Source organism: Nicotiana sylvestris, chromosome 8, assembly GCF_000393655.2.
Source record: "Nicotiana sylvestris chromosome 8, ASM39365v2, whole genome shotgun sequence".
NCBI lineage: Eukaryota > Viridiplantae > Streptophyta > Magnoliopsida > Solanales > Solanaceae > Nicotiana > Nicotiana sylvestris.
In genome coordinates this window covers 204,015,719-204,076,666 of record NC_091064.1, presented here as the reverse complement: position 1 = coordinate 204,076,666, position 60,948 = coordinate 204,015,719, and the positions used below count along the sequence as shown (strand labels likewise).

Below are 60,948 nucleotides of genomic sequence, written 5' to 3'. Positions count from 1 at the left end.
TAACAGTTGAGCGACCGTGCTAGAACCACGGAACTCGGGAATGCCTAACACCTTCTCCCGGGTTAACAGAATTCCTTATCCGGATTTCTGGTACGCAGACTGTAATATAGAGTCATTCTTTTCCTCGATTCGGGATTAAAATTGGTGACTTGGGACACCCTAAATCTCCCAAGTGGCGACTCTGAAATAATTAAATCAATCCCGTTTCGACTGTCCTTTAATTGGAAAAAACTCCCTACGCACCTCGCTATATTATGCACTAAGTATAAGTGTACTAGGTAATACCGTATCGAATACAGCTTATATATATATAATATATGTACTTACGCTATACTATGCACTAAGTATAAGTGTATGAGGTAATACCGTATCGAATATAGCTTATATATATATAATATATGTACTTACGCTATACTATGCACTAAGTATAAGTGTATGAGGTAATACCATATCGAATATAGCTTATATATATATATATATATATAATATATACATACGCTATACTATGCACTAACTATAAGTGTATTAGGTAATAGCGTATCGAATACAGCTTATATATATATATTTATTTATTTATTTTTTGAAATAGCGACCAACTTTGGTCGCTATTTTGGTCAAACGGTCAGAATATAGCGACCAAAGTTGGTCGCTATTTCTAAAAATTCAAAACTGTTTTACCCACCAAAATAGTGACCAACGTTGGTCGCTATTTTAATTACATAACTCTCAAAACCGGGATCCCCTCCCATTCTTTCTAAAAAATTCCCAAAATCCCTCTTTTCTCTCTTACACTCAAACCCCACCCCCCTTCCAACTCCCACCACCAGGCCCCACCCACGCCACCAACGACCACCGCTCAACTGCCGCCGTCGCCGTCGCCTTTGCCGTTGTTGCGTCTCTCCTTCTCCACCTCCTAAAAATTCAAGGTTAGAATTACAAACCTAGGGTTTCAATTAGTGTTTCAATTGATTATTTAACATTGTATTTTATAGAAACCTAGGGTTTAGATTGTATTTATCATTATTTAACATTTTATAGAAATCTAGGGTTTAAGGTATGGGTTGAATATTTAGGCTAGGCTTTATTGAGTATTTCTCCTTCAATATTTTAGTAAGCAATAGATACTAATTTAACGTCAAAGACTTGATTCATAGGTAGATATATATTAGGGTATAAATTGAACTTTTAGTTTAATCTTGATTAGTTTATAGGTAGATATTTAATATAGACACATGATAGTATATTTGGATTTTCTCTTAAAGTTCAAGACAATGTTAATGTTTAAGGCCTTAAGCGAAATCGTTGCGTGGCTCTTGTTTGAGTACAACGAGTCGCCCACTTTTAGGATATAAATTGAACTTTTAGTTTAAGTTTAAACTCGTAGGATACGAATATAACTTATAGTTTTTAGGTTTTGTTCTTGTGAATTGAACTTGTAGGATATAAATTGAACCTTTTAGGATACGAGTTGAATTTTTAGGATATGAATTGAACCTTTTAGGTATGAGTTGAACCTTTAGGATATAAATTGAACTTAAACTCGTAGGATATGAATATAACTTTTAGGATATAAATTGAAGCTTTTATGTATGAGTTGAACCGTTAGGATATGACTTGAACTTTTGTGGATATAAATTGAACCTTTTAGGATATGAGTTGAATTTTTAGGATATGAATTGAACCTTTTAGGTATGAGTTGAAGCTTTTAGAATATAAATTGAACTTTTGGGCCGGTCGTCGAATGGTGTAACGACTGCCCCGCTGTCTCCGACATGAGTTGAAGCTTTTAGGATATAAATTGAACTTTTAGTTTAAGTTTAAACTCGTAGGATATGAATATAACTTTTAGGATATAAATTGAAGCTTTTATGTATGAGTTGAACCGTTAGGATATGACTTGAACTTTTGTGGATATAAATTGAACCTTTTAGGATATGAGTTGAATTTTTAGGATATGAATTGAACCTTTTAGGTATGAGTTGAAGCTTTTAGGATATAAATTGAACTTTTAGTTTAAGTTTAAACTCGTAGGATATGAATATAACTTTTAGGATATAAATTGAAGCTTTTATGTATGAGTTGAACCTTTAGGATATGACTTGAACTTTTGTGGATATGAATTGAAGCTTTTATGTATGAGTTGAACCTTTAGGATATAAATTGAACCTTTTAGGTATGAGTTGAACCTTTAGGATATGAATTGAAATTTTGGTTTATGTTTTGGAATTTTAGATTGCGGGAGGATTTTGTAGAAGAGGTTGATGACGTTATTAGACATGCAATGGAACTTCCACCAAGAATAACTAAGATAAAGTACCTGGCAGAATGTGCCTTTAATTGTTATTCTCATTAGCGACAATGATGATGAGAAGACAATGGCATGTGTTTCAAATAGTGATTGTGTAGGTAAGAATTTAGTATTTCCTAAGTAGATAAAAGAAGAGCTTATAAAGAAATTTTCTACTTCATTTTCCATAAGGAAAAGAAGTTTGATTGAGAGTGACAAGGTTGATGAAGACGGATGGTTTTCCGTTGGTCGTCGCAGTTCCCATAAAATGGGGATCATAAGACTCTATGATGACAGAGATTATAGGAAGTTTTGTACTCAACTTTCTTTCGAGTCTGATCCGTACAAGCTTAATGTGATATTAGTTCGGATTCAGATAATGATTTGACCGACAAAAGTATGGAAATACTCTTAAAAAGAATTAAAGGTAAAATATTTTTCAGCTTCCTTCTCGACCAAGAAAAACGTTTTACCTTTAATTCTTTTTAAGAGCATTTCCATACTTTTGTCGGTCAAATTATTGTCTGAATCTGAAAAAATATCATCCAATATCACATTAAGCTTGTACGGATCAGACTTGGAAGAAAGTTGAGCACAAAACTTCCTATAATCTTTGTCATCATAAAGTCTTATGATCCACGTTTTATGGGAACTGCAACGACCAACGGAAAACCATCCGTCTTCATCAACCTTGTCACTCTCAATCAAACTTCTTTTCCTCATGGAAAATGAAGTACAGAATTCCTCTATAACCTCTTTTATCTACTTAGGAAATGTTAAATCCTACCTACACCATCACTTTTTTGAAACACATGTCGTTGCCTTCTTATTATCATTGTAGCTAATGAGATAAACAATTGATCAAAGACACACTCCGTCATGTACCGTATCCAAGTTATTCTCTGTATCAAAGTTCATCTCGAGTAATAGTACCACGAGGATAATCACCAAAGCCACCAGACAACTTTATGATGCCAATGAAGCAAGATGAGCTATTCAATGAAACTCGTATTGTAAAGAAGAAGAAAGAGACTAATTCAGAAAGGAGGGTCGAGCCTCCACTACATACATGTAAGTTTTTTACTTTTCATTAAATATTTTGATTTGCTTTTACATAAATTTTGAAATACTAATTCAATATAATTTTTCATATAGGTTCAATTCACTTCACATCTGATGTGGGGGAATTCATACGCAGTCAACCACCTAATGAACCGAGCGAGACAATCCAACTTGCAGACGAAGATGATGAAAGAACACTCCTTCAGTACTTTATATACTATTGTGTTAGTTCTATTGTGTTAGAACTAATTTACATTGTGTTAATTCTATTGTGTTAGAACAAATTTACATACCAATTTACTATTGTGTTAGTTCTCTTTAGTTCGAATGGGCTTGTAATAAGCGTTAGCTTAGTTTTGTTAGCTTAATGTGTTAGTTCTATTGAACTTTATTCTTTGTTGCTTTTAATTGCTTTTTATTGTTGTTGTTGTTGTTGGCATAAAATGCCTATTTAGGAAATTGGTATGGCTCGCAGGTGGTGTAGCTGCAAAAACAGGCAGTTTCTGCCAAAATAATACACAGAAAAGCGACCAAAGTTGGTCTCTATTTGGTCGTTTTTCATGTTAAAAAAAATAATTTTCTGGAGAATAGCGACCAACTTTGGTCGCTATTTACCCAGATTTCTACAAAAAGCGACCAAACTTGGTCATTATTTCATTAAAAAAATAAAATTTCTGGTGATATAGCGACCAAAGTTGGTCGCTAATATTTAAAAAATAAATTAAATCCATGTATTTAGGGACCAAAGTTGGTCGCTAGTTTAATAAAATAAATAAATAATTGAATACAAAAGCAACCAAAATTGGTCTCTAGTTTCCAGATTTTAAAATATGATATTTGGTTTAGAGACCAAAGTTGGTCGCTTTTTAGTGATTAATAATAAATAAATAAATAATGTATTTTTTATTTAGAGACCAACTTTGGTCGCCAAATGTATATTATTAAATTAATAAAGCGACCAAAGTTGGTCTCTATAGTCAATATCCGGAAAAATGGGTCCATTTAGCTTAGAGACCAAAGTTGGTCGCTAATTAGCGATCAACTTTGGTCCCTAAATAAAAGGGACCATCAATATAACTACCAGACACTTTTGGTCGCTATTTAGCTTGGTCGCTTTTTGCGGTCTCTTTTTTTCAGAATTCTAGTAGTGAAGGTTTGTATATAATCTACCCTCACAAACTCGACTTTGTGGATTATACTAGGTTTGTTGTTATTGTTAACTAAGTTTTGATGAATAGAATTATCATAATACTTGTACTGAAATAGCATATAGTAATAAAATAGTTAAAGTATGTGCAAATTGAGTCAGACATTAGAGCACTACCATTTATAAAGTATTGTGTAAAATATTATTTAATATGAAACCACATACTATCATCCAGTATTATATGGCCATATGCCATCAATTAGTACCAATATAGTGGTAAAACTGGTGGGTCCCAAAATGGAATTGCTAACAATTGACAACTTAAGGTTACATAATCTTGAAAGTGATGGGTTAATGACAAATAATGGCACAAATAGTTGGTGATGCTACCTAACTCTTTTTAGATTAAACGCTTTATCCATAATTTTTCATTAACAAACGTTGCTTTATTGGTTCATATCCAATTGTTTATCTTATTGTGCGAAGACTTATTGAACTAATCTAGGACCTAGCCAATTATATATAGCATTAATTATCATTTGATATGATTATCCTGATTATTTAACTTAAACATAATAATTGGCAGCTTCCACTACCAAGAATTGTGCCGTCAACGTGTGGACCTGCCTTGGGTTCATAACTTGGATGGATTACTACAAACACGACAATTATGATTTTGTAGACGTAAAATAGGACCATCACAATTCAAAGGCTTTAGTGTAGTCGACCTCCCTTTGCGAATTGATATTCCGCTTAAAGTATGTATATTTTTATGTATATTGCCTCACATTTTACTCATGTTTCGCTGATTTTGCATGTGTAATATAATGATTTATGCTAATTTGTGATATTTCTATGTGTAGACATCATCTGAGGCAACTTGGGACGAAGATGCGTGAGTTGAAGCAAAAAGAGGAAGAAAAGGGAAAAAGCCACAGTGTAGCGCCACAAGCAGCATGGGGCGCGACTTGTGGCGCACAAAATAGAACTCCCAAATGGTCAGCGCCAGGGCTAGCGCCCCACGTTACCTGGACGTTGGTAACGTGAATTTATCCTAGTTCGCCCTTAAAATTGATTCGCGATGTGAATATCACGCATCTACTGAGTATTCCTCTTTAGCAATGGTGTGGACTCAATATAGATTTATTTATTTATTTCAAAAATTTTGTATATATTAAACTCAAATTCGCGGCAGTGAGCGAAGGATTCAGAGCAATTTGGTTGAAAATAGGTTCAATAAAATTTTCTGTGTTGGAAAATTAGCAAAAAGGTATGAAAGTTCTTTACATATATAGGGAAGCATCAAGTCTAGGAGTAAAAATAATTTAAAACTTGTTTTACCTTGCAGGTTTTTAAAGAGGAAATGATCTTATTTTCCATTTACAATTTAAATAGAAGAAAATAATATTACAAAAATCTCTTATGTCATTTTGTATAGATCTCCTATGAAAAGGGTAGATAACCAAAGTAATATTTGTCCCCAAGTGTGTGTGTATATATATATATATATGATGTACGTAACATAATGAAGACAAGATTTCTAATATATCAAATTCCCAAATGTGGTGATCCAGCTAATGTTTCATAGATGTGGCGCTGAGAATTTGGCCAAGTCTTCCAGTAATAGAAACCAACCAAATAGCAGAGTGACTATTATTGACAACTTTTTCACGGGGGCTTCTTAATTATGTTTCTTTGCGTGCAGGTATTCGTTTTCATTTGTTCAACTTAGTTTGTTAAATATATTGTTTGAGCAAAAGCTACTGAGTTCGATCGAACAGATAATCGGACTTTTAGTTTAGCCCTGAGGAATAGACATGATCATAATGAAATAGTACTCATCAGATGACACTTTAAAAGCTGTATCCAGGCTAGCTTCATGCCATGCTTGTGACCTAATAGGTCATGGTGCTACTGAAGAAAACTCACGAAATGGCAACATCAACCAGCTATTATCTACCAACAAAGAGAAAAAAGAGAGTGGAACATGAGACCCTCTTTGACATTTTGTTTCTCTATGCTTTAATGAGATCATGCCCTTGTTTTATTGTTTCGCCAAGCATCACTGTGTGCATTGTAACAGAAATCTAACGGCAATGAGTTCAGAATGAGCGTAATACGTATATATATATATTAAATTTTTTTTGCATAGGCATACATAGTTCGAGCTGAAGTCAATATGTTCAATTGAACCTATGACAGAATCCATCCTAGATCTACCTTTGAATACATAAATGTCGATTGGAGCCTACTTGAGAGAAAGGTGCATTGCTTCTTGAATCACACAATCCTTATAATTGCCTAATGTAAATTAGGTAAAGATACAAATGTGAGAGATTGTCTCGTCATATAAAGTCATATGCTTTAGATATCAAAAGAAGCTAAAAGTCATGTAGAGTGTTGCTCACCCTTTATAATTTTTAGCATACATGGTAGAGTGGTCTATATTTGTCACTGGAAAATCATTTAACCAAATAGTATCTATGTAAAGATGAGTGAGGCCAAAGGAGAGGAAAAACTGGTAAAAACCCTCCTGTTTCCTATGCACCAGTTTTATTCTCTGACTTGTTAATTGAGGAAATAAGACTTTGAACAGAAACCCCTTTCACATATGCAAGTAATGTTAAGGAATCCATCAAATAGTCAATGTTGAAAGAATAACATATCACTAGACTGCCTTTATTTTGTCAAAATAGAATACACTCAGTAGTAATTTTCTTTTAAAAAAATGATAACCAAAACTTTGAGGAGCTGCATCCCATTTAAACATTTCTAAGGCTGTGGGGGGGGGGGTAGGGTGTGGGGGTGTTCCTGTTGGTTTTGGAGGGTAAGGAGGAACGTATCCTTTCTGCTACTTTTCCCCCATCTTATTCCTGTTGTTTCAGAGGGTTAGGATGACGAGAAGGGAGCGAGGGGCTGAAACATTGAACAAAGTACCTCAGAGGCATAGCAAATGATGCAACATTTGAAGAGGTAACCAAGTCTCTATTGATTGCCTTAAATTACTCCAATTGACTATCATACTCATTTCGAGGAATCAACAGCCTCAGATCTATGCAGCGCACTAAAATGGTTTATTGGCAGCTCCTACTACTCAACAAAACAGCGACTCAGCAGCTCTAATGACATCAAATTCTGTGTGATTCTTGGGGAATAAGCAACTCATCCAAATCGTCAACAATGACCTGTTAATATTTTGACAGCAATTTTAGTTGTCAGAGGAGGTTTTTGCATATTAGAAAAGGGTGAAAGAAGAGGAGTACCTCGAAGTTGTTGCCATCAAAGGTGTACTCCACATACAATTGCTTAGGTTCTCCAGGACAAGGATCACAAAAGCCCATAATTCCTGATTTCTTTACACCCTCGTGTAGCTGCATATACACAATGAGACAATAAATAACTAATATGTAAAAGGTAAAACCATCTTGAACAGAGAAGCTATTGGCAAGTAGTTACTGAAGTGTGTGCAAAAATGCGTTCATTTGTAATTATTTTCATTTCATCAGTCATGCCAAAGAAAGCAGTCCAAACACTTAAAAACTAATAGCCATGGGCTATGATTGACGCGACAACAGATAGACAGCCTTTTCCAGAGGAGATAGGTCAATTATGCTCCTCCTTGCTATTGTAAGAAAACCTTATTAACCAGAAATCAGCCTAGAGAACCCAAGATGAGTCCTGGAACAAACCTAATGTGTTAACCACATAAAGCACCAAAATATGGGCTAATCCTCCTGATATACAATAGATGTGTGTGTATCTTCCAGAGAAACACAAATTCTTGGAAGTCCCAGTACTTGTTCCAGCCAAATACACAACCATAAAAGGAGCACAAAGAAGATATTGTGGCATACTATGATCGTATACCATACTATCCATGTTATTCCCCTTTTTCCTCCTCCTATTATGACATCTAACCACCACATCCTTAGCCTTCTCTTAGCAACTGCAGTTGTTCTAATTCTCTCTTATTTATGACCTCCAAATAGCTTCTCATGTTCAAACAGAAGACCAATTAAAGCAAGTAATCTTAAACTCAAAAACGTGCAATATGGCACGAAATATGAAACAAAGAGTCCTCAACACTGATCAGAACAAAGAAACCTATTCAGAATGGTGGAAGTAAGAACGCACCTTTAGTTGCCCGGACTCACTCACAAGAAAATTTAAAGGTAGAGTGACATCAATGCTTTGTGAAGCCACTTCATCTTTTACTTCCTCTGTTTGACTTCTGTTCTTCAGAGCTTTACGGCTACCATAAAGTGCTTTTGTAACAAGCAGTCCACCTGTTTCTAGTTGTCTACTTCTTTTCCTACTGGCCACATTTTGCAATAGTTGCTGAGCTTTCTTAGCTGCTGCTCTTGCCTCCCGGACCTAAAACATGTAGTTCATTAGGAGCAAAGCTGGGGAGAGGTTGAGTGCACATTGGACCAGCTATTATAAGCCCAATGGGAAGTACCATGAGAATGCTTTTACAGACAGAATAGTACACACGCCATATCATAGCAGCAGAGGCAGCGTACAGGTACACACAAACAGCATTGACACTTAGAAACTACTAAAGTAGAAAAACAAAATTGTGGTTCATCGAATATCCTAAGGCGAAATGGGTCAAAATAGAGCAAAATTGTTTGAGAGGATTCATGAGCCGACCCCAACTAGCTTGCCTCTGATGCCTGGTTGTTTATCAAACATCCCAAGGTCTAACTGCCAAGAACTAGAGAACTATTCATAGAATTCACGCAGCAGCAATGCCAGTTACCCAAACTATTTATAATTACCTGGCCAAGAGTTTTTTCCATATTCTCTGATGCCTTCTGCTTTTCCCGCTTAAGATAAAAAGGTTTCACAACAAATCTCTGAAAGTATAGAAGGGAAGAACAGTCAAAAGAGATGGATATAAATCCTGGGAAATGAGCTATTAAGAAAATAAGCAAGTTATAAAATATAATCAACAGAAGACATTTCCCATATTTTGACAACACAAGGTCCCATAAGAATTCAGAACAATTATGAAGGAAAAGATTTCACAAAGAGAAAGATGTTGGAAGTCATTCAAAATGAGCAATTATGAAACTATGCAACTTATAATTTTGAGGAGACATTTCCTCATATTGCCACCACAAGGCCCCCCAACAACTCAGAATCAAAAGTAATTACTCAAGCAAAACATATTTCAAATATCTAGGGAAGGAAATAATAGATTGCAATGGGCCATCAAGCGGAAAATCTTTAACCTGGGTTGCAAGACTAAAAGGAAAACCGACTCTTGGGTCACCAAATTAAAAAAAAATTAAATGTTCTAGCAAAAAGATATTCACTATGGATAGTGCTATGTTGATCAGAAGAACTATTTCTATCTCAACCAAATTAAGTATTGATTCTATAACAATTTACAGCAACACATGGAAAGACAGTACTATAGTAAATTCTCCCAGAGAACAATTGAGAACCATCATGTGGTAGTTTAGCTGTTGACGGGAATGAAATTTTCAAATGCACGTGTGAAGCAGAACACAAACCTTCAGTACAAAATACAGTGAAGTCGGAATCACAAATGCTCCAGTGGCAAAAAAAGGGTTCAACTGTCTAGAAAGCAATACCTGCATCCATCGAGATGTGGCAAAATAATGAAAATAATTAATAGCCTGAACAACAATGATCTTGAGTGAGACAGATGCTATTTAATAAAAGTTAAGCTGTTTCAACCAAATGCCAATTTATTGAAAGGAACTTAGAATCTTCACTTACCATAGGAAAAGCCAATTTTTGGGACACCACTGGAAGAAAGTAGGTTAAATAGAGTGGGACAGATAGAAGAATACAGATTATGGAGTCACTCTAACATGTCATTCGATAAGCATCTTATTGCGAGACAGCAAGAAACAATAAAGAAAAACTGTTATTAGGACTCCTTTTATTGGCGTTTGGATTAGTAGAAGTGCAGAACTAGAGAGCCTCTCAATTTTTGTCAAGGATTCAAGGGGACTCAATGCAGTTCAGTATTTTAAGAGGTGCAGGTGCGAGGCGTGGCCTTTTATCTAATACGGAGTAATCCGTAAGTTTCGAGGCACAGGGTGATATTTAATCTTTAATATTTTATATAGTAATAAATAAGCATAAATTACTAAAAGTTGTAAAAACTAAAAATAACATTAAAATCATAGAAAAAAATTGCAGAAAATTATATAGGAATGATTAATTTAAATATCTAATCATATAAAAATTGGAGAGTCAATCAGCTTTCCTCTTTTTAGTTAAAGAATTGCAAAAAGCCCTTCTTTATCAAAATGTTACATTTTTGTTAAAAGAAATTCTGGATTATATGTGCGAAAAATGGAGGCCCAGCGCCAAATTTCTAAAAATCATCAACTAAGCCCAACATCCGATTAGCTTTTCTAATCAGATGCCTTGGAAGGACCCAACATCCCATTAGCTGGAGAGCCTAAAACTGAATCTCCAGAATGTTCATAGTGCCCGTCTCTTGGCTTCATACATTTTCATTTTTCCCTTTTCTTTTTATTTTTCAACGGACATCATATCATGCTTTGCCTCTAGTCAAGAAAGTGGCTTGTCTCTGCCACTCGGCCCTCGCCGGCATCACCACTGGTCAGTTCCGTCGCTTCCACTCGCACTGCTCATTTCAGCTGCTGCCACTCCCACCGGCCATGGCTTCCACATCGTCCTTACTGTTTATGAGCAATAAGGTAAGGTTGTACTTCATATTTTATCTCTGAAATTGGTTTTGAATGATAATTGGGAGGCAATGTCCTGTATGGATCTAGTTCCTCTTCTTCCCTAAGTTCGTTTTCTTTACTTGGAAGCTTGTAATTTCAAAACCCATGTTCGCCTCACCCATGACGTGCTAGGGCGTCTGGCCGCAGCCCTCATTGTTCAAGCAAACTCCCCGAGCTACTAGCGCTCGCTACTACCATTCAAGGATGCCTCGCCCAGAGGCGCATTGTAGGAACCGCGGAGAAAACGTTTTTTAATCACCAAGGTTTAATGCTTCAATTATTTTCGCCACAGTTTACAGGATTGAATGTGAAAAATGAAGTTAGCTTTGAAATTGAGACAAGAAAACCTTTCGCCTTTGTGTACCAAAGAATTTTCAACTCTTCTTTACAAGTTACAGTACTAGCAAGTACCTTTCAAATGGCCACTTATGGCTGCTACTTTTTGATAGTTAAACCAAACTGGATTAGATCACACTTTTTGAATATAATTAACCTAATTTTGGTGATACCATCAGAATAAACATACTTAATATCTATTAAAAGTAGATAGACCATACTTAACACATAGTTACTTAAGTTCCCTAAAAGAATTCTAGCTCCGGCAGTTGTTTTCTCAAAAAAAAAAAGGGAGAGAGAGAGAGAGAGAGAACTAGCTCCCGCAGTTGTAAGACATATATTCATTAGTTCAATAGGCAGAGGTACTATATTTTTAACATAAGAGATTACGCATTAGTTTAAGTTCATTATAACGCTATATCATTATTAGACTCCTGATCATCTTCGAAGTTCCTGATTAAAAGGCAGCTGTTGATGCAACAAATTTCCGGGAATATGTAGCCAAAACACGAACGCATGAGCATGTCCACGCACAAGCGAAAGGAAAAGGAAAAAGAAAGAAAAAGATGACGGCATGAAACCAAAATAAGGCACATTGGCACAAGTATGAGACTACTTACGGGAACAATCAACTTTTGGCCCCCACGATGTAACTCGAACTTCCAAAAGATCCCCTATGAGAAAAAAGTGGATGTAAGGTGTAAAGCACGAAAACATGCTAATGATCTTGCAATAACTTCTAAGGAATGCTAAAACATGTCTAATAAAAGCATAGGAAGAAGTAGGTCCCACTCCTCTTTTCTTGGGGAAGGGGAAAGGAGTTACTTTGTCAATATTTACCTGAATTCCTACAGTGTACAGCATCCGAACGGTACTGAATTCAGATATTTTTCTTCCACCGCCCAATTCAAGTTCAAGTGCAGTACTGCAATATAATATAGAATTTCGTGAGAAAAGGCTACCAATTGAGTTACGAAATTGTGCATGAAGATAAATTCGGTAACCTAGATAATCGTGCTTTAGGCTTAACTGAAGATACCCTTCTCCAAAACATATAAATAACAAGCTGAACTACTGTGCAAGAAAATGAGGTTCCTGGTTCAATCTACAACAGAAAAGATAAGGAATTCAAGCGGTTCAAATACACGAGGAGTTTATTTGTTTCCAAGATGCTAGGAGGGTTACTCTTCCCAGAAATTTGTAACAAATGTTACCTAATACATGAACAAATGTCAAGGGTAAATAAGGTAAATGATCAAGAAGATAATGTGAAATAGCTTATATAACCAGCTTTTTACAGAAATATGATTATAAACCGAGGACGTAGCAATATCTAATGCAAGTTATGTATTGACGTACTCATGCTAGTAATCATTTGACTAGTAGGCCTTGGTCATCACCATTACAATGTGTATTAGCAAATCATGGTCCAACTAAAAACTAGGATCCGAGAAATTTAATCATTCAACAAAATAAGTCAGAAACAGCACATTGCAACATATCAAGAGTACACACCCATTCACTAGCTTATTCAGACCACAGATTGTGTAGTTTATTTTAGCAATAAGTATTAAATGTCCAAGGCTTAGAACCTTGAACTTTAACATGGTAATGGCAATAAGATGAATAATATGAGAAGTGAGGAATTATTAACATCAACGAACCTTCCGATTCTGCCTGCAATACGCCCATGAGATTTTGTGGAAAAGCGGTGGGTGTAATGAGCAGTTGCACCAAATGACCCTGTCCCTATCTACAGAACAATGGATTGCAAATTATATATTGATATAACAATGCTCAAAGTCTCTCAAATTGGTAAGGTTAAGATGCTGCCCAGTAGAATGCAGGTTAATGACTTAATGCTGCTTAATATCCTTCGAAATGCACTTGTCATGTTAAATATATTAAAAGCGGGAAGAAGGTCTCTTCCAACAGAACAAGTTGTAAGTATGTTATATTTGTATTATATGCACAGACAGACATATACTTCCAGATATGTTTTGAGCAGCCCAACATAAATAGCATTCAAAGTTCTTTAGATTCAAATAAGTTTCCAATGGCCCAACATAAACAGCATTCTGATTTCTTCTCACGCAAAAGAAAGAAAATTGAGGATGGAACATGAGGGGGTCACATAGCCTAATACTATCATTGCCAACTTCTTCTAATCCTGCTAGTATGCTTGTCAGAATATTGTGGAACATCTATAGCTCTAATACAACCTAATGCAAGTAGGAGAGAGTGGAAGAAATCAAAATCTTATTCTTCAAGAAGAAACCAAGCAAAAGCCTTGATAGAACTCGACCAGCTTGCCCAGTTTGGGAAGTTGGAGTTTTTTTTTCCTTTTTATAAAGGAACAACCCACTGTAATGGAATACCTCAAGGGGCACCAATCTATCAAAGTTTACCTCCCAGATTTTGGCAGCAGAATATTCGAGAACTACTTAAAATACAAGTACCATTTTTTTTTATTATTAAACACATAACACTTACTTCTGTCACTTTTGTAGAGATTCTTTTTTCAAAAAGATACTAAACCAAACAATTGATATTAAAAGAAACTTAGCAACCTAAATAACAATTATAATCTAATTCAACAATTTGGTCAGGTTTTTGGGAAATAAGCAAGTAATCATAAGCCTTATAGGGAGCCAAAAACCAACTCTATACAAATTATGCTCTGTAGTCTACTAAAGCTGGATTTACAATCAACTGATGCATGTTCTGCTTGTCCAGAAAAAGGTAAACTGTGTGCCAAGAAGTAAATTAACCATTAGGTGATCCTAATTCCATATCATCAGGTAGAAGACACAAATTCATCTGTTTTTTATCAAGACAACAAAAAAAACTAGAGTAGTATGTTCATGTGGATTTAAAACCACAAATATTCAATATTTCAGCATCCCTCATAGTCAGACCAACGAAAGTGTCAGCCAGTAATTATTCAACTGTAAAATAAAAAAAATTCTTAAATTCACTTTTATAAGAAAATGTCATCAAAAGATAAAAATTATTTACAGCTAGAGCAGAAAAGTGGAACCTTGATTTCTCCAGAAGCAGACCTTTTCTGCTCCTTCTTCTGCCATCCAACAGCTATAGATGACTCTGGACCTAATGAAAGCTGTATCTGGAAAAACAAATGAAAGGGTAGAAGGAAAAAATAAAATCTTATTGATAAGTTAAAAGGAATGCGTGAATATTAGTAATGTGAGATGCACTAAAAGCACGCCTCAACCTCTAAACGAGTTTTTTCCAGAATTCTATGGTCCAAGAGATCATCAATTCTGACTTAAGTTGCAGCCACGAAACATAAAGAATAGTAGCAATTATGACATAAGATTTTTTTTTAAGCTTCTCAATGCACCAAACTCAAAAATAGCTTACATTTCCATGAGCGGTGTCAGAGAGCTGGCGAGTCCATGTGTTGGAGAGATTAACAGAACCATCTCTTAAGGACATGGCAAGACCCATTGTTGCCGTAGAGTGAGTAGAAATATGACTGATGAGACAAAGAACAAGTTAATCTTTGGCTAAGAAATTTGAGATTTGCAGCATATAGCAAAATAAATCATCCTACCGAGTTGTCTGTACTCCTAATAATGCTCTCAAACCCATCGACCCCATAAACTCTATCGAAGAAACTGATGACATTTGATGCCTAAGAACAACAGATGCAGCACCACCACCGGCATTCCCATTAACCGCCAGATTTCCACCAATGGCAACAGCATTGTGTTTGGATATCTGAGACTGGACTTCACTAGCCATAGCCATCCTGGCAATCATGCCCAGAAACATGTACGGTAAGATGAGGTCATGAAAGAGGTATTGCTGAATAATCATATAGAAGACAAAAACTTGCACTTGCTGAATGATTCAACATCTGTATCGAGATCAGGAGCAGAATACGGACCCTCAGTTAACTACTTTTCCGGGGGCCCTAACTTACTCTTATATGCTGCTCTAAGGGTTTGGAGCAGTAAACAATGAAATGCCTTATTTTACCTTATTGATATATCATGCACACCCTAAAATTCGGCAAATGGAAGATGCAAACAACTCAAGCCTTTGTAATTATGATTCCAGTAATGTACTGAAATGGCCCGACCAAGAAAGGAAGTTCACGGCAAAATCCAACCATATGGAAAATGATGATATTCTGAAGACTTAGCGGATTGTAATTTGTATATTCTGAAGTCTTTTTTTAATAACCGTGGTGTCTTGCGCCAACACAGGTACCAGATAACTCTATCCACCAAAGCTTGGATAGATGGGAATAATTTACCTAGTGCTTTTATCTCCGGTGGGATTTGAACCTGAGACCTCATGGTTCTCAATCCACTTCATTGACCACTAGGCCACACCCTTGGGTGCTATTCTAAAATCTTTTTTGTTTGTAGTTGAAATATAATGCAATAACACAGAAAGACTTGCTTATTACATTTTTTATGTAAGTACTTTCTTATCACATGTTGAAGCTACTAAAAACATATTGCTAACTTTGCCTAAACAAACTTACGCATTAGTCTTGCAATATCTTACTATAGAATAACCTTCGATGCTTCTAAACAAAAATGACAGTGGTGCTAGCACCTCAATTCATGTTCTTCTAGAGCATCTAGACTGTGCAGTCTGTAAGTCTACAGGTTGCTCAGGTCATTACTTCTGTTGACGATGGTGTAATGCATTAAGCTACTAAAGAACACATACAATAGGAAGTAGATCACAGCAACCGAGACCTCTTGAGGAAGTCGCCAGAAGGGGTCAAGGAAAACAATAAGAACCAAACTGTTACAAAAGCATGCAGAGCAACTCTCGTGTATGTTTTTTGATGGAAAAAAAACATACACGAGAGTTGCTTAATGGACTTTACCTTTCTTGAAGCTTAAACCAACCTTAGCTAGTCGCTCTCGTGTATGCTTAATGGTCTTTACCTTTCTTGAAGCTTAAACTAACCTTAGCTAGTAACAGGGACTTATTACAAAGATTCCTCAAGATCCCTGTTTATGATATCTTCCGCTTCATACTACAATTCTCATAACTGGTTATGCTTCACTACAATGTCATAGAAGCGCACACTGAAGCTAGCAAAATTTAAAGCATAGTTCATTAGCTCCAAATCCGCAAGCATTTCTGGTGGCAGTTTAGAAACATTCTTATGCAAGTTGTCCCCCACACCAAGGATAACTCAAATACTTAAAAGGAATTTACTTATCAACAAGTTACTTAAAGGAACATGCCTGCATATTTATCTAGGATTATGGACAAAGGAATTCTAAACGCACACAATGTGATAGATGTAATAGTTGGCTCGTGCCATGCCATCGGATTATGAAGCACCTAGTCACATGTATCAACATCGAAGCAATTACGACATAGAAACGAAAAAGAAGTACAGATGTTTACCCTTTCATAATGCCATCACCCTCTAAAAACTGTGGCAATGACAGATTTGCCAAAATTGACCCAGAAGGTCGGAGATGTGCTGCAACCTTTTGAAGTTCCTTCTGACGACGTAGTCTTTCAAGTTCTTCCTTGATCTCTTCAGCTTTGTTCAGCTTAGTACCAAGTTCCAAACCAGAATTAATCCCTTCCATACCATATATGTCATATATTTGTCTTTTATTCTCATCCGATAAAATTTCATAAGCTTCACATATTCGTTGAAAATTCTCTGTCGCAATTTCCTTCATCTGAAACAGGACAAATATGCCACTATTCATTCACAACTCAACTTTCACAAGAGGAAATCAAGAAAACAAAACAAATTTCTTCCAATACTTGGGAAATTATCTAATTTCTTGTAATAATGTTCCTGAAAATTTAAATATAGATTTTCTTGAGCTAATTGTGAGCTATTGCATAGAGAAAAATTGAATAGAGAAGAGAGGGAAAAAAAAGAATAAATACGCCAACTGCAACGCAAAATACCCGGAAGAAATTGAGCAAAAGCAAACACAGCTATACTTTTCCACCAATATCAAACTATCAAAGGCGAGAACAGAACTAATCGCAGTTCTGGAACATATCGATCAAACAACTACTCCTCAATCGCAACCTAGTTCGAGTCGACTACATGAACCCAATGTGCACATTCCCCATCTAATCAGAGACCCATTTCATTCTAATACTAGCAATTCTCTAAAACTAGTCCAGTACCCATTTCCTTCCTATATAGACCAGGAAACATAGGCAAATTACAAGTACTCAAACTATTCAGACCTATTTAATTCCAATAATAATAATTCAATCCTCTAAAAAGTTACTATCTTTTAACTCTAAATACACAAATTAAGGGTTCACAGAAGCTAGTATAGTAGTACCGAAACATAGAGTGAAAATAAATAATACCTCAGCAGCTTGATATTTATCAGGGTGATATATTTGAGCCCATTGACGATAAGCTTTTCTGATTTCTTCATCCGAAGCTTCTGGAGATATGTGTAGCAATGCATATAGCTCCCTGTTTTGCGGCCCGCTTTCCTCTTCTCTCATATTAACTTTAGGGTTTATTAGAAAATTCGATTGTGTGTGTGTGTGTGTAAGGTGACAAAACGGATGCTACTGTTAAGGATTAGCTAAAACCCTTGTTTAGTTTCGTGGGGGTGGGGTTATAGAGTCGCCATTTCAGAAAATCTTGCTTGCTGCTCAAGAACATTAACGACTTACCACTGACTTCCTTTAGATTCCTTACAATTTTTCTTTCTGTTCTTTTTTATTTTAGTTTTCTCCAGCAAGAAATATTTTATAAAAATATTAATTGGTTGAATTTTAAACTTTTTAATATTTTTAATAACATTTTTTCCGTCGCTTATTGGTAAATTTTTATTTTAGTCCTTGTGATATCTGACTAAGCATATTTTAATTGAAATATGCATTTTTTATCCTTTGCTTGTGAATATTCATAAATTCACCATATTTATTAATTGTTCTACCACTTAATTATTCATGTGTTATATTAAGCTTGAATTGTTAGTAGTTTGTGTCACGACCCAAATCAATGGGCTGCGACGGGCGCCCGGTACCTTACTCAGCCGAGTACCAACGTAACGTATCTTTCTTATTACATCATCATATACACGTGATATACGGGCCTAATAGGCCAACATGATCATTTATAAACTCAAAACATAGGCCGACAAGGCCGTACAATCTTTCACGTGCACGACATATGTCTACAAGCCTCTAAGAGTACATAAATGTCATAAAGCTCGGGACACAGTCCCGTCATACCAAACAAAACACGTCTAAATCATGCTAACCAATCAAGCAACTCCGAAGCAAATGGAGAGCACCAACATCTTCCGTTGAGCCGATAGCCTACTTGGAGGGCACTTGACTTGTCTATCGGGACCTACGGGCGTGAAACGCAGCGTCCCTAGGCAAAAGGGACGTCAGTACGAAAAATGTACCAAGTATGTAAGGTACATAAATAAGTACATAACAGACATGGAAGAAATATGGAGTACATGACTCAACCTGTAAGTCTGAATAACTTTGTAAATCATGAAAATAGTATCATGCATATGCGTATGAATGTCATGTCGTGCATAGGTACATGTTTCATAACATCATCAGCCTCTGAGGGCATCCCATCATATCATCTCGGCCGTTGTGGGCAAAATCATGAACGTATACCAGCTGATCAGGTAGTGGTGCGTATATAACGCCATAACCTTTCCCATATCCCATATACATATATATACATACATATATACGCATATATAACACCATCTGGTCACGGGTCAATGTACATGAATGCAATGGCATGAAAGGTACGTTAATAAAATCCTTCGAAATGTCATAAGACCATTTTACCTCTAAGTAATATCATAAAGTAAACTAATTTCAATTTTCGTATTTTTCTGAGACCCATGAACAGATGATAAAATATTATGACACATGAAAATTCAAGAACATAGATATCTCTAATATTTCTATGAATAGAGTCATTTATGGAATTTGTGCATTTGCACGTTTCGTTCGTATTATATGGATCATGCCAAAAGAAATAAAGGATAGCCTTAACATACTTGGAGTAGGGAAAACTCCGTATAATATTCTTGGCGAAGATTACACCGTACTTTTTTAGAACCGCAAAATTTGGACGGAATTAAGCTTCTGCTTGTTGAAGTGTTTGAACGATTGCCTATGTTCTTGACGTTACAGTATTTGAACCAAGAAAGAAAATTTTGTTGCTTTTTGAGGAATGGCTACGTTACTCCTTTCCAAATGGAAATGGAGACTTGATATGTGATTTCTATTTTGAATTTAAGGGACATTCTGATCTCTTCCAAATGAACATGGAAACAAGACATTTACTAAATCTTGCTTTTTTTAATATTTCAATTAAATCTTTGGCAGCTACCTCTCATAAATCAATATGAGTCCTTTTTCAAATAGTGGCCTTCTGCCACATTTTGTTGGGGGATTTAATCTTATCCACTTATTTGATTAATTAACTATGTAATGTTCCGTTACCCGGTAATTAACCAATTACCCGTATAATTAAGAATTATTCTCACTTACTTAAAATATTACTCGCTTTTCACATTCCTTATATACCTTACTAGTATGGGCACGTAGTACCTTGCATGTCACTAGTCCATAAATGCCGGATATTTTAGCTTGGGCCGTATTTTATCCCAATATGCCAAACTTGGAAAAAAAAAATTATTTTCTTTGACTTGCTCCCCCTTTTACCTACATGAATCTACTAATCGCTTGTGAAATATCATAATCCTTATAATCTCCAAATAATCTTTTACTTGGACTGATGTCAATTACCTTATGACAAATTTAACGTACAATACTTCAGGGTGCAACATCTTAGTAACTTAATACTGCGAAATGTAACATCACCGTAATGTAATACAGTTGGGTGCAATACTGTCGTAACTTAATACTGCGAAACATCATCGTAATGTTGCGGGTAGTAACTTTATTCCCCCCTTTGGAACATTCGTCCTCGAATATTGACTGGTGCACTTATTATTTTCATCTTCCGAATACTTTAGAACTTCCCTTGCCATCTAGGCGACTATTCTGTGAATGAGTCCAAAGTCTAGGGCATTCCCACCCTTAGGCCTCTTTCTCACACCACAACTTGTAGTCGGAATCCTTCAAATCTCGTAACTGTTGCTACCTTTCATTATGCAGCCTGTACAATTTTGACCTTGTAAATATGCCCAATCTCTAGGCTTCATATGTAGAGCTTGATAAGATGTCCCTTTGGGCATCTATGAGTATACTAAAGTTCTTCGCTCGATACTTTATTGAATTCACGAATATTTATCTCATTGCGTAGGTCCGTTTAGCCATCCGTATGAATTTACTGCCATAACTCTTACTTTAATTTATCGTTACGGAGGTCTACTATCAAATCTCAGCTTACTCTCGTTGCTTATTCCATATGTATAAATTTAAGTCATTTAATGCTCCATCATTACTGCTCATCTTTAGAATGATAGCCTAATCTCATCTCATACTTTGTGACTTTTGTCCATCCATTGTTGATTCACCTCAATATTGATCTACAATATACCACTAATAACTCGAAACTCCTTACGTAATACTTTTTGCCCCTAGGGCTTATGTCACATCAAGGAATATTCGAAGTGATTCCCATAATCGTATTTCATTGTGTCTTAATGCGATTCACCTTATGGGGGTATCTTAATTTCGTGCCGCCGGCGAAATCTTTTCTCCTTCTCTTCTTTTTTTTCTCAAATCATTATTCAAACTAAGGCCCAAACGTCATCCTTTATCTGTGACAATTATACCCTCATTTTATTACCAGGTCAGCATTTTATTCCTTCTGAATGCTATTAATCTTAGACTCCTTTGAGTTTATTCAAGCTATACTGAACTTTCAATAACTTAGAGAAACCACTATCTCTCTTATTTCTATGGACTTAATCCCGAGGACTTATCCATTCTCATTACCTTTTTACTTGCCTTTCCTCATCCTTACTCATGTTTCGTTAAAACTTTGTCGCTCTACCATACTTTAGCTTGCGACCTATACATATCCATTTATACTACTCGCAACTTTCCTTTAACTTGCTTGAACCATAGATTTCCTTATGTTATTCTGAAACGTCAAGTGAGACATCACATTGTCTCTAATTTTTCTCGACTCTCTTAACTAGATCTCTCAGTACTTAGAAACTATAGGCTGGAAGACATACCGCCGATGATGCCGCTATCATTACCGGTTATTGGATCCCCGTGCTTATAGCCTTCTATCCGAAGTATGGACTATTCACAATCTTCTGCCTTTGAGTATCTCATACGTTGTTCACTTTTACCTTACTTACCTTAAAATCTCGCATCGTATCTTCTATCTCTCTCGTGACCTCCCTTCTACCTAGGTGTAATCCAAGTCCATAACATAAAGTTCTATTATAATACTTGCACCTCTGGTACATACACAGTCCCGTGAGAGTTTCATATTGACTTCTTATGAGATTGGTACCCTTCTAACTGGCTTTATCATCGAGCCGTTATAGAACATAGTTGTTGTGCTATCTCTCTTGCACCTCTAATATTAAGAGTGATTCTGCTATGTTTTTAATCATGATTCCTATAACTTCTGGGTCCAATAATCAGATTCCTGATTTACTTTGTTAATGTAACTCTTTAGATTCCTTCTTCTTCTGATCGACCTTTATGTTGGCTTAAGTTATTTTCCAATCTGCGGCTCATGACATTAGTTATTACTTTAGTCTTTCATGGGCGCTATAGAATATCCATGATAGAATCTTCTAACAATTCAATCCTTTGTATATGCCCTGGGCCCAATTCTTTCTTTTAAATTATATTGGAGTCTTCTATGGTTGTATGAATGTTAGTATATATATGTTGCATGGATAATATTACGAAATCGTAAGTGTTCTCATGACATAACTAACTCTGGATCATTGATCGAATAATTCCTTCTGTTCCTTCTCGGCTTCCTTTAAACGTAAGCTATTACTTTTCCTGTTCTTTCTGCCTCCTTGTTGTGTGCCTACTTAGCTAATCTTAGTTTCCATGCATGCCTGAATTTTCGTGCAACTCATATGGTCTTGAATATTACCTTTGATCTTTCTCCCCGTTCATTAGCCACGGTAGGTGCCACTTTCTTTTGGAGTGCATACAATTTTTGTTGTAAGATTGCTTTTACATGACCCTTTCTCCTTCGAGTTACTATGTTTAGGTTGAAGTCTTCTTCCTTATTTCCTCAGCTAGTCTTCCAGTGTAGTACTTAGGGAGGACCCTCTGACTCTTGTAAAGTTGTGAGCTTATTACATTGTATACTCGACGGACCTCCTAATATCCTTCCTTGCCTATACTTATCTATAGTTACTTACCTCCATGCCCTGGTCCTTGTGGGGTTGCTTCTGAACTGATATTTTGACTGTCTAACCAGTGTCACTCTCTTTTGTTCCTGTAATATTCATAAGGTACCTTTAACTACCCCGATTCCTATTTGAATATATCTCAAGTATTACAATGACAATACTGCGGGGCTGAATTCTCCATGTTGGGGTTAACTATGTTTATTTTGCATGATCTATTGATTTGTCCGTAACCTCTTGTCTAGCCATGGCTAGGCTCTTCCTGAATCAACTACTAACTACTCGTTCGCCCATTCTCCTATCAATATTTCGCGTAATCTTTCTTGGGTTATTTCTTTTGTCTTACCTTACCTCTCGCACTGGCTCCTTATTTATCAATAACATCCCGGGAAGGAACCCTTACTTCCTTTCCTTGACGTCGTGCTTGCATAATGTTCTGGAATTATAGAATATATGTAGGATTTGGATAAGTGTAATCTCATTCCTTACTTATATATTTTTTTATCACATTATTCCTTTACCATCCCGTAGTTAATGAACCACTTAATTCTGACTTAAACACCACAGAACTCCATATTCCTCACTTTAGGAGAGTACTAAGATTTAGTGCTACAACAATCCACTTATAGATGTTTTACCTCTTCATTTTTGGCATCTTTTCACATCATCGATGACCCTTAATCACCTTGCGGTAATCTTTATGTACCAAGGATAACAAAATTCCCTACTCACTAGGGTGACACTTAGTGTAACCGGTATACATAGTCCCTTAAGCTTAACTTTGCCCACATTGCTTGCTTAGGGAAACGTCTTCCTGAATGGACCTTTAAGGGTTATTCTTTTGTCTTCAATTCTATTACTGCTAGAATGCAACCTCTGTATTTCTCATGATGCCGACTATTATCAAATCATTCAGTCCCTAATCCATGTTTAGTTTATCTTGTTCACTAGCCCATACCGATTTCTATTACTCTAGGGTTTAACTCTCTTTTCTGGTAGTCGCGTTGGAGTCACGAACTTATTTATCGAAATAAGGATATAACTTCATGGCTTATACTCTTTTATTGTCTTAAGGCCTATCACCTCTCATCTCTTCTTTCACCTGACTATGGACCCGGTAATACCGTAATCTTTTTCATCTACCATTGTCATCCATGTATCGCATCTTACTCATAATTCTTCCTTATCTCTCTTCTCATTACTCTGCTAATATTTCTGCCTATCCCTTTCTTATGAAAACTTCAACAAGACATTCTTTTATTTTTTGCTCCTCTTGCTTCATCCATCGGCTCTTCGGGTTGCTCAATGTCCTCGCTCTGCTAAGGACGAGAGTCACACTAAAGTAATATTTATCCCTTCCATGCTTTCAATGCCTATCTTCTGAATTTTTTTTATCATGCTAGTATTCACATCTAATTGTAATATTCTAGAGTGCACCATTTGGGTTCCTCACAAAAAGATCTATTAGCACATTTGTAATATCCTTCGGAAATGTCAACTAACACAAACAATCCATTCACCATTTTTGGTTACTCTAACCCCAACCGGATCCTGATGCCGTCTTTTTCTTACCCCCATAGGGCATAACTGAGATGGGTGCGGCCAATTGTACATATCTCTGTTACTGTTGAATATAATTCAAAAAGCTAATATTCCTCTGCCTGAATTATAAACATTGTTAACCTTCATTAACTGAGCGCCCCGTACCCTTCATCATCTTGCTTCTTTTGCTTGTTGAAACTTGTATTTATCTCCTGAATCTCTCATTGTCTTTCACCATAAAGATAGATAGGCATTATTGCCTTAAAGATCCTTATCAAGAAGTTTGCACATCTTAGTATACACTTGATCTGCTGAATACCTCATCTTTATCCATCATAAGCATGATGCAAATATCGAGTTCCTCTGGCTCAACACTTCCACAGCTATATCTCTTACCAATCGTCTTTCTGGATGTATGCATCGTCGTATTATGAATAAGATAGAGTTTTGCAAATTGAGTTCTTATAAATGAGCTCTACCACACGATCTAGAGTAAGAAGAAAGATTGACAGTACTAAATACCCTGTAGCCTCCTGCTTATAAGTGTGGTGCACGACACACCCATAAACAAGACTCTACTAAACACGACTTGTAGACTCCCTAGGACCAAACTGCTTTGATACCACTTTTTTCATGACCCAAACCAATGGGCCGCGACGGGTGCCCGGTACCTTACTCAATCGAGTACCAACGTAACGTATATTTTTTATTACATCATCATATACACGTGACATACGGTCCTAATAGGGCAACATGATCATTTATAAACTGAAAACATAGGCCGACAAGGTCGCACAATCTTTCACGTACATGACATATGTCGACAAGCCTCTAAGAGTACATAAATATCATAAAGGTCGGGACAGAGTCCCGCCATACCAAATAATACAATTTTAAATCATACTAACCAAACAAGAAACTTCGAAGCAAATGGAGCGCACCAACATCTTCCGCTGAGCTGATAGCCTACTTGGAGGGCTTTCGACCTGTCTATCGGGACCTGCGGGCATGAAACGTAACGTTCCCAAGCAAAAAGGACGTCAGTACGAAAAATGTACCAAGTATGTAAGGTACATAAATTAGTACATAATAGACATGGAAGAAATATGGAGTACACGACTCAACCTATAAGTCTGAATAACTTTGTAATCATGAAATAATTATAGTATCATGCATATACGTATGAATGTCATGTCGTGCATAGGTACATGTTTCATAACATCACCAGCCTCTGAGGGCATCCCATCATATCATCTCGTCCACTGTGGGCAAAATCATCAACGTATACCAGCTGATCAGGTGGTGGTGCGTACATAACACCATAACCTTTCCCATATCCCATATACATATATATACATATATACATATATACGCGTATATAATGCCATATGTCATGGGTCAATGTACATGAATGCAATGCATGAAAGGTACGTTAATAAAATCCTTCGAAATATCATAAGACCATTTTGCCTCTGAGTAATATCATAAAGTAAACTCGTTTCAACTTTCGTATTTTTCTGAGACCCATGAACATATGATAAAATATTATGACACATGGAAATTCAAGAACATAGATATCTCTAATACTTCTATGAATAGAGTCATTTATGGAATTTGTGCATTTGCACATTTCGTTCGTATTGTATGGATCATGCCAAAAGAAAGAAGGGATATCCTTAACATACCTGGAGTAGGAAAAACTCCGTATAATATTTTTGGCGTACACCGTACTCTTTTAGAACCGCAAACTTTGAACGGAATTAAGCTTCTGCTCGTTGAAGTGTTTGAACGATTGCCTATGTTCTTGACGTTACACTATTTGAACCAAGAAAGAAAATTTTCTTGCTTTTTGAGGAATGACTACATTACTCCTTTCCAAATGGAAATGGAGACTTGATATATGATTTCTAGTTTGAATTTAAGGGACATTCTGATCTCTTCCAAATGAACATGGAAACAAGACATTTACTAAGTCTTGTTTTTTTTTTTTAATATTTCAATTAAATCTTTGGCAGCCACCTCTCATAAATCAATATGAATCACTTTCTCAAATAGTGACCTTCTGCCACATTTTAGGGTGGGGGTGGGGTGAGGAATTTAATCTTATATTAATTAATTAGGTAATATCCCGCTACCCGATAATTAACCAATTGCTCGTATAATTAAGAATTATTCTTACTTACTTAAAATATTATTCACTTTTCACATTCCTTATACATCTTACTAGCATGAGCACGTAGTACCTTGCATGTCACTAGTCCAAAAATACCGGGTATTTTACTCGGGCCGAATTTTATCCCAATATGCCAAACTTGGACAAAAAAAATTATTTTCTTTGACTTGCTCCCCTTTTCACCTTCATGAATCTACTAATCGCTTGTGAAAAGCATAATCCTTATAATCTCCAAATAATCTTTTACTTGGTCTGATGTCATTACCTTACGACAGATTTAATGCACAATACTTCAAGGTGCAACATCATCGTAACTTAATATTGCGAAATGTAACATCACCGTAATATAATACTATTGGGTGCAATACCGTCGTAACTTAATACTGCAAACATCATCGTAATGCTACGGGGCGTAACAGTTTAACAGTAATATAGTACTAAAAATATTCCAAATATATATGCTGCAAAACACATTGTAATTAATGAAAGGTTAGATATGTTGAGTCATACATCACAAGGATCAAAATTAAAATTTATCAATAATTAAGGGATCAAAAATGCTATTATTTGATGTTGTTTTGAATAATGTGAGTTTTTGAGTTTTTGTACAATTTACAAAAAAAATAATAAAATAATAATAATAATAATAATAATAATAATAATAATAATAATGTACATGTCTTTGCAATACTAACATCAACCAAACGGTATTTGCAAAAACTAAAACAAACACTTATTAGGAATATCGAATAACATCCTTTTACGATAAGTATCACACATGGAGATTGATTTGGTTTGTTACAATTATTTCTTTTAGTACATAATATGTAGGGGTAGTAATTTGAGCTCAAACGTCTCCAACCCGCCAAGAGATTAATGAGCTGTGCTATAAATATTTTAGCTCATGGGTCAATTTGGCGTGAGCCCAAGTTAATCTATTAATTTTTATAGTTCATTCTGACCCATTAAGTAGCCCAAATACAACCCATGAAACTCACTCAAAACAAAGGGATCTCAACCCAATTTATCTAGAAATTTACTTAGTTGCCCCAATTTTACCTTTTTTTTTTGTTTTTTGAATTTTCAATTTTCTATTCTTTATTTTTCTGCACCACCCACCCCCCTCCAAAACCACCCCTCAAAAAATTTCTTTTTTTTTTTGTGTTTTCAATTTTTTGTTTTTTTTTCTTTCGGCACCACCCACCCACCCACCCTACCCCCTCTCCACGCAAACCCCCACAAAAAAAAATTTCTTTTTTTGTATTTTCAATTTTTTGTTTTTTCTTGTTTTTCTGTAACCCCCTCGGTCGCCGCCGCGCGAACCCTCTAAAAAAATTTTACTTTTTTTTTTGGTATTTTCAATTTTTTTTAAAATTCTTCTACACTATCCACCTACCCCCCTACCCCCTCCCCGCCGCCGCCGTGCAAACTCCTTAAAAAAATTTTACTATATTTTTTTTGTATTTTTATTTTTTTTAAATTCTTTTGCACTACCCACCCACCCTGCCATCCTCCCCTCCCCCCAAAAAAAATTTTACTTTTTTTTTTGTATTTTTAATTTTCTGCTTTTTTTTGTTTTTATGCACCACCCACTAACCCTACCCCCCCCTCCGCGCAAACTCCTAATTTTTTTTTTTGTATTTTTAATTTTCTATTTTATGTTTTCATTTTTCTGCACCACCCACCCACCCCCATCCCCAACTCCGCCCACAAAATATTTTTCAACTTACACATTTTAAGGTAAAAGGTTTTTTTATGCAAGATGAACATGATTCTGAAATATGGGTCAAGTTGGACGGGTTGGGTTATGACTCATTGTTTAGGCCATTTTGACCCAACCCATCTTAGCCCAAGTACACTTTGGGCTGGGTTGGGCAATAACTCATTTATTGACCTAACCCATCTTGACCCGCTCAAATTTAATCCAACCCGCCCATTTGCCACCCCTTAATATTATCCATTTGAAATGTAATCCATAAAACTAATTACAAATTTATGTTACTTAAAGCTAATAAAAATTGTTTCTTAAGGAGTTAAATGAATGATACAAGTATATAACTTGCTACCTAACAAAGTCAGAGGTCTAAGGTATCATGGATTACACTTACAAATTATCCCTTGATTTTATTGTTCCTTTACTTTGGAATGGTATTTCTGCATTGCACATGGACCTTCCCATTACTTCTTTGGGATGTTTACCAATTATTTTTTCTTACGAACCATAAGGAATACAATAGCTAATGTTAATGAGGGAGCTTGTTTAATTATCGAGTCCAATGACATTAGAAATAGTGTGGAGTAAAGGGTTAACTTATGATACATAAATAGTCAGCCAGATTTACTTGTGGTTGCAAAATAGATAAATGAAAAGAGTTATTCACTCATGTTATACATTAAAAATAGGTTGGATAATGAACTTTTTTAAAACGGGTTGAATATGGATAAGAACCATATTATCCATTTCGAAAATGGATAACCAATGAATAACTAATGGATTTAACTTTTACATTTGTAAAGCCTCAAATTGAGGGTTCCTAAAGTTTGGGAGACTAGGAATTCTCCTAAAAGTAATCATATTCAATAATGGATAATATGGATATCAATATTATCCGCCAGTTAACCCATTTTTTATCTGTATAAAATATGGGTCAGGGATAATTAATCCATTTTTGCATTACCCATTTATCCGACCCGCCCGTTTGTCACCCCTAGAACTCATTCAATAGTGTTGTATCCTGGGCCGGGCCCGGGCCTAAATGGGACAAACGGGCCGGGCTTAACGGGCCTGGGCTCTGGCGGTCCCGGGCCTCACGGTCCCGGGCTTTGTGGGCTCAACGGGTGGAACCAGCCCGTGACGGGCCTAAGCCCATATGGTCCTGGGCTAAACGGGCCGGGCTCGTGGGTTTAGCGGGCCTTTTTATTTCTGTTTTTTTTTTAAATTTTTTTTGTTTAAGACAATTTCTTGTAAACCATATCATGGCTATATAAATAATATATATGTAGAAATCTAATTATTAAAGTGCTTGACGAAAAAGTAAAATAACAAAACAATAGTAAAACTAAATTGCCATGCATAATAAATTAATAAGAAAGTACAACATGAAGCATAAATACGTCTAATAATTTTAAAATAACACAAATTGTTGAAATATCTTAAAGACGAATTTGCGGATAAATACCATCAACACAATACGTTATATGCCTCCTTAAAATGCCTGTGGTACACCCTGAACGAAAATTTAAGACTCTTCCACAGTTCTTGCATTTTAATATTTGGCCTTCTTCATTTTCTTCAAGCACTTCATAGTAGTGCGAAACAAATAAGCGCACTCTTTCCGAACGAGGCATGATGTAACTTGAAAATTAAGATTGAGACTTGAAGTCTTGAAAATTGGAGATTGAGAGATTGAGAGAAATTTAGATTGAGAAATGAGTATTGAGTATTGAAATGAAGAAGAGGGATGGGGGTATTTATAGTGTTAGAGAAGGTTAGTTTTGTAAATTGAAAAAAAAATGGCTATTTGTGCAATATGGCCGTTGGTGGTCATTGGGGGTGGGGCCCTCATTTTGAATTTTGAAAAATCTTGTTTTGTAGTATATATAGTATACTAGTATAGTATATATATATATATATATATATATATAGTATACCAGTATAGTATACCATATATAGTATGTTATGTATATATATTTCCAAATATAATTTCTGAAAATTATTTTATTTTTTGAATTTTTTGAGAGTAATTCTCATATAGGGCAAAAATCACGTGCTTACAGTAGTATATATTGTATGTTATGTAAATATATTACCTTATATATTTTCTTGTAGTATATATTGTATGTTATGTATATATATTATCTTATAAATTTTCTTGTAGTATATATTGTATGTTATGTATATATATTATCTTATAAATTTTCTTGTAGTATATATTGTATGTTATGTATATATATTACCTTATATATTTTCTTGTAGTATATATTGTATGTTATGTATATATATTATAGCTTATAAATAATTGCAAGTTAAAGACAAAAAATATTGCAAAAAGATATTCAAGGGCATGTCTTATAATTTTTATTACCAAAAATGGTATATCTTTCTTAGTCTTCCTCCCCCCATTGGAATGAGCACAACAAGGTACTAATACCACCATTAAAAGGGACAAAAACTAAAAGAAGATATGCCAAAGTACAAGGTATACCATAATCTACATTGTATCTCTAACAAATTTTATAAATCCTTCAAGGTTCGGAGGAGGTTGCGTTGGTGGTGGTGGAAAAGAAGCTTGTTCATCACCACTTCCGGGCGAAGCAGCATCCTCCACAAGTTCTGCCATCATTTCTTCATAAGCTTCATCTATCGCCGTTTGTGATTCCGCAATTCAAAAGTTTCTTCTTTCCGAGCGGATCCAATCTCTGAACAGTACAGATTTTTCCAAGCTCTCCCTCATTGACGCTCTATGATCACCTATTTGAAGTCTTGCTTGACTGAAAGCGCTCTCTGATGCAACAGTTGAAGCTTGAATAGATAAAATATCCCGAGCCATCCTTGTAAGAACCGGAAAATATTTTTCCCTTGTTCTAAAAAATCTATAAGAATTTTAACATTCGTCCAATCTTGAGTAGTAAGCATTTCATCATCATCCTCACCACCCACCCGAGCATTAAACGTTGCATTAATTGGGTTTCTATATTCATATGCAACTACTAAACTTTCGTACATATAATTCCATCTAGTCGGGCAAGCTTTAGGAACCTTTCTTTCTGTAAGGCCATATTCATCACATTTTTTAAAATATTCTCTTAGTCTACTTCTACGGTTTGAATAAAAAAGCCAATTAAGAGCCATTCTAACCTTTTCAATTTCTAAATTTAAAATTCGCATACCATCACCGACAATTAAATGATAAATATGACAAATACATCTAACATGGAATATATTCCTAAATGCAGGATTTAGTGTTGTTGTAAGTATGCCTATAGCACTAGTGTTACTAGAAGCATTATCCATAGAAATTGCCATTATTTTATCTCTAAAGCAAAAATATCTACAAATATCTGCAACAGTGTTAGCTATAAACTTACCTGTGTGACATGAATTAATTATTCTATACGCAATAATGCGTTTTTGCATTGTCCACTCCTCATCTATCCAATGACTTGTAACAGTTAGATAATCACAATCATTACCACTTCTACCAATATCAGTAGTAATAGAAATCCGATTACTTATATGAGTAAATAAATACCGCAAATATTGTTCATATTCATGTTTATATTTATAAATATCGCTCTTAACTGTTGCGCGAGGCCAACCTTTATAAGTAGGATTAAAAACTCTTCTAATATAATGCACCCAATTAGGATTAGAGGGAAAAGAATAGGGTAAGCACATAACGGTAACCATCTTTGCTAATTCTTCACGATCTCTATTTGGATCGTAATATAAAATACCTCCGGTCACAGTGTTAATTCCTGGTTGAACTAGATTTGAACCTGTACTAGGGTTAACATCAGAATCTACATGTGTTCCCTCTAGCTGCGCTTTCATTTGTAAATATCTAGCTTTATCTCTAGGGTGTGTTTTTATGTGCCTAGTCAAACTACCCGTGCCGCTACGGTCTCCAGTATATTTATGCGCCAGTAATTCCCCACATGTTTTACACTTAGCCTTATTTTGTTCTCTTACTTGAGTAAAAAAATTCCAAACTAATGATGTTTCTAGGCGTTTAGAAGGTTGTCTATTAAAACTAGGGGTTTCTACAGGTGGGTCGGACGGTACATCAGTTGGGTTATTAACAGGACTAGTAGGTGTATCATCTAAATCCAGTTGGGTTTCATCTTCATCCTCATTTTCCTCATCATTTTCAAAGATAGTTTCATTAGGATAAAGAGCATTCATAGTTTCATCATCTAAATTTTGACATGGTGCAACATTATGGCAAAATTGACTATTGAAAAATTGAAAACAGAGGTTATCACTATCAAGAATAATAGGAGCAGCATGACGTCTACCAGGTCTAGGTCGGGGAGCCGGGGGAAGGGCAGTAGGTTGGCCACTACTTTCACCAATTTTAGCTTTACCCTTACCACCAAAAATATTTTTCAAAGAAAATGCCATATTAATTATAATTATACTAAATAAAACTAACAAAACTATAATATTAAAACTTAAGAGTTGGAACGCGTTTACCGAATTGCCGAACAACTTCTTGAAAATTGAAAATCGTTGAAGACTTGAATACTTCAATTCACCAACTTCACAATTTTTCACGAAATTTCAACAATAAAATAAGCAATTATAGTAGAGAGATTGAGAGAGATTGAGGGAGATTGATGAATTGGTGAGTAAAAATGAAAGAATGAGAGGATATTTATAGTTGAGAATTGGGAAAAAGGGAAATTATATAAAGTTTGGGGGCCAAATGACTATTTTTTAAACTTCCAAACGGTCAAAATTGCAGCCCAACGACTATAATTTTAATTTGACCGTTGCTATTTTTTTTTTTTTAAAAAAGTAGCCGTTAGGCCCGGTAAGACCGGCCCAGGCCCGCTAGCCGGTCCCCGGCCCGCCACGGGCTTTTTGCACCATTAAGGACCGGCCCGCCAGGCCCGTTTAGCCCGTTAGGACCACGGGCCCGGTCCGGTCCTGGTCCAAGACCGGCCCACCGTACAACATTATGGAGAGCAGGGAATACTTTCAAGCGTAGCAATCAGGAGCCCGCCTGGAGAACAAGGGAGTACTTTCAAGCGCAACAGTCAGGGGCACGCCTGGAGAACAAGGGAGTATCATTTAAGTTTAGCTTTCAAATTTTTGTTTTGTCTATGTTAAAGTCAGGAGCCCGCCTGAAGAGCAGGGAATACATTTCAAGTCAGCAATCAGGAGCCCACTTGGATAGCATGGGGATACATTCACATTTTGAAGTCAGGAGCCCGCTTGGAGAGCAGGGAATACATATCAAGTTCAGCAGTCAAGCACCCACCTGAAGATGGGGAAAACATCTCAGTTTACACTTCAAGGTGGCAACAAACGGATGTCTCCGAAAGAATGGAGAACAACAAGGCAACAAGAAGCACAAGATCAAGTTTGAAGATATGAATAAGACTTTTGTAATTCATAGATCATAGTCTAGTCTAGTTTTTTGTTTTATTTTGACATGGTGTAATAAGGAGGTTCAGTAAGCAGTAGCAGCAGCAACAACAATAGTGAAATCACAACTTCATGGTAGTCCCAGCTACCAAAACTTCCCGAACTACACCGACCTGATTCCTTTTTAGCCAAGGATATGTAGGCAACCTCAGAGGCAGGGTGCGATCAAATCTTTAAAAAATGCTTCCCACGGAGTATTCAAACGGGCAAAAATCGCTCGTATCCGCTCACTTTATCTTTGCACGAAAACTCTTCGTGTTTCCGAACAAAGAGGGGCAGCTGTGAGCACGTGATTTTTGCCCTACATGAAATACTCCCATAAATTCAAAACAAAGTAATTTCGTTTCATTATTTGCAATTTTGTGGCATTTGCTGTTAATTATTTGCATTCTTGTCTGTGCATTTCATTTGTTAATTAATGAAAAATACAAAATATGCTACATTTGCATCTAGGATTTATTTTTTTTGCATTTTTGAAATAATTAGTAATTTAGTGTTTTATAAAAATGGAAAAATCACAAAAATAGTTCATTTTTGCACTTTAATTTTAATTTCTCGAATTTTGTTAGTTTTCTTTAATTTGGTATTTAATTAGTTATAGTAATTATTTTTAGAGTTTAATTAGTTTAATTTGATAGGATAATATTAGTTTTAATAATTAATTTAGGTTTTATTTCTAATTTTGAAAAGAAAAGAAATTTGGAAATTGAAAAAGAGAAAAGATTAAAAAACAAAGGGAAATTCGGATTTGGGCCATTTAATTAAGTCTCCTGCAGCCCAATTGCCCCCTCACACCTGTACAATTCCAGCCCAAACCCGCCTCTACCCGGTCCGGATCCCCCTTCAAGTGAAATGACGTCGTTTCGACCAGTGCCAATTTGAGTCGTTGATCTCCACTGGATCGAACGACTCGCAACTAAAGCTTGGGGAGTATTTATATGTCCAAATCCGTCTCCCCCCCACAAAACCCTTCTGCTCAGCACCCCACCAGGACACCCAGACCTAACCCTAACTGAGCCGTCTCAAAACTCCATCGCCTTCCCCCGGCGGCGCCACCGTGAATCACCACCAAACTTACACCAAACACCCCTCCTTCTCCTCTTTCCAAATCCACAAATCCCCGCCCTCGAATCAACCCAGAACGGCTCGAATCTGGTTTTGAAAGAAAACCCTAGCTGAGCCCCCCCAAATTCCCAGCCTCTGGTGGCGGCACCTACCCCGATCTTACCGAAAATCACACCCTATAACCACCCCACTCCCCTTTTTCTGAATCCCGGACTGATTTCCTTCGAATCTGCCCAGAACTTCTCGAATCTTGGGGCGTGCTGAAGGTTTCAGACCGCAACAGACTTTATTCGTGTATTTTCACATGAAAATACACGATTAAGGGCTATTCCGGTCAGAAATTTGAAAATCCCTGCAAAGTTTGTTGAATCGGCTTCTGGTTGGTGTTTAGGTATCTTCTTTGTCCGTTCTGTTTAGTTGTTTATCTTTCTTGTTCTTTGTTTCTGCTTCATCTCCGCTTCTAGGTTTTGTCATGCATGCATGATTAGTTCAGGGTCCTTTCTTAACTAGTCTAACAGTTCAGTTAATTCCCTTTATTTTGTGTCAGATAGTAGTAATTTAGTTTAGGGTCTTAGTTTTAAAAATTGTTCCAGTACTTGGATGGGTCTGTCTCTCAGAAGCTCATAGAGTTTAGGGTTGTTAATGAACAAATTGGGCTTTGGTCTGTTGTTGATTTGTCTCGCAAATATGGCCCATTTAATTTGGTCTATATCCTTGGGTCAATTTGACCCGTTTGGATTTCTGAAGTAAATATCAAAGGCCTGAGGGGTAATTTGGGGTAATTGGTTGAGGGAATCTTTGTATAACAGAATAGGAAGCTTCTAGGAAGCTGGGGGAAGGGGGTATTCTGTAATTCTGATATGTGAACTAATGTTATCTGAGCAAAATCAAAACTGAATAAGGGCTTAAGCTAAAACTAGAATAAAAAAAAGGTTTCATTTGTAAATCTAATTCTAGAATAGGCTGCCCTAATGTCTTGCCTATAAAGGCATCAAGACTTGCCATTCAAGGCAGAAAAAAGAAGGGCTAAAAATAAAAAATCAAAGATGGCTAAAAATACAAAAATACTGTTCCATTGAAAAATCCTTGGGAAATTCTTGTAGTACTCATTCTGTGACAAGTTTTGAGCAACTGAAGGTTAAAAAAGAGTTGAATATATTTGGTATACAAGTTTTTGGTTCACTCTTGGGTGTATTTTGGTTCTGAACTTTATGTGATATCATTGTGGGTTCAAAACTGGGCTAAAATGATCTTTTCTCAATCAATTCTGGGCTGATTTTGTTGCTGATTCGTGTTCCTGCTACTGATTCCATTACTGAGTGTTCATTTCTCTCTTTTGCTTTTCAACTTCCAGGTATTTCCTTCAAACCTTGAACGGAAATGGAGCTTTTTATGGAAATTGTGCTTGAATTATGTAGTTCGAGTTGAAGAAGTTGATCGTTGTCCTTTCCCTGTTACTTTACCAGTTTTGATGTTTATTATATGTTGTCCTCATGTTCCTCCTAGACTCACATAAGTTATTTAGTTTATAGTCATTACCTTTTAGGTTCTTTATGGTGTTGTATAAATGTTTCCCTTTCACTCGCTTAGCTTAAATGTTTGAAGGTTCTTGATCATGTGTAGGAGCAGTAAAGAATTATTGCAAAGAAATTTTAGTAGTATCAAGTGTGTTTCAGGTCTGTTTTGGGTCTGTTGAGACCAGTGTTGTTGGATTGAATGCATGCTGTTAAGTTTTCTTTAGTTTAGCTATACACTTGCAGATTGGGGCCTGTTTATTAGACACACATTATTTGCTGTCGAGGAGACTCGATATCGAGTCTTAAAGCTCCCAGCAGATTACCTTGAAATCTGGCTTGGGCTCGTTTGAGCCCAAAGCTCATTTTTCTTGCGAGGTGGCCTTGTGAATTCAAGGCAAATATGGGCCTGAGGTGCAGACATAATTGGAATTATAATTTTAGTTGCTCTATGTTTGAATAATTAAGGAAGAAAAGATGTTGGTTTAATCACTGCTCAACAAAGTTTTAGCTGATTGGTATTCAATAAAAATATGTACAATGCCGAGTTCTTGTGTATGATCTGGCGTTGGAGCTTGCAATTGGGCCTTTAATGTTGGCCTTGCGCCTTCGACGCGCTACAAATTTCATTCCAGACTTCCGTTGTATTTGGCGATTTGGGCCTGTAGTTGGTTGGGTTATATATTAATGAGATGTTGCATTTCGTTAAGTCGTTTGTTTTCTTACATGGAATTCAAATTACCTTAGACCTTTAGTTAACTAATTAGCCCTTTTAAAAAATGGGTTGAGGCACGTCTGACTAGTCAAATGTATAACTTATGACCTTCAAAAGCTCAATTTCGAACTTCCTTTAAGAATTGGGAACGAGGTGTGCCATGCCGAATAAGATCTCAAGTGCATGGCCCTTGTTTTAACCCGCTTCGTTTCGATCCTTAGAATTCGAGGCACGCCATTTAGCGAATTTTCATGGCCCTCGCAAAGTTGCAAATTCGTAATTACTTTAGTCTCGTTAGTTTAATAATATTACCTTCTTAAACTCTGGTGTGCATTTCATGTGACCCAAATCAAATCCCAAAACGTTGAATAAAATATGTTTAAGATTGCGGGTGCATTTCATGTGGCGCGATCCAAAGATATGTTTTAAACGACGTTCAATCTTCTTTAAAAATTAAATAAAAGCGGTTAAAAGGTTAAATTTGCACATAGGTTCATAATTGTCTAAATTGGATAATTAAGCCGATGATAACAGTTGAGCGACCGTGCCAGAACCACGGAACTCGGGAATGCCTAAAACCTTCTCCCGAGTTAACAGAATTCCTTACTCTGATTTCTGGTTCGCGAACTGTCAAACATAGTCAACCCTTTCCTCGATTCGGGATTCAACCGGTGACTTGGGACACCATAAATCTCCCAAGTGGCGACTCTGAATCTCTTAACAATAAATCCCGTTTCGATTGTCCTTTAATTGGAAAAACTCCTTTATTTATACCCTTTCCGGGGTATAGGTGCAAAAAGGAGGTGTGACATGAACAATACAAACAGAGTCATAATAATCATAATATAAGATTCACGGGCATACTTGACACCAACGTATAGATACACGTCACCATGTCTATACGTCGTACTCAACAAATAACACATAGCAAATAGGATACAACTCCTAATCCCTCAAGCTAAGGTTAGACCAAACACTTACCTCAAACTTTCACGGCCAACTCAAGCCTCAAACACCGCTTTTCCTTTAGAATTTGCCTCCAAATAACTCGTATCTAGTCCAAATTGATTTAACAACATCAATAAATGCTAAAGAATTCATATCCAATGCTTAATTATAGGTTTTCTATCATTTTCCCCAAAAAGTCAAAAATTGACCCCGGACCCGCTTGGTCAAAATATGAGGTTCGGACCAAAACCTGATCACCCATTCACCCACGAGCCCGAATATGTAATGAGCTTCGGAATCCGACCCCAAAATGAGGTCTAAATTCCAATTATTCATAAAGCTCTAACTCTACCCAAATTCCCAATTTTCTACCCTTAAGAATATGATTTAGGCCTAGAAATCTAATGGGTGTTAATGAAAATTGAAGAAAACAAGTCTAAGAATACATACCTATGGTTTTGTGGTGAAATCCCCCTTCAAAAATTTCCCAAGTTCGAGTTTAAGTAAAAAAGTTATGAAGTTATGAAGAAATCCTGTTTTGCTACTGTTTTAAAATAACTGGGCAGGCCTTCATAGCATTCGCGATGGGCCTGTCGCATTCGCGATGGGTTAGGCTCAGCTGACCATCGCGTTCGCGCTCAAAGGCTCGCATTCGCGGAGCTTCAGCTCCTAGAGCCTTCGCGTTCGCGGTCAGGTGGCCGTGTTCGCGTAGAGTAAATTTAAAATCCTCCCCCAGGCCACTAACCCTCCGCGTTCGCGAGGCCTGGACGCGTTCGCGAAGGGTACTCCCCTCCCCACAGCCTCGCGTTCGCATCCCGAGCTCCGCGTTCGCGAAGAAAATTTTTGCACCTGAGGATTATTGCCTTCCGCGTTCGCGAGTGAAGCCACGCGAACGCGAAGAACAAAATCCCTGTGCACCAGAAACTGAAAACCTACAACATTTCCAAGTTTAAAAACATTCTGAAACTCACTCGAGCCCTCGGAGCTCCAAACCAAACATGCATACTAACCCAAAAACTTCATATGAACTTATTCGTGTGATCAAACCGCCAAAATAACATCTTAAACAACGAATTTAGCATAGAAATCTAAGAAAAATCTCAAAACTTTCAAAGTTTCATATTTCACAAATACGGGTCCGAATCACATCAAACGACCTCCGTTCCTTACCAAATTTTATAGACATAACTCAAACATCATATTGAACCTGTACCGGGCTCCGGAACCAAACGGGCCCAATACCAGAAATTTCAAATATAGTCAAATTTCCAAAAACTCTTATATTTTCAGTAAAACAATTTCTTTCAAAAATTCATTTCTCGGGCTTAGGACCTCGGAATTCGATTCTGGGCATATGCCCAATCCCTATATTTTCCTACGGATCCTTCAGGACCGACAAATCACAGGTCTGTATCTGTTTACCCAAAATATTGACCGAAGTCAACTTAAATTTAATTTTTAAGGCCAAATTAACATTTTCATCACATTTCCACATAAAAGCATTCCGGATATATGCCCGGACCACGCACGTAGATCGAGGTAAGAAAAAAGAAGCTTCTAAGGCCTTAGAACACATAATTTATTCATAAATCAAGTGATAACCTTTTGGGTCATCACATCCGCCACCTCTAAAACAACTGTTCGTCCTCGAACGGACATAAGAAGGAAGTACCCGAGTCAGAGAAAAGATGGGGATAACGGCTCCGCATATCGGACTCAGACTCTCAGGTCGATGCCTCAGCAGGCTGACCTCTCAACTGAACACGAACATAAGGGAAACTCTTCGATCTCAACTGACGAACCTATCGGTCTAGAATAGCTACCGACTCCTTCTCATATGATAAGTCCTTGTTCAACTGGATAGTGCTGAAGTCTAACACATGGGATGGATCGCCGTGATACTTCCGAAGCATGGACACATGAAACACTGGATGCACGGCTGATAAACTTGGCAGCAACGCAAGTCTGTTAGCCACCTCTTCCACTCGATCAAGAATCTCAAACGGGCCAATGAACCTAGGTCTAAGCTTGCCCTTCTTTCCAAATCTCATCACGCCCTTCATAGGCGACACCCGAAGCGACACTCGCTCGCCAACCATGAATGCCACATCATGAACCTTACGGTCGGCGTAACTCTTTTGCCTGGACTGAGCTGTACGAAGCCTATCTTGAATAATCCTGACCTTGTCCAAGGCATCCTGTACTAGATCCGTACCCAACAACTGAGCCTCTCCTAGCTCAAACCATCCAACCGACACCGCCTACCATATAAAGCCTCATAAGGAGCCATCTGGATGCTCGACTGGTAGCTGCTGTTGTAGGCAAACTCTTCTAAAGGCAAAAATTGATCCCACGAGCCTCCAAAGTTAATGACACAAGCTCGGAGCATATCTTCCAAAATCTGAATAGTACGCTCGGACTGCCCGTCTGTCTGAGGATGAAATGTTGTGCTTAATTCAACCCGTGTGCCCAACTCCCACTAAACTGCTCTCTAGAAATGTGAGGTAAACTGCTTTCCTTGGTCCGAAATGATAGACACGGGCACACCATGAAGACGAACAATCTCCCGGATATAGATCTCAACTAACCTCTCGAAAGAATAGGAGTCTGCTACCAGAATGAATGTGCTGACTTAGTCAGCCTATCAACAATAACCCACACTACATTGAACTTCCTCTGAGTCCGTGGAAGTCCAACAACGAAGTCCATAGTGATACGCTCCCACTTCCACTCAGGAATCTCAATCTTCTGGAACAAACCACCAGGTCTCTAATGCTTGTACTTTACCTGCCGACAATTTAAACATCGAGCCACATATGCAACAATATCCTTCTTCATTCTCCTCCACCAATAATGCTGCCGCAAATCCTAATACATCTTAGCAGCGCCCGGATGAATAGAGTATCGGGAACTATGGGCCTCCTCTAAAATCAACTCTCGGAGTCCATCTACATTAGGCACACAAACGCGCCCTTGAAGCCTCAAAACTCCATCATCTCCTAAGGTAACCTGCTTGGCACCTCCGTGTTGCACCGTGTCTCTAAGGACACAAAGATGAGGGTCATCATTCTGCCGATATCGGATACTCTCCAATAAAGAAGAACGAGTGACTGTGCAAGCTAACACACAGCTGGGCTCAGAAACATCCAACCTCATGAACTGATTGGCTAAAGCCTGAACATCCAAGGCAAGCGGTGTCTCACCGACTGGAATATACGTGATACTGCCCATACTAGCTGATTTCCTACTCAAAGCATCAGCCACCATATTGGCCTTTCCCGGATGATATAAGATAGTGATATCATAGTCCTTCAATTGCTCCAACGACCTCCTCTACCTCAAATTTAGCTCTTTCTGCTTGAACAAGTATTGCAAACTCTTGTGATCCGTGAACACCTCACATGCCATGCCATACAGATAATGTCTCCAAATCTTCAACGCGTGAACAATGGCTGCTAACTCCAAATAATGAACTAGATAGTTCTTCTCATGAATCTTCAACTGACGTGAAGCATATGCAATAACCTTGCCATCCTGCATCAACACTGCACCAAGTCCAATACAAGATGCATCACAATAAACTGTATATGGCCTGAACCTGTGGGCAAAACCAACACTTGCGCCGTAGTCAAAGCTGTCTTGAGCTTCTGAAAGCTCACCTCACACTCGTCCGACCACCTGAACTGGGTACCCTTCTAGGTCAACCTGGTCATCGGGTCTGCAATAGATGAAAACCCCTCCACAAAGTGACGATAATAGCCTGCCAAACCCAAGAAACTCCAGATCTCTGTAGCTGATGTTGGTCTAGGCCAGTTCTTGACTGCCTCTTATCTTCTTTGGATCTACCTGAATACTCTCTGTTGAAACAACATGACCCAATAAAGCAACCAAACTCAACCAGAACTCACACTTCAAAAACTTAGCATATAACTGACTATCTCTCAAAGTCTGAAGAACCACTCTCAGATGTTGCTCATGCTCCTCCCGGATGCAGTAATAGATCAAAATGTCATCAATGAAGACTATCACAAATGAATCCAAGTAAGGCCTGAACACTCGGTTCATCAAATCCCCGGCAACGGTGCTGTTGGCACATTGGTCTCGTCAAATTTTTTCTTAGTGTACAAATATAATTATATTAGCAATAAGAAATTATTATTTAGAGAAATACATGTAGAAATTGAGATTTTATTATAATTATATTATCAAGTGAATTCAACGGTTCCCAACTCTTTTTACATTATAAATCTTTCAGAAATTGTTTGCTTTGCTTTAATTAATTAACAAATTTTAAAGCTCACCTTTAATCAATTTGGTTCTCTCAAATAGTAGTAAAAATATTAGAAGTCTGTAGCCTAGATTAACCAATCTCTGTGGGATGATATCAAAAACTATACTAGAATTTGACTGAGTACGAGCAGAAAAATCCTATGCACAATGGTTTAAGCATGGGGGAATTTGATGAATCTAAAATATTTACTTATTATATATTATTAATATTATACTTTAAATAATATACTTAAATTTATATTTAGTATTTTGCCTCTTTCTAACTATTTTTGCAGGAAAAAAAGATTAAAAATTACAGAAGGAAAAGACAAAATACTCGATGAAAGTCTGCTATGGCAAGCACACGAATTGAGATGGGAAACAGAAGCCTATAATTGAAGTTCATATATATCCAAGCTCCTATATTGGACGTGTCCAAGCTCATGTCTTCAGACGTATCCAAGCTCATGTCTTCAGACACACCCAAGCTCACTCCTCGGACACATCTAAGCTCACTCTTCAGACGTGTCCAAGCTTATTCCTTGGACACGTCTAATCATTTAATGCTTGCAAGATTTATCTATAAATAGAATGCAATTTGGCATCAGAAGAGGGGCGGGAGGAGGAGAACTACTTTTATCTAAACTTTGGTCTTAACTTCTTTCTTTAGCTATTTTATTTTATTCTTATTAGTTTTTCGATTTTCTAAGAGTATTGGAAATATTCTAGAATTCCTTTTTGTTGTGAGATTTAAATACTCCATAATGGAGTAATCTCTTTTTGGGATAGTTGATGAAGCTTGGTATATATTTTTATAATATTATTTCAGTTTTAATGAAATTTTCATTGTATAATTCATACTGTGCTAAAATAATGGTTTCTAGCTAATTATTATTATCACTTCTATATATTTTATTTAAGTTATTCTTATATTAATTTTGTAATTCTCACGGAGCAAAATTAAAATATAATAACCAATGAATAAAATAGTAGAGTGAGAATAATTTTTTGTAAAACTCTTATTTCAAATCTGTAATCTTGTTTGTCTCAGTTTTAATTCTCACGAAGGAATTGTTGTGGACAAGATTACTGATTTTTAGTAAAAATATTCTCACGAAGTATTTACTACCTTTTAGCACAATTCAAGCAAGAAAATATTTCGGTTTTATCGTCACTAGTTTTAACTCAATTAATCACATAACCTCACTGAGTGCTATTAATTGATTTTTTTCTTAGTGAACAAATATAATTGTATTAACAATAAGCAATTATTCTTTAGAGAAATACATGTAGAAATTGAAATTTTATTGTAATTATATTATCAAGTGAATTCAACCATTCCCAACTCTTTTTACATTATAAATCTTTCAGAAATTTAAAACTCACCTTTCATCAATTTGGTTCTCTCAAATAGTTGTAAAAATATTAAAAGTCTATAGCCTAGATTAACCAATCTCTGTGGGACGATATCATAAACTATACTAAAATTTGATTGAGTACGAGCAGAAAAATCCTATGCACATTGGTCTCATCAAATTTTTGGCGTCGTTGCCGGGGATTGGCAGACATCTACTTCAAATTAAATATTTTGTTACTAAATTCAGAATTTATTATTATAATTACTATTATTATTATTATTATTATTATTATTATTATTATTATTATTATTATTATTATTATTATTCTTATTTCTGTCGGTATTTTCACTATCTACTGTTAAGTACTTCTTCCTACTACTTTTATCATTAGTTTTCCTTAAGTTTATTTAGTACAATATTACTAGTACGTTTATCTACAAATACTATTCTAACTTTATTTTCAATTACTATTATTACTAGTACTATCTTTACTTATACTTAATATATATTATCGTACCTTTTGTTTCTCATCAACTATTTTTGTTGTTGTTGAAAATTTCTTTAGTTATTTTATTGACTACTAGTACTGCTTTAGAAAATAGTGTTACTTTATTACTATTTTCTATTCTCTTTAAAATTTTAGGTAGTTTATGATCTACTCTTCTACAAAAAAGTTGGCCAGTTACGATCCAAAAATTGAAAAATCTCTTCGATTGTGCAGGAAAGGAAAAACATTATCTTCCCAAAGCATAGCTTGTGAAGGTATGGAGAATCAAGAAGTAGAAGACATTCAACCACCAGTCCATGTGAAGGATCAGTTTGATGAAGTAGCACCAAGGCCAGCAAACAGAATCCTAAGGGATTATGCTAGACCTGACCGCTTCGACTGTGAATCTAGTGTCAGGAAACCTCCAGTGGCAGCCAACAATTTTGAAATCAGGACTGGCCTGAATCAAACAATTCAACAGTCTTGCATCTTCACTGGAGACACAAGTGAAGATCCACACAGTCATTTAATTGACTTTTTGAAACTTGTTGAAATAGCTAAGTATAATAGAGTACCTCCTGAAGCTATCAAGTTAAGGCTATTTCCTTTCTCTTTAAAAGGAGATGCCAAGACTTGGTTGTGAAGTTTGCCACAAGGTTCCATCACCACATGGGATCAAATGACTTAGAAATTTTTAAACAAATATTTTCCCCTGCTAAAACCATAAAGTTAAGACAAGACATCTCTAATTTCTTGCAGACTAACATTGAGTCAGTATATCAAGCTTGGGAAAGATTAAAAGCAATGTTAACAAAATGCCCACACCATGACATTCCTGAACCTACTACGGCAAATCAGGTTGATGCTTTAAATACACTAACGCATCATGTACTTGTACAAAAGGTCATCTCAATTCTTGTGCTTGCCATAGCAGACTTTCATCGAGTATTTTGTCTTTTCCTTCTGTTATGTTTAATCTTTTTTTTCTGCAAAAATAGTTAGAAAGAGGCAAAATACTAACTATAAATTTAAGTATATTATTTAAAGTAGAATATTAATAATATATAATAAGCAAATATTTTAGATTCATCAAAATCCATAAAAGCTGCTGGGGCATTTGTCAACCCAAATGACATCACCAAGAACTCATAATGCCTGTACCAAGTGCGGAAAGCTGTCTTAGGGACATCGGATGCCCTAATCCTCAACTGCTGGTAGCCAGATCTCAAGGCAATCTTTGAAAATACCTTAGCACCCTGAAGCTGGTCAAACAAATCATCAATCCTCGGCAACGGATACTTATTCTTGATTGTAACCTTGTTCAACTGCCGGTAATCTATGCACATCCTTATCGATCCGTCCTTCTTCTTAACAAACAACACCGGTGCACCCCAAGGTGAGACACTAGGCCTAATGAATCCTTTATCAATAAAGTCTTGCAACTGCTCCTTTAACTCTTTCAACTCAGGCGGGGCCATACGATACAACAAAATAGAAATGGGCTGAGTGCCCGGAGCCAAATCAATACAGAAGTCAATATACCTGTCGAGTGGCATACCCGATAGGTCTGAAGGAAATACCTCGAGAAACTCTCGAACAACAGGCATAGAATCAATAGAAGGAACCTCGGTACTAGAATCACGGACGTATGTCAAATAAGTCAAACACTCCTTCTCTACCATACGTCGAGCCTTCATATATGAGATAACACTACGGGTAGAATGAACATGAGTCCCTCTTCACTCTAAACGAGGTAATCCCGGCAAGGCTAAGGTCACAGTCTTGGCATAACAGTCCAAGATAGCGTGGTAAGGTGATAACTAGTCCATCCCCAATATGATATCAAAATCAACCATGTTCAAAAGTAACAAATCTACACGAGTATCAAGACCCCTAATCACAACTATACATGAACGATGGACACGATCTACCACAATAGAATCACCCACCGGTGTAGACACATATACAAGAGCACTCAAAGAATCACTAGGCATGACCAGATATGGTGCAAAATAAGATGACACATAGGAGTATGTAGATCTTGGATCAAATAGAACTGAAGCATCTCTACTACAAACCAAAACAATACCTGTGATAATTGTATCAAAAGCCTCAGCCTTGGGCCCGGCTGGAAGAGCATAACACCTGGGCTGGGCCTCACCACCCTAAACTACATCTCTAGGACAGCCTGCTGCTGGCTGGACTCCACCTCTAGCGGCCTGACCTCCACCTCTAACACCTCTACCTCCACCTCTAGAACCTCTACCTATACCTCTAGTTGGATGAGTGGGCTGTGGAACACTCGGTGCCTGAACCATGGCACGAGAACCCTGATGCTGAGAACTGCTCGATGCTCGAGGGCAAAATCTAGCAATATGCCCCATATCGCCACAAGTATAACAAGCCCTCGGCTGTTGAGACTGCTAACCCTGATGACCTAAATGACCACCTCGAAAACTCTGGAGCGGCGGTGCACTGATAGGAGCTGGTGGTGCACTATAGGACTGCTGATCAGAATACTGTATATGAGAACCACATCCACCTGAAGCACTATGAGAAACCTGAAGTGCTAACTGAAAAGGCCTAGGAGGATGGCCTCTACCATACGAATCCCTACCTCCAGACAAGGTGCCGCTAAATCTGCCTGAATGACAAGGCCTCTTGCCAGACCCCTGACTACCTCCATATGATAGAACTATCTCAACTCTCCTAGCCATATTGGCCACTTCTTGAAAAGAAATCTCACTCCCCGTCTCCTTATCCATCTGATGTCGAATAGGTAGGATGAGCCCCTCAATGAACCTCCTTTCTCTCTCTCTCTCTCTCTCTCTCTCTCGATGGGAAGTATAATAAGAGCATGATGGGCCAAATCAATAAACCTGGTCTCGTACTAAGTAACACTCATAGAACCCTACTGTAGACGCTCAAACTGCCCCGATAGATCTCTCTCTGAGTGATAGGGAGAAACTTCTCCAGAAATAGCTGAGAAAACTGCTCCCAAGTCAAAGTTGGTGACCCGACTGGTCTAACAAACACTAATCTCTCCACCAAGTCTTGGCGGAACCAGACAAGCGAAAAGTAGCAAAGTCGACCCCATTAGTCTCTACTATCCCCATGTTCCTGAGAACCTCATGACAACTGTCTAAATAGTCCTGGGGATCCTTAGAAGATGCACCGCTGAAAGTGATAGTGAAGAGCTTGGTAAACCTGTCCAATCTCCATAAGGCATCAGCAGACATAACTGCTTCATCACCGGTCTGAGCTACCACACCTGACTGAACTGCTCCAACTGGCTAAGCTTCTGGAGTCTAAAACTGGGGATCCATCTGCTCTGGAGTGCGGGTAGCAAGAGTCTGGGCTCCTCCTCCAGCCTAAGAGACGACTGGTGCTACAGGAAGCAAGCCATCCCGGGTGACACTCTCCATAAGGCTTACTAAACAGACCAGGGCATCCTTCTGGGACCTGAGCTGGGCCCACCAGAACTGTCGGGGCTGGAACCTCATCATCAAACTCAACCTGAGGCTCTACCGCTGGTGCTGCTGCTCTGGGCTCTGCCCCTACCTCGACCTCTAGCACGACCTCGCCCTATGCCTCTCGTGGGAGCTACTACTGGGGGCTTAGGCTACTGATCAGTGGATGAGGAAGCGCGTGTTCTCTCCATCTGCGAAAGAACAAAGTAGAAATTCAATTAGCATCGAGAAACCAAACCGTACGACAGAAAAGAATAGATGTGAAGTTTTCCTAACTCTGTAGCCTCTGGGGAATAAATACAGATGTCTTCGTGCCGATCCCTCAGATTCTACTAAGCTTGTCCGTGAATTGTGAGACCTAAGTAACCTAGAGCTCTGATACCAACTTGTCACGACCCGGATTTCTCATCCTCAGGAGTCGTGATGACACCTACTAGTGAAAGCTAGGCAAGCCAACCATTTGAACTATTTACCTTTTTCCCATTTTTAATCCTTTAACAATTAAGAGCCAACATTGTACAAACAGCGAAAATTAAAAGCGAAAGACTGAGACGTAATATATAAATAAAGATGCCAATACCAATCCATACATAAACTACCAAAACTAGTGTCACAACTCTACAGACTGTCTAGGAATACTAAAAATAAAGGTCCGAAAGAGTTCTTACAACATTGTCTCTGAAATACATAAAAGAAACAGAACAAAGGATAGAAAGAGACGCCAAGGCGTGCGGACGCCGGCAGGACTACCTCAGATCTCCGAATGGACTGAAGGCAGCAACCCCAAAGCTAAGTTCCAAAAGTTGCTGCACCAGGATTTGCACACAGTGTAGAGTGTAGTATCAGCACAATCGACCACATGTGCTGGTAAGTGCCTGGCCTAACCTCGGTGAAGTAGTGACAAGGCTAGGACCAGACTACCAAATAAACCGATGCAGTTAAATCATATACAGCAGAAAATAAAACCAGGAATGTACAATTGAGGATGGGAGGGGGAAACATGCTGCGGGGAAACATCAAATAAAAACAGAAGAACAACAGGTAAATTTAAGAATCACCATAACCCAATTATCAATAAGAATCAGAAATCAAACAAGTGCACGACATCACCCTTCGTGCTTTTACTCTCATCCTCACCATAAGAATCAATATAATCTGCACGACATCACCCTTCATGCTTTTGCTCTCATCCTCACCATAAAATTAATATAATCGACATGGAATTGTACATCGTGCGGAGCGACATCACCCTTCTTGCTTTTACACTCTTCCTCACAAAATCATATACGACATCACCCTTTGTGCTTTAACACTCTCTCACCAAAACAATGCACGACATCACCTTTCATGCTTTAACACTCTTCCTCATCCAAACAACAATCACAAGAAATAAAGGCAAAAAAATAAATGAAATCAAAATAAAATCCTGGCAAGGGAACAATAGTACAACAATCAAATCTCGGCAAGGTAACAATATCAAAACACCAACATCCCGACAAGGGAGATAGTATTAAAAGTAACAACATCCCGACAAAGGAGACAGTATAATAATCCTCTTCTCTTTTTTACATTTACTTCACAACTTGAGCTAATGCTCCATAAGGTTCAATTACCAATTTTACTTCCACAAGCTTTGCTCAACAATAGAAATCATCACATAAGGCATGAACAATACAAAAAGGAGTCATAATAATCATAATATAAGACTCACGGGCATGCTTGACACCAACGTATAGATACTTGTCACCATGCCTATACATCGTACTCAACAAATAACACATAGCAAATAGGACACAACTCCTAATCCCTCAAGCTAAGGTTAGACCAAACACTTACCTCAAATTTCCACGACCATCTCAAGCCTCAAACACCGCTTTTCCTTTAGAATTCACCTCCAAATAACTCGTATCTAGTCCAAATTGATTTAATAACATCAATAAATGCTAAAGAATTCATGCCTAATGATAGGTTTTCTATCATGTTTTGACCCCTTGCCCGCTTGGTCAAAACATGTGGTTCAGACCAAAACCTGATCACCCATTCACCCACGAGCCCGAATATGTAATTAGTTTCAGAATCTGACCCCAAAACGAGGTCTAAATTCCAATTATTCAAAAAGCCCTAACTCTACCCAAATCCCCAATTTTCTACCCTTAAGAATATGATTTAAGCCTAGAAATCTAATGGGTATTAATGGAAATTGAAGAAAACAAGTCTAATAATACATACCTATGATTTTATGGTGAAATCCCCCTTCAAAAATCACCCAAGTTTGAGTTTGAGTGAAAAAGTTATGAAGTTCTGAAGAAATCCCGTTTTGCTACTGTTTTAAAATAACTGGGCAGGCCTTTTGAGTGAAAAAGTTATGAAGTTCTGAAGAAATCCCGTTTTGCTACTGTTTTAAAATAACTGGGTAGGCCTTCATCGCGTTCGCAATGGGCCTGTCACGTTCGCGATGGGTTTGGCCCAGCTGACCATCGCGTTCATGCTCAAAGGATCGCGTTCGCGGAGCTTCAGCTCTTAGAGCCTTTGCATTCGCGGTCAGGTGGCCACTTCGCGTAGAGTAAATTTAAAATCCTCCCCTAGGCCACTAACGCCCCCTGTTCGCGAGGCCTGGACGCGTTTGCGAAGGGTACTCCCCCCTACAGCCTTGCGTTCGCGTCCTAAGCTCCGCGTTTGCAATTAACAATTTTGCACCTGAGGAATATTGCCTTCCGCGTTCACGAGTGAAGCCACGCGAACGCGAAGAACAAAATCTCTGTGCACTAGAAGCTGAAAACCTGCAACATTTCCAAGTTTAAAAACATCCTGAAACTCACCCAAATTAAACATGTATACTATCCTAAAAATATCATATGAACTTATCCGTGCGATCAAATCGCCAAAATAACATCTTAAACAACGAATTTAGCATAGAAATCTAAGAAAAATCTCAAACTTTCAAAGTTTCAAATTTCACAAATACAGGTCCGAATCACATCAAACAACCTCAGTTCCTTATCAAATTTTACAGACACAACTCAAACATCATATTAAACCTGTACCGGGCTCCGGAACAAAAATACGGGCCCGATACCATAAATTTCAAATATAATCAAATTTCCAAAAACTCTTATATTTTCAGTAAAACAATTTCTTTCAAAAATTCATTTCTCGGGCTTAGGACCTCGGAATTCGATTCCGAGCTTACGCCTGTGAGCACGTGATTTTTTCCCTACAAGAGCTACTCCCACAAAAATTCAAAATAAACTGGTTTTGTGTTGTGTGTGATTTATTTGTGTTTTTTGTCTGTGCATGTTTATTTTTTACTTTAGTTAAGAAAAATACAAAAATATGTGTTGCCTGTGCATTTAGGGTTTAATATTACAATTAGGAATTAATTAAATAGGTTTGTTTTACAAAAATGGAAAAATCACCAAAAAATATGTACTTTGCGTTTAATGTCCAAATTGTGTGATTTTATCTTTATTTGATGTTTAATTTCATGTGATAGCTATTATTAAGAGTTAATATTTTAGCTAATTGTCAATTTTATAATTAGGATTTTTAGTTGGTAATTAGGAATTAAAAAGAAAATAGAAGAAAAGGAAGAAATAAAGAGAAAGTCGGACTGGGCCAGTTTTGAATAGACCAGGCCCAAACCAAAATAACCCCTTTGCAGCCCAGTCCAAATACCCTTTTTACTCGGTCCAAGAGACCATACCAAACGACGTCGTCTCATCGCTAGTCAATCTCGACCGTTCAATCATCCAATCTAACAGTCCAGGATTCCCCTCCCACAACCCGTCTCCAGCCCGACCCGCTTACCCCGAACCACACCCGCCCCAACTAAGCCTAAACGACCCCGTTTGGCTTAAGTGACTTAATCTGGACCGTTGGTTCCCATCATCCAACGACCCAGATTAATCACCTGATTTCAATGTATCAAAACACCCAAACCCCTCTCACCCGCCTCATTTCCACCCCTTCGTCTCCAAGAACCAGAGACCAAACGACCCTCCACCAAACCCTAGCCGCCCTCGTACCCCATCGCCTGAAAGTCGGCGGCAACGACGCCGGTGACTACGAAACTTACACCCCTGAACCTCCTAACCACCCTCAACCTGAATCCCCACTCTGTTTGCCTCGAATCAACCTCCAGCTCCTTGAATCTTCAATCAAATATTCGAGCAGAACTCGAACCTACCCCAACCAAGCCCAAATTCATACCCTGGCACCCCATGACCTCTCTCATGCACGAATTACCTTTGGTTTGAGTCGAATCTGGCTAGAAACACTCAAACCCCAAATCGAAACGTAAGAACCCTAGAAAATCAAAACTGGTTTCTGTCCAAGTTTAAGGGAATTTGGGTGTTTAACTGACCTTAGTCGAAGTGTTTTCAGTCGAGAACACTCGGTTAAGGTCCGTTCGACCTCAAAAAGGTCTGAATCAGAATCCAAGTCAGGATCGTCTAGGGTCCGAATATTTGAGGTATTTTTCTTGTCCTGTTGGTTCCATTTTGTATATGTTTATATATATTTATTTGTTTAGTTTAGTTCTATTGACTTTTCCTTTCTTTTGTCGATTGATTCTGTCCGTCTTCAATGACCCTTTATTTGGTCGAACTTTTTCTGGTCATGGTTCATGAATGTGATAAAACTATATAATCGATTTGAATAAGTGTCGTCGATTAGTTAAGTCTTGTTATGAATCCTTGTTTTCTATCAATACGATTCGAATCACCTAGGTGCGTGTTCAATTCTTATTTGTTATTGATTGTATGTGTTGTAATTCGTGTAGTCAATTGAATAAGTGTCGTCGATTAGTTTTACATGCTTCGATTCTGATTAAATAACCTGATAACAATGTGATTCGTACTGCTTCAATTCTGATTGAATCATTGTTTGAATTTGATTGTGAATTGGTTATAGCTGTAGTACTTTAGTGATCAGTTAAAAATCAGTTGTTAGGTTTGTAACTTAGAAAACAGATCAATTGAAGTTTAGGGCATGACAGTAATACACAGGGTTTAAGGGGGGTAGTTTAGGGATTGAAAAGTTCAGAAATTGGTTAGTTTAAGCGGGCTGATAGTAGGGCACTAAAATACCATTGAAATAATACAATTGTTTAGGGCTTATGGGGAACAAGACACAATGGTGGGGGAAAGGTTTAAAGAAAATGGATTAAGAAATAGGTGCCCATACTTATTTGGGTTTAAATAAAGAAAAGACAAGTGTAGTGGGGAACAAAACATATACTCGTGGAATTAAAAGGAGATGATGGGCAGAATTAGTGGAAAAATTCTTCCCAAAGTGCTTTTGAAAGTTGAGGGGCAGGGTCAGTGTTTGGTTATAAATAGAGTCACTTAGGACAGAATGTAGGGGGGATTTTCGGACATAGTTGAGGTTGGTTTCTGGGGGCGGAAAAATCTGAAAGGGGGCTCTTCTTTAGTCTGGTCTGGTTTTCTTTGAGGCAAACTTTAGAATAGAAAGTAATCTGAAAAGGGAGAGAGCTTGAGAGACACACACTGACCTTGACAATGATTGAGAAACCTACTGTTGCATTAGTGTTCCTAAGTTCAAATTAGAATTCCAGTTGATGAGTTGTATAGTTCTAGCTTGATTTCTGGTTGGGAAAGTTTCAGAGGTTTCTTGGTTGACCTTCTAGTGATTTTGGGCTTATTCAGGCTGGTTTTGAGCCAGTCCTGGTAATCTTGTTTGGTTTTAAACACTTCTGGATTTCTGGTTTATCACTTGGGTCTGCTCGTTGTTCTATATTACTGGGCATTGATTACTGCTGTCGCTTTTCGAGTTATTGCTATTGCTGGCCTCATTCTTTTCTCATTATATTGCCATTTCCAGGTACACAGCTGTAACCCTGATCATTTGTAAGCTGAAAACACAAGCATGGATATACATGAAGATCTGAAGCTTTAAAGTTTAATCTAGCTTTCTATTGATTGGTATATTAGGATATCTCACTCGCTAATATCATGTAAATGCCTGCGGGATGCATAACTGGACAGTTCTGGTAATGGTTTAATCTATGAACTTTCAAATGAACTTTATATCATGTATCTGCTCTTGTCTATTTCGAATGTATAGCTGTAGTCAATAATATTTAGTTTGTTTTAGCTTGACTATAAGGTAGTGTACTTCGAATGCATGTCCGTTAGAATCTGGCCTAATAAGCTATTTAATTAATACAACAATCTGATTGTAACATCAATGGCTTGAGTTTAGGATTAGGCATAAACATCTAAATTACTTCTTTCTAACTTTTGCTCTTCTGAAACCTGTAGTAATATACTTAATTAGATAATCACTTCACATTTCTGCGTGGCAAATTGTTGAATATGCATAGAATAACTTAAGTAAAGTTTCATTAAGTGTTTAGTTCGTTTAAAATAGGAAGGGTGATGTGTTTTGTCGAAAAGAGATCGATAGCCCGTATTTAGGCGGATTGGGCCTCCATGCTTGAATAAGATGGCCCAGGTCCTGTTTTTAACATTACATTCGTTTGGACCTGGGCCCAGGTCGGTGAATAGCCATGCCCGTCTGCGTACTTAGGTTCTGATTTTAAACGGGCGGTGTTCATGACCCAATTATAATAGCTCTTAAACCATATAATTAACCAAGACTCCTCCTTTTACTGTAGAAACGAACTAAGTAGAACACCATAGATTACTTTAGGTTTGCCCTTTAATTAATGAATGAGATGAGCCTCGCCAAAGCACCTAGATTGCGGGGTCCACGGTAATTGTATATATTAAAATACTTAGATTTCGGGACAGGCCGTTTAGCGAATTTCACGGCCATTTCCCAAAATAACCCCGCGCTAGTCGTTTTAGATGCGCCTTTAATAATTTACTTTCTTAAACTCGGGTGCACATTTATGTGACTCAAATCCAAATCTCAACAGAGTCGAAATATGTCGATAACCACGGGTACATTGATGTGACCGGGTTCGAGATACATTTTCACAACGTTGCAATTCTCTGTTAAAGTAATAATGATAATAATAAAAGCGGTTAAAAATTAAAATTTGCACGTAGGATTCAACATGTATTAGAATCAGATAAATAAGCCGAATATGACAGTTGAGCGACCGTGCTAGAACCACGGAACTCGGGAATGCCTAACACCTTCTCCCGGGTTAACAGAATTTCTTACTTAGATTTCTGGTTCGCGGACTGTAATACAGAGTCAATTTTTTCCTCGATTCGGGATTCAACCGGTGACTTGGGACACCATAAATCTCCCAAGTGGCGACTCTGAATTAAATAATAAATCCCGTTTTCGATTGTCCTTTAATTGGAAAATCTCCCCTCTGTGCCCCTTTGCAGCGGCGCAGGTGAAAAGGAGGTGTGACAGCTCTGGCGACTCTGCTGGGGACCGAACCCAGAATCTCTGGTTCAGGGTTCAGAATTCGAGCTTAGATAAATTGTTATATTTGGCTTTATCTGATTTTTGTTACATGTTTGGGCCTAATATGCTAAATGCTGCTTTTACCGCTTTGATATTATTTGAACTGTGTATAAACTGTGCCGAAACCCTTCTCTTCTTACCTCCGGGAATGAGCTTGCTGGTCGAGACTCCCTATTCTGTTAGTGTCATACCTTGAAATAAGAAAGAGGCCGGACAAGTTACAAAACCGGACGATCCCGCGGGTCCCCGGTACGTAGCCCCCTCCTCGACTCGAGTTGTCCGCTCGGGTACACAGTCTAGAACGAATACCCAGGTTATGAACCTAGAATAACTCAGCTTCATGCCGGATCCCTAGTAGGAACGTTTATTTGCATCACGTGTATTTGACTTTGGAGGCTCAACACAGGGGTTGGGTCTGTCTAGGACAGGTGTACCAAAAAATGAAAATGACCATCCTGATGCATTTTACTTGCTTCTACTTGTGCATTTATTTGCATCGGACTTGCATGCTGACTGACTTATTAAGGAAAGTGAAATAGCAGTATGAGGGTTAAGGAGAGTTAATCGTCTGTTTTTGAAATAATGTCGAAACTCTGCCGATTTTTTTTGAGAAAGTGGAAGAAAAAAAAGAAAAAGAAAAGATATATATAATTTTATTTTGCCAATGAAAAGAGTCTGTTTTTCAAAAAAGAGTTTGTTTTATCGGCCCGAACTACGCCGGTTTGATTCTCACATGATGTGAGATACGTAGGCAGCCCTCATCGGGGCCAACCTCCCCTTTTGCAAAAATAGCAAAAAAATGTCAAAATTTTTAATCTTTCGTCATAAATAAGTCGGGTGATTCCATTCTTGTAAAAATAGCCGAATGTCCCTAAAGAGACGCCGGAAGGCTGTTTTTGCGAAAATAACCACTTTAGGTCATTTTCAAGGTTTTGTCCGGTTGGTAAAACACAGCCTTTAAATCTTCTTCGAAGTGCTGAAAGGCCGTATTGACAAGACCAGAGTTTTATTTAAATGTGTGTCAATTTTAGTTTATTCTTTATTTGAGTTCAATGAGTGTTAATCACCCCAAACAAACATACAGAATGAGCTCGGGTCCAAGTTTGTCGGTAACAGTTATGAGCAAGATCCCTTTGGAGTTGCGCTTGTGGTGGGAGGATTTGGAAAAGTCAGAGCGAGATAAGATCAAACTACATCTGGGAGGTCTCACCAGTCTGTTGAACGTCAGACCCAGATGTGACATCATAAAGGCTTTGGTTACATTTTGGGACCCGGCCCACAACTTATTCCACTTCTCGGATTTGGAACTCACCCCAACCTTAGAAGAGGTAGCAGGTTATATGGACATTACTGAGGGGCTAAGGCATAAATATCTGATCGCTCCAAGAGCTGTTAGTTCGCACAAGTTCATGGATCTGCTAAAGATAAGCAAGGGAGTCCCGTACTCTAAATTGGATATGGGTTTTTCTACTCTGCGGTTCATATACCAGAGGTATGGGCGTATAGGAGGGTTCGACGATCTGGAAAGCAGGGTTTGCAGCAAAGGAAATCGGTAAGTGCCGGGATGATTTGAAGAAGTCTGAGGATACCATAGCACAACTCCGGGCACAATGGGCAAAGAGAACGAAAGATCGCACACAGTACTTACAACAGGCAAGGAAAGATCATGGAAAGACCATTGTCAGTCTAAAAAGGAAGGTGACCACCCTAGAGAGCGAGGCGGCTAAACAAGCCAAGGCTTTTGAAACCGAGAGTAAACACTGCTATAATCTGATGGCCTCGATGGAAGATGAAATACAGCAGTTACGAAAACAACGTCTGCATGATTCTCGGGTTTTGAAGGCTAGAAGGGATCAGATAGAACGCTTACTTTTAGAGAATGACCGATCCAGGAACAAGATTCTGAATATTTCTCGGGCTATCACCAGGAAATGTCGGGAGTGTGAAGACATGACCCGCACTACCTTCTTGTCAGCAGTAATGATTTTCGTTAAACGGACAATGTACGAACTGGAGAAACTTGAAAGGGATCTCACACCTAAGCCCGCGGCAAGGCCGAACGATGCCTCGCGGGCACCAACTTTTGGAGCTTTAATGTATTCATAGTTCGAGTCAGTGTTTTTGTTTTTAGAGTCTGTTGTCTGTCTGTATATTCTCTTTTGCATCAAAATGTGTCAGTAGTTTTTTTTAGTCCGTAATTGGTTTTACTTCGGGTTTGTTCTCCTTTCCAAAAAATGTTTAGTTTTTATTATAATGTTTCAGTAAAGAAAATGGAAAATTCCCAAAAAATTTGCTTTCGCACTTATGTGGAAGAACTACGCCCGGTCTGATTCATGCAAGGACATGATACGTAGGCAATCTCTATAGGATTCGACCACCACTAAAAAGAAAAAGAAGGGAAAAGGAAATATAAATAAAGGAGGATAGAATAAAGGAAGCTTAAAATAAGGGGCACAATTATGAGAGGCCGGAATGACGCACGCAACCGAAGCAAATGCATGATAGAAAATGGTTAATTGCCTAGGTGCATTGCATCCCAACGTGTAATTGCATATGTGTTAAACTCTTAAACTAACAAAGTTGTTGTCGTCCAGAGAATTCAAGCAGTTAGTTTATTTAGAGGATACTGGCACATTACCATTACCAAACCAGATCGAAGAGACCAATACCGGAAATCATGTCTATCCCAGACGTCGACACTAGTGTTGAGCTAGAGGAGTTGGACGTCTATAAAATGAAAGAGGAAATGCTCAAGCTTAAGCAACAGATGGCCGAAATGTACCAGGCCTAGTCCAAAGGGCAGTCACCGCCAACTTACCCAGCCAACCCGGCTCTTACCCCACCATTAGCTCAGTCTCAGGATCCTCCCGCCTCCGATCCAGGTTTTCCCATTTATCAGCACTACCATGGCACTACTTCTCATATGCCACAAGCTCCACCACCAAAATCGGTTCCATACCCTCCTCTGCCAATCACCCCTGTCTTTGTGGTATCTCCACCAACTGCACTTCATAAATCCCCGAGTGAACCTTTGTTCCAAGCACAGGACAACCAGTATTATCCCCCAGAGCTTACCTTCAAAGCGCCTAGAGCCTACCCACATGATCCACATTCTGACCTACCGGAGAAAGCAGAAAAACCGGCCAGAAATCTTGAACAGGAAGAGATGTTCAGAAAAATGAAAAGCATAGAGCAATCCTTCAGGGATATGAGAGGGCTGGGAGGTCAGGTAAGCGTGGCTTACAAAGATCTGTGTTTATTCCCGAATGTACAACTACCGGCAGGGTTCAAAATGCCCAAGTTTGACTTGTACAACGGACACGGTGATCCGGTGGCTCATCTGAGAGGTTTTTGTAGCAAGATGAGGGGAGCAGGCGGAAGAGATGAATTACTGATGGCGTATTTCAGCCAAAGTTTGAGTGGATCGGCGCTAGAATGGTACACCAGGCAAGATCATAACAGGTGGTACACATGGGACGATTTGGCCCAAGCATTCGCTTGTCACTTTCAATATAATCTTGAGATCATTCCGGACCGACTGTTCCTGACTAAACTGGAAAAGAAGCGCAGTACAGTGAAAGCTTTAGAGAGTATGGTTTCCGGTGGAGGGAACAAGCAGCAAGGGTAGATCCCCCAATGAAAGAAAGCGAGATGGTCGATTACTTTTTGCAGGCTCTGGAGCCAACTTACTTTGGTCATTTGGTGTCCGCAATTGGCAAGTCTTTTAATGAGGTTGTAAAAATGGGAGGCATGGTCGAGGAGGGGCTTAAGTCCAACAAAATCATGAGCTATTCAGTGATCAAGGCGACCACTCAGGCTCCAAAGCGGCACTGGGGGTGTACTTGGGAAAAAGAAGAGAGAAGATGTCACGACTGTTGAGTCCGGAGCCTAGTTCGGATCTAGAGGTCCATCACCCTACTATAACCAATCACGACACTACCACCAAAATTACTCCCATACTCCATATAGCCCTCCACAACATTACTACCCACCATCAGAGCCACGCTTTTCCGTCCATCACGCCCAAGCATATACCCAGCCTCCGGCTCACCCGCAATGGCATGCACCGGATCCCCAAAATACATACCCACCTCCACAAAACACATACCCACGTCCACAAAACACATATCCACCTCCGAGGGCCTATAGAAATCCTCCAGGGTCAGGTTTCCGTGGGAATCAAGCTTTCAAGAATGAGAGGAAGCAGAAGTATACTCCGCTGGGAGAATCTTATACTACTTTGTTCCACAAATTGAGGCAGTTAGGCCTGTTGAATCCTATTGAGCCCAAATTGCCAAATCCCCTTCCTAGAAATCTTGACCTTTCAGCGAGCTGTGAATATTGTTCGGGGGCTCCCGGAAATGATACTAAGAAATGTTGGAAGTTGAAGAATGCCGTGCAAGAGCTTATTGATACAAATAGGATCGAGGTTCAGGCTCCAGAAGCACCAAACATTAATCAGAATCCGCTACCAGTGCATCATGAGACCCACATGATCGAACTAGTGCACAAGGGAGGGGAGCTTAAGAAGCCCTCACAAATGGTAATGATGATCCGTGCCAGTGAAAATAGTTCGAAAGAAAAACCGACCATTGGAAAAGCAGTGTTACAGTGTGTAGATGACAAGCCAGTTATGGTGTGCTCGTCAAAGTGTGAAACCTTGCTATCCCGTACTTTAATAAAGTGAAAGTTTTTTCTTTCTTCATTCCTTATTTTGTTTTAATTTTTTCTTCTTCTTTTTTTCTTCTGAACAGTTCTCTTTATACTGGTTCTAATGACATGGCATGCACGACGGATCTTCAACCTAGTCTAAAAAAAAATCAATCTGATTCCGAACTTATAGTACAAGACTGTGATGACGAGTCAGAATACGATGAGGATGAAGCCTTTGAAGAAATTAACAGAGAGTTGAGCCAATTTGAAGAAAAACCCAAGCCCCAACTTAAATGACACGGAAGCCATCAATCTAGGGGATGCGGATGATATCAGGGAAACTAAGATAAGCGTCCGCATTGAACCAAACATCAGGGAAGAACTAATCAAAGCACTTATTGAATTCAAAGACAGTTTTGCATGGTCATACGACGACATGCCGGGTTTAAGCACCAATCTAGTGGTTCACAAATATTGACCCGACATGTCCTCCCGTCAAGCAAAAATTAAGGAAGTTCAAAACCGACATGAGTGTGAAGATTAAGGAAGAAGTAACCAAACAACCGAATGCTAAGGTTATTCGGGTCTCTCGATATCCTGATTGGTTGGCTAATGTGGTGCCAGTGCCAAAATAGATGGAAAAATCAGGGTGTATGTTGATTATCGCAATCTGAACAAAGCAAGCCCAATGGCGCTTTATGTTTGACAGATGTCGAGGGAAGATGTATCGGCATGGCTATCAGTTCTGACGCAGTTAAGAGATATTATGTATGATTTCTTTTGATTGTAATTATGGTTTGTTTATACTTGGCATTTGTCGGAGAATGAAATGACGGAGGCAATTCTTTCTTCTATCCAAGCACTTTAACCTTTGCTTCCCCTTTTGAGCCTTATTTATTCCTTCATACCCCTCTTTTGGAATCAGTAATAAAAATGAAAGAAAAAGAGAAGAGAAAAATAATGATAATAAATACAAAAGAAAAGTCACAAGAAAAACAAAGGAATTGGGAACTACGTTTGACCTGATTCCTCAAAGAAGGATACGTAGGCGCCTTACGGCTCGGCCATAGTGTAACAAAAACGAAAAAAAAATCCCCAAGCAAGAAAAACTGGGGCAGAAGTTGTGTTTATAATTTTGGGAAAGAAAGTTGATTCCAAGAGTTGTAATATTTTATCCATCAAAATTATTTTGAACCTTTTACCCTTTTTCTTTTAGCCATACACAAAAACCCATATTGATGTCCAAAAAAGACCTCTCGATCAGTATCTGAGAAGTGCCACAT

The 60,948-nt window shown here is 37.9% G+C and overlaps 1 protein-coding gene and 1 non-coding gene across 2 annotated transcripts; both read right to left on the bottom strand.

Annotated features, from left to right (window-relative positions):
- Positions 1-7,083: 7,083 nt before the first annotated feature.
- Positions 7,084-18,284, bottom strand: LOC104217668 (chaperone protein dnaJ 13). The gene is made up of 13 exons (XM_009767971.2): positions 17,921-18,284; positions 16,976-17,262; positions 15,147-15,344; positions 14,954-15,068; positions 14,610-14,696; positions 13,234-13,322; positions 12,410-12,494; positions 12,190-12,243; positions 10,019-10,099; positions 9,278-9,355; positions 8,631-8,870; positions 7,760-7,867; positions 7,084-7,681 (listed from the first exon to the last, which is right to left on the bottom strand). The coding sequence occupies exons 1-13, from the start codon at positions 18,062-18,064 to the stop codon at positions 7,625-7,627; spliced, it is 1,623 nt and encodes a 540-aa protein (XP_009766273.1). The 5' UTR covers positions 18,065-18,284; the 3' UTR covers positions 7,084-7,624.
- Positions 18,285-44,861: 26,577 nt separating this feature from the next.
- LOC138876603 (small nucleolar RNA R71) lies at positions 44,862-44,968 on the bottom strand. Its single transcript, XR_011401948.1, has one exon. It is a non-coding gene; the product is annotated as a small nucleolar RNA R71 (small nucleolar RNA).
- Between the last annotated feature and the right edge of the window lie 15,980 nt (positions 44,969-60,948).

Bases quoted from the DNA above. Each gene is read 5' to 3' on its own strand.
- LOC104217668 (XM_009767971.2), bottom strand. From the start codon at position 18,064: ATGAGAGAAGAGGAAAGCGGGCCGCAAAACAGGGAGCTATATGCATTG. The intron at 13,323-14,609 runs GTTCCACTTTTC...ATTGTTCTGTAG, and splicing joins CTGCTTCTGGAGAAATCAAG to ATAGGGACAGGGTCATTTGG. The intron at 7,682-7,759 runs GTACTCCTCTTC...AAATATTAACAG, and splicing joins TTGATGGCAACAACTTCGAG to GTCATTGTTGACGATTTGGA.